The sequence below is a fragment of the Lissotriton helveticus genome, chromosome 11 (assembly GCF_964261635.1).
Source record: "Lissotriton helveticus chromosome 11, aLisHel1.1, whole genome shotgun sequence".
NCBI lineage: Eukaryota > Metazoa > Chordata > Amphibia > Caudata > Salamandridae > Lissotriton > Lissotriton helveticus.
This window is the reverse complement of record NC_136072.1, coordinates 775,812,136-775,884,224: the sequence shown is the minus strand read 5'-3', so window position 1 is coordinate 775,884,224 and position 72,089 is coordinate 775,812,136. Positions and strand designations below refer to the sequence as shown.

At 45.8% G+C, this 72,089-nt stretch overlaps 1 pseudogene; it reads right to left on the bottom strand.

The window, feature by feature from the left end:
• Positions 1-13,048: 13,048 nt before the first annotated feature.
• On the bottom strand, positions 13,049-64,048 carry LOC144790890 (uncharacterized; annotated as a pseudogene).
• Between the last annotated feature and the right edge of the window lie 8,041 nt (positions 64,049-72,089).

Sequence of the window (72,089 nt, the reverse complement as noted above, 5' to 3'; positions counted from 1 at the left end):
TTCCAAGAAGCAAAGCAGATTGCTTTTGGTCAAGGGGAGCTGCATGTTAGAAACTCCCCTTGCCAAAACCAATGCCGGCTACGGCAGGAGGCAGGGAGCGGGCTGGGACGGTGGGAGCATTGGGGCTCCCCCCATGGACTCCAACTTGAGGGCCAGCCCTGGGGGATGGAGTCCCCTGGGCCAGAAGTAGCCTGGGAGGGGCCACGTGGCACCCCTCCCCTTTAACTTAATAAATACATGTTAGAAATGGGATCCCCGGCTGGCCAAGGCTCGCGCCAAAACCAGTTAGAGACCACCACTCTAAGTCAGGGCAAGGGAGTTATACACCAAGATAACCCCTGCTCACCCCCTTGGTAACGTGACACGAGCAGTAAGGTTAAACTCGGAGGCAATGTGAGTTGAGCCTTTGCGCGTGCACCCAGCAACAATACCCAAGGCCCACCACAAAGGAAACTCCACACAAGGTTAGATATACAAATATCGTTTGTATTACACCAAAACACATTAGATAAAAACACACACTTTACAATGTGCCAACAGGCACGGGCAGAATTTACAGGGGATATGTACAAGACAGGGCCACCTGGACCACTGTCAGGAATATGCACTTTTAGACTTAGTACTTGGTAGAATTAGCACTTGTAGGAATAATAATTAGCACATAGAACATATAATAATAATCACTGTAGCACAAAATAGAACATAAAGCACCCAACCAGTAACCACTGGTAACAGGTAAGTACCACCTACGCAACCCTGACCACCTTAGGAAAAGGTCACGCAGGGAACCAGGACCTCACTAGCAACACCTGTACTAGGAGAAAAACAACCACCTAAGTATCACCATACATTTAGGGGTATAGGCATAGGAACATTTTACACAGGATGCATCCTAACATTCAGAGGTGTAGGGAAGGAAAACACATGATGCATAAACATACATTCAGCGGTGTAAGAACAAGGCACATGATGCATCAAAAACACATTCAGAGGTGCAGCAAAGAACAATTCGCAGAAATCACATTAGGCCACAACCTGTGACTTGTCACCAGGCCAACTGGCCTCTCTGGGGATAGGACGCCCTGTGTCCCAAATGTCAGGGACCTAAACGGAGCAGCTGCCCACTACGTGCTGGGCAGCTGTGGAGATCTGATGGGGCCAACGTGGGAGCCTCGCAGGCTCTGAACAACTGACTGTCCCCTGAGCCTCTTTGGGCTCTAAACAAAGCAATGCCCCTGAACCCCTCTGGGCTCCAAACAAACTGATGCCCCTAGAGCCTTCGTGGCTCTCCAACCAGTGTGGGGCAAGGTGGGAGCGGCCCGCTGCCTTCCGGGGCCGCTCTACCACTGTGAAAAGGTGCCCCCTGAGCCTCCCGGGGCTCTGAGACCAAATGGGGCGCCTTGAGCCTCTCGGGGCTCTGGCACAAAGATGCGGGGAAATCGGAGGAGTCCCCCCCTTGGGGAATCGGAGAAATAATGCCCCCGCTTTGCTGGAGTCCCACTCCTGGGGACCCAAAACAACAATGGCCCCCGGAGCCCACGGGGTTCCAACTCAAGGTGCGGCGCTTTGGGGGGAGCGGCCCTCTGCCAAACGGGGCCGCCCTCAGTGACCACAGAACTAGGGGAGCCTCTCAGGCTCTACGGCCAGGCCCGGAGCTCTCCACCCGCCCGTCCACACTCACCTGGCTCTAAGGCGGAGGCTCCGATGTCGTGCTGGGTCTGGTCCCGTCTCCGGCTTGCCACTGGAGCTCGGGGCGGCTTCAACGGTGCAGTAACTTCTCTCTGGAGCCTCCAAGGCTCCCTCGCACTCCTGTCTTTCAGCAAGCGGGCCAGGGCCCTCCCTCGTGAGAGCCCCGCTTGGCACACCCGCGGCAGGTTCCTTCTTGCTCCACGGCGGAGGGGCGGGACTTCCGCCTTCTGCCTCCAGCCCTTCCGGGTCGCCGCGGGCAGCGCAGTGGCCCTCCCCTAGCACACACCGGCGGCGCTTCAGTCAAATGAGGGTTGGGCACCCTCGAGGCCGCAATCTATCGAGGCACTGCCGGGTGGGCACCGGCTTTAGCAAGTGAAGCGCTCCCAAGCGCTGAAGAAGTAATGCACTCCCAGGCGCTAAGAGCACAAACAAAGGTCCAGGTAAAAATAAAGCACTCCCAGCGCTAGACAGAAATCAAGCGCTTCCAGGCGCTAGGGTCCCAAACGTCCAGGGACCAGCACAAAGTCCTTCAGGAGGTGGGGGGGGCAAGGATGGGCCCAGAGCCAGCTCACAGGGTCCTCCTAGGCAGTGAGGCAATCCCCAGTGGCGGTCCTCCTGGCGCCCAGCAGCAGCAGCCCCCCCTCAGCAAAAGGATCCAAGAAGAGAACATTTTGCAAGGGGACACAGCCCTTTTTTATACATTAAATCCCTTTGTCTAAGGGTGCAGGGTGGGGGAAAACCAGTCGCAGCTGGTTTTGGAGCACTCTTGATGTGCTCAGCCACCCTTCCTATTCACCAGGCAGGCTAGGGTCATCAGTCGCACCACAGGTGGCGGAGCCAGCATTGTGTGGGGAAAGACCAGCCCTATTCAGGTCCCAGGTGCACCACTCCCGCACATCACACATGCTAATCTCAACACTCACCACCGGGGCAGACCCATACAGTCTCCTGGAGCCAGGCTCACCAGCCAGCTCCAGCCTATCACACGCCAGCACACTGACAGGCACACTTTTAAAAGTGGCACTTCCATATTAGACACAAACACGCTGCACGCATCATTGCGCAGGATTCAATCACACGAGTCCGCACATACCAGACTCGAGTCTGCACACCCCACGCATCAGAAACTACAAGGGACACATACATTCCACATGCATTCCTATGGGAGGGCAGGCCTATCTCACCACACGCACTCCGAGTGTGCACGCACTTTCCACTGGGACACAGTGAAAGTGCGCAGAAACCAAAAATCACCATCCCCAGGTCACATATAAAAAGCAAAAAGTTCAGGGGTGAACCTGCCAGAAGGGCCAAGTCCAACAACAAATTTTAAAAACGGAAGGCCGGCACCAGGGGTTGGGGTCCCCGGGGCATAATTGGCCTCAGTCGGGGGGCCACGAGGCCCCCCTCCTCAAAAAAAGCAGACTGGCCAGGGGTGGGGGCCGCATGGCCACCCTCCCATGAAACAAACAAAAAACAAGGCTAGGAGCAGAAGTGGCCCAGGGCAGGGGGGTACGTGGCCCCCCTCCCTGGAAAATACATTTTCTTTGAAATAAAAATGAGGCCAGGCCCATGGGGTCCCCGGGGTCAATAGTGGCCCAGGTAAAGGAGGCCACGCGGCCCCCTTCCTGTTTAAAAAAATAATGCTCAGGCCCTAGGGGATGGGGTCCCCAGGGCCCAAAAAATACTACAAGAAGTGGGGGCCGGGAAAAGAAAAGCGGGGGAGGAGCTACGCGGGCGTCCTAGATGGTCGCGTGAGCAGAGGGCTCCCGAGACCCACGCCGCCCTCCTGCAAATATCCTTATAATATCCTGGTTCTATTGATGGGCTTTTGAAGATCTACTCTCGCTGATCCTGATATCCTTTCAGAAATCGAATTTGGACGTCGGGAACCGATTCTACGCCGACTTCAACTATCTGGGCCCACCCCGAGCGTGACCGGGGACTTGGCTGCTTCATTGGGCCGGGGAGTAATTCAACAACAGCGGCCGGAGGGACGTATCCCTAGTCGGCCTGATTGTCACTTTCAGTTTCGGTTTCTCCCCGGACCCTCGAGTGATTGCGGTACAAGCGGATCGTCTCCCACGGCGGTGCAATTCTACCACTGTGGTGTCCGGCCACATCCCCACATCCCCACTTCCTCAGCCTATTGCTCAAGCTGCATTTTCCAGTTTTGGCCCTAAAATTTGGACTTGGTATCCCGCGGGCGTCGGCCATTTTCACCAGGTCCAGAAGGCCCCTTTGGGTCGCTGATCCTAATATGGCCTCCAAACCTGAGTCCGAGAAGCGCAAGACCAAGACGCCGGTCCGCGGGGGACTCACTCAGACTAATTTCATGGATCGGTTTACACAACCGAAGGGCTCCCCCGGTGGTCCCGGCCGCTCTTTTGCTGACCCCAAGACGGACTCTGCCGAGCCTCCCGAGGTTTCTCTCCAGGACTTGATGAGTGCCATCACGGGGATGAAAGCGGATATGGGACAACAATATGAAGCCCTGGCCTCCAAGATTGATACTGTGGCGGTCGACGTTACACTCATTAGAGCAGACCTCGCCAAAACTAATGAGAGGGTCAAGGCCTTGGATTTGAAGACCTCCAGTCTTATCACGGATGTGGGGGACGCGCAGTCAGAGATTGGCAACCTGGGAGCGTCGCACGACTTGATGGCTCGAAGACTGGACGAGCATGAAAATAGGGCCCGGCGTAACAACATACGCTTGGTGGGAGTGCCGGAAAAACCCGACAGTACGACGGTTGACCTGCTTGTCGAAGATCTGATCCTCAACCATCTGGCCCCCGCTGGACTCAGCAAATTCTTCGCTGTTGAACGTGCATATCGTTTCCCGGGCGGGAAGATTCAACCGGGGGCCCCCCCCGAGGCCCATCATCGCTCGGCTTTTTCACTTTCGTGATAGAGACGCTATCCTGCAAGCCTCCCGAGGTCGGGGCCCCTTGAATATTGACAACTGCACGGTCAACATCTACCCAGACTTTACCCCGCAGGTCCAGCGACAAAGGATGGGGTTTCAGGGAGTGAAGAGGCGACTACGAGATCTTGGATTTAAGTATGCTATGTTATTTCCTGCTCGACTGCGCATTGAACACGAGGAGCGGACCTTTTTCTTTGATCGACCAGACTGTGCCAGTGACTGGCTTGATTCACTGCCTAAACGAGACGATCTGAACGGGCGCCCCGGTGGAGCAGAGGGGGGCACCTCAGATCGGGAGTGACATTGTGGTTCCTGACGTCCGGTTTCTTTTACTTGCTTATCAGCTGAGGTATGCCATTTGTCTCACTATTGTTTGTGTTGAGCCTGAGGGTGGTTCGGGTGTAAGGGGACTCTTCTTCCTCCTCCTGGGTTCTTTGTGTAGTGTAGTTATGAAGGGGCGACAGGCACACTGCATGTTGGGGTGGCTTTCGAGTCGTACGCAGGGATGCAGGGTGGGGGGTGTTGAAGCCGGGGGTGGTTGGAGGGAGGGGGGGAGTGTTATTGTTATCGTTTTTGTGTTTGTTACTTTCACATGGCATTGTGCACGTTGCTTTTATCCTTCTGTTGCTGGGTATCGAGGGGGGAGGGCCATGGTCCGTTTCCGGGATGGGGGGTGGTGAGTTGAGGTTGCTATCCTGGAACGTTAACGGGTTGGGGGATAAGATAAAACGTGGTGTTGTCTCTCAGTTCCTTAGACGCCATTCCCCGGATGTTGTATTGTTGCAAGAGACCCATTTGATAGGAAATGCTTGCCAGGCAATGAATAGGCGTGGCTACAAGCTGGTGGCACATGCTGGTTTCACTTCTGGCTCTAGAGGGGTGGGCATTCTGATCCGGTCCTCCCTGGCCCTTGAAATAGACGATGTAGTGCTCGATGACAGGGGTCGATATGCTGCACTTTCGGGGAGTTGGGAGGGCAAAAGGCTCTCTATTGTTAACTTATATGTCCCCCCGGGTCTACAAGCCACCACCTATACCGACCTTGGGCGGCTTCTGCTAGACCTTCCTGATGGTCTCCTTCTTCTTGGAGGGGATTTTAATTCTGTGGTCTCGGGCGATTCTGACCGCTACCCGCCCAGGGCCTTACCGAACTCCTAGAGGTGGCTCTCCGAGCTCCTGGACACTTTTGGGTTGGTGGATAGTTGGAGGATGCTACATCCTGTGCAATTACAATACACTTTTCACTCTGGGGCCCACGGTAGTCTTTCCAGGATTGACTATTTCTTATTGCCGTCGGCCCAATCTTCATCAGTTCGAGAAGTTCGTCACCTCCCGAGGGGTATTTCTGATCACTCTCACTTGTGGCTAAGTGTTGCTGTTGGGGCGGGTAGTGCAGGGAGAGTTGCTCCTATTAATCCCTGGCATTTGAGAAATCCCATAACACGTTCCGAGCTGGTCAAGGCTATTGATTGCTACTTTGATGTAAATGTGGGGTCTGTTTCCTCTTCTGTATCACTGTGGGAAGCTTTCAAGACTGTAATTCGGGGTTGTTCACTGTCATTGATTGCCACTGCTAAAAAGGCCAGGAATGAGGAGCTGACGCGCCTTGAAGATGAGATAGTTGTGCTCGAGGGCGCCCTGGGTGGGAACGATACCCCTGCTACTCTTCACTCCCTGGCTCTGAAACAGGCCGACTATAGGGCCCTGGTTACCGATGCTGCTAAAGTTATGTGCAGTGAGCAGCAGGGTAGACTCTATGATGTGGGTGATAAGGCGGGTAAACTCATTGCGTGGCTGGACCAGAAAGAGAGAGCAAATCGAGTGGTGCCATTGATTGAGAGGTCGTCTGGGGATTGTGTGTCTGACCCTATTGGAATTGTTGATTGTTTCATGGACCACTTCCAGACGGTCTATGCCTCGGTGAGTGACAGGGATGAGTGTGATTCCCGCCTACTGTTACGTGATATCGCGTTACGCTGCCTCTCTGATGAGGATAGATCCTTGATGGACGCTCCCATTACAGTGGATGAGATCGCCAATGCCATCCGCGCGCTTCGTTCGGGCAAGGCCATGGGGCCCAATGGATTACCCATTGAGCTATACAAACTACGGCCTGACAAAATGGCGCCTTATTTGAGGGATATGTTTGTCGAGGCTCTCGATAATGGTGTCCTTCCTGCTGATCAGCGTCTGGCCACCATCGTTGTCATTCACAAGGAAGGTAAGCCGCGCGATCGGTGTGCTTCCTACCGGCCCATTTCACTGCTCAATGCTGAACCCAAGATTCTAGCTAAGTTGCTTGCTAATCGTCTGGTTAAGGTAGTTGGAGACCTGATCCATCCGGATCAATCCGGTTTCATCCCGCACCGGAATACCGCCCTTAATCTCAGGAGACTCCACAGAGTTCTCGCGAGAGCTGGGACTCTTACGGAGTCGGCCATTTTGGCTTCCCTCGATGCTACTATGGCCTTTGATATGATAGAATGGCCGTATCTCTGGGCGGCTCTCGCTAAGTTCGGGTTCGGCTCTCAATTCATCGCCTGGGTGCGGCTCCTTTATGAACGACCACTAGCCCAGGTGTTAGCGAATGGCAGGGTCTCTGGTACTTTCGCACTCGGACGTGGCACCCGCCAGGGTTGTCCACTGTCGCCGTTACTATTTGCCCTCGCTTTGGAACCATTGGCTGAGTGGCTTCGCTGGGAGCCCTCCATAATGGGCATCCGGTGGTCCCCTGACTTTGAAGATCGTGTCTCGCTATACGCTGATGACATTCTTCTGTACCTCACCTCCCCCCGAAAGTCTCTGAATGTGCTCTTCGATGTTCTCACCTCTTTCGGTAAGAACTCGGGGCTCGTCATCAACTGGTCCAAGTCATGCGTCTACGTTTTAGCTGGAGATCTCCCCCCGCTGCCCCGTAGATTTCCAATTCAGTAGGCTGAGTCTGGTTTTCGGTACTTGGGGATTTATGTCTCGCTAAACTCCGAAGTCCATTATGAACGTAACCTTCTGGCCCCTCTCCAGAGGCTTAAACTTGATGTTTTACGGTGGCGACGACTTCCCCTTTCCCCATCGGGTCGAGCGGCTCTGTTTAAGATGATGTCGCTTCCCAGATTTCTTTATGCACTTCAGAATTTTTATGACCCTATACCTTCGGCGTATTTCTGTGAAGTCGAAGGCCTTCAGAGGCGGCTGATCTGGGATGGGCGTGCTCGCATCTCCTTACCCAAGCTCACCTTGCCGTGGTATGACGGTGGCATCGCCCTCCCTGATATCAGACGCTATTACTGGGCCTCGCAGCTTAGCGCCGTCAACCATGTGACTTACGCCCCTGGCCATACTCCTGCCTTTTCAATAGATAAGCATCTCTTGCCGGGCGGGAATTTTAGCAGGGCGCTGTATTCCAAGAAGCCATTGGGAGCCCTATTGGCCCTACGAAAATTGTTGTGCGAGTGTGGCGAGATGCTACTGCTGCTACGGGATGGAGTGGTAGATTGACTCGTGTGACCCCGCTGTATGATTCTGATCGATTGGGCGATTTGTGGAGAACGAAAGGATTCGATAAATGGGATATGATCGGTATCTGCAGAGTGGAGGATCTCTGGTCCAAGGGAAACGTCAAGACTTTTGAGGCGCTTAAGCTGGAATATGAGCTTGATGATAAGGAATACTTCAGGTATATTCAAGTGCGACTCGCATTGCTCTCAGTTTTCCCCCCGGGGACTGAGATTCCTGACTCCTCGCCTTTAGAGGACCGCATCCTTGATGGCTATTTGCCTGACAGTACCATATCATTGCTTTACAAGAAGCTCATTAACAACAGGGATGACTTGCTTGGGCGCCTCAGAGCCTCGTGGACCGCAGATGGCCTTGAACTGGATGACAAATGGCCGTCTCCTCCCCCAAGGAGGTGGCCATACCTGCTCGTCTCCGATTTGTCCAGCTGAAGATCCTCCACCGTGTATATGTAACGGGTCCGCGTCTGGTGCGAATGGGTTACTCTCTTGATGGGCTATGTAAGCGCGGCTGTGGAATGAGTGGAACCTTTTTGCATATTATTTGGGAGTGTCCGGCTGTTGCGGCTTTCTGGTCCAGAGTGCATGCTATCATGGAAAGAGTCACTGGGGTCTCCCTCTTGCCCGAGGTCAGAAGATGTCTTCTCAATGTCTGGGAACCCACGGACTATAACACGGCCCAGACTTTTTGGGCAACTCTTGGTAACATGGTGGCCAAGAGGGACATTGCGCAACTCTGGGGTTCCCACAGACCACCTACCGTTGCGGCCTGGAGGGAGAACATGTACTGGTGTATGATCAGAGAGAAAACGGTCTATGTGGCTAGGGGCCGGCCTAAGAAATGGGGTAGAATATGGTTTCAATGGAACTCGTATCGTGGCAACCTGTGCACTCCCCCACAAGAATACACTATCGACAACTTATTGTCCCCTTAATTGACGTTTCGGGTCTATGCTAGCAATTTTGTATAATATTGCTCTCCTCGCTACCCCCCTCTCGAATTGCATGCTTATCATTATATGCTACCCAGAACCTACCGCCCTTCCCTTTGACTCCCAGTATTCGACTATTGCCATGTGATTGTGTCTCATGTTGTTCGTTTTGCATCATCAAAAATTTAAAAACTAAACCTTCACTGCTAGTCTTCTTTATCCTCAACCACGTACAAGCCATAATGCTTACTGTTTCTACCTGAAAGACTACCGTGAGGACTGGTATTGTGTGATGCATGCAACGTTGGATGTCATAGCGGCCGGCCCCCAGGGTTGTAGGCTGACAGCTGTGTATCGTGTGTAAATTAAATTAAGATTTAAAAAAAAAAAAAACTGGCATCTGCGGAGGCCCTGCACCCCTCCCCTGCACCCCTCCCTGCACCACTCTGAAAACCAGCCTCTTGGCACGCCTTAAGTTGGGAGATTAAGTTCTCTTCAACCCTGAGGGTCCCTAAAGGCCAACTAGCCCACTTTAGTAAGCCCCACACAGTGGGATTGCTGAGAGGTGGTCTTAGGCCATGCCCTTTTTTATACCACTCTGCAATCGCGCTTTTGGTGCACTGCTTGCGGGGCAATGAGGTCCTCTTGTGTCCTGAGGACCTCAGGACTAAAGTGGACTTTATCCCCTGAGGAGCAGTGCCTCAGGAGGCGCTTTTGCTTAGTGGTGTAAAAAGGGGGCATGGCCTCAGACCACTCTCAGCAATCCAACTGCATGGAACTTACTGGAGGTACCTGGTGGGCTAGTTGGCCTCCTGGGGCCCTTAGGATTCAAGGGGACTTAATTCCCCAATCCAGAACGTGCCTGGAGGTGCCTTGGCACTGTGGTGGAGAAAGGGTGCATGTCATGTGTCCACCTCTCAGCTATCCCACTATCTGGGGCATACTGGAGGTATCAGGTAGGGTAATTGGCCTCTCAGGACCCCCAACAGTGACTTTAATCCCTATCCAAGAGTGTGCCAGGAAGTGTGTTTGCAGAGTGGAAAGTGGGCATGGCCTGCTATGAGAACTTAGCAATCCTGCTGTGTGGGACTTCCTGGAGGTAAAAGAGGGGTAGTTGGCCCCAAAGGTTGACCTTAGGGGCTAACTACCCCTCCTGTTACCTCCAGTAAATCCCACACTGTGTGATTTCTAAGAGGTATTTGGAGGCCAGGCTCACCTTTCTCCACCACTATGCAAATGCGCCTCCTGGCACAGTACTGGTTGGAGGATGAAGTCCACTTTACTCCTGAGGGACTTTGGCAGCCACGTAGCCCTCCTGGTATATCCTGTAAGTTCTATGCAGTGGAATTTCTGAGCGCTGCTTGGAGGCCCCGCCCCCTTTCTCTGCCACTCTGCAAACACGGCTATCAGTTAAATAAGCATTTGTAATGTAATAAGTCTCGCATTTGCAAGAGTTAGAGCCATTAGCATTGTAAATCTAAAAGTGTTTTATTAATGTTTCTTGGAGTGGAGTGGATGTGGGTTGCGTGTAGTAATATTATTTGGTATGTTGTGCAGTAAAATTATGTGGATAGAAAGTATGTGGTATGTAGTGTAGTGGAATTATGTACCGTGGGATTACGTGTTACCAAGAGTAATTATGTGGTATGGTAGTCTGTGTTGTGGAGTGGTAACCTCAGGTTTAATCTTCTTCTTTTCCATAGAAGCTAAACTATGAACTGAATGAGACAAAAAAATAAGGAATCACTGAGCAGCACTTCTGGACCTAGTCAGAGGTATGAGCAGGGCCACTGGAATTATGTGACTGTTTGGCTGCGCCATCTTTTGTACAATTATACATTTTCCGCATTAGCCACATAATTCATCATCTGTTGCCTAATCTGCAGATTTGAACAAAAAAGCCTTGTTTCTAGCTCAAAAGGCTTTGACGTTACTACAAATGCAGTGACAAGTGTTACAGCGTGGTGGAAGGTCCTTTGTAAACCTAGAATGATCACCTGTAACTTATTGCTAAATGTGGGTGTTAAAGTGCCACTCTTGCTTCTTTCTGTACCTCTCTTGCCTCTTTCTGCATGTCTGTTGCTTCTTTCTGTACTTTGTTTGGTGCTTTCTGCATCTCTCTTGCTTCTTTCTGTACATCTCTTGCTTCTTTCTGCACATCTCTTGCTTCTTTCTGCCCCTTCTTGCTTCTTTCTGCACCCTTCGTGCCTCTTTCATACCCCTCTTCCCTCTATCTGCACCCCTCTTGCCTCTTCCTGCAACCTTCTTCTCTCATTCTGCACCCCTCTTACCTCTTTCTGCACCCCTCTTCTTTCTTTCTGCACTCCTCCTGCCTCTTTCTGTACCTCTGTTCCTTTTTTTGTTTCTTTCTGCACCTCTCTTGCTTCTTTCTGAACCCTTCTTGCCTCTTTCTCCACCCCTCTTCCCCCTTATTGCATGTCTGTTGCTTCATTCTGTACTTCTCTTGCCTCTTTCTCATCCCTCTTCCCTCTGTCTGCATCTCTGGTGCTTCTTCCTGCACTTATTTAGCGTCTTTCTGTACCTCTCCTGCTTCTTTCTGCACCCCTTGTGCCTTTTACTGCACTCCTCTCTCTTGCCTCTTTCTGCACCTCTGTTCTTTCTTTCTGCACTTCTTTTGTTACTTTCTGCATCCCTCTTGCCTCTTTCTCTACCCCTCTTCCCACTTTCTCCACCTCTCTTGCTTCTTTCTGCACCTCTCTTGTCTCCTTCTCCATACACTTCCCTTTTTCTGCACCTCCGTTGCTTCTTTCTACACCTCTCTTGCTTCTTTCTGCATCCCCGTTTGCCTCTTTCTGTACCCCTCATCCTTCTTTTTGCATCCCTCTTGCCTCTTTCTGTGCCTCTGCTGCATCTTTCTGCACTACGCTTGCTTCTTTCTGCACCTGCCTTGTTTCTTTCTGCATCCCTCTTGCTTCTTTCTACACCCCTCGTGCCTCTTTCTGCATCCCTCTTTCTGCACTCCTTTTACCTCTTTCTGTACCTCTATTGCTTCTTTCTGCACTTCTTTTGTTTCTTACTGAACCTCTCTTGTTTCTTTCTGTATCCCTCTTGCCTCTTTCTCCATCCCACCTCTCCCTTTCTGCATCTCTATTGCTTCTTTATGCACTTCTCTTGTTTCTTTATGCACCTCTCTTGCTTCTTTTTGCATCCCTTGTGCCACTTTCTACACCCCCTCTTCCCTCTTTCTGCAGTCCTCATGCCTCTTTCTGTACCTCTGTTGCTTCTTTCTGTACTTCTCTTCCTTCTTTCTGTACCCCTCCAGCCTCTGTCTGTACCCCTCTTGATTCTTCTAACACCCCTCTTCCCTCTTTCTGAAATTCTCTTGCCTCTATCTACACCCTGTTACCTCTTTCTGCACCTCTTTCATCTGTTTCTGCAACTCTCTTGCCTCTTTGTGCAGTTTGCTTGCCTCCTTCTGCACCTCTGTTGCTTCTTTCTGCACCTGTCTTGCTACTTTCTGCATCCCTGATGTCTCTTTCTGCACTCGTCTTCCCTCTTTCTGCACCTCTCTTGCCTCCTTCTGTACCTCACTTGCCTCTTTCTGTATTTCTCTTGCTTCTTTCTGCAAACTTCTTCCCTTTTTCTTCACATCTCTTGCCTCTTTCTGCACCTCTTTTGCCTCTTTCTGTACATCTTTTGGTTCTTTCTGCATTACTCTTGCCTCTTTCTGTACCCCTCTTGCCTCTTTCTGCACCTCTGTTGATTCTTTCTGCACTGCTTTTGCTTCTTTTTACACCTATAATTAGGCTTTCCTGTTTTCAGTTTCTATTTTTGGTAAATTCTGGTGGTGTTTTGTCAGTGTTTTCCAGTGATTTCAATACCTGAAAAAAACAGTGCTTTTCAGTGATTACTAATTTTCGCGCCGGTGTTTATGGAACGCTTTGCTTTTATTATTGCTGGCTTTCTTCATTGACGCATGGCATATAGACAGTGTACGTACGTGTATATGAAGTCCAAATACATATTTACAAGTCAAATTTATTGTAGAACACCATACAATATTTCTTGAGTGATTCTTTAGTCATTCGCGCTCTCTCTTTCCTTCCCATGTACACTTTTATTTGTGAAAAGGCCCTCTCAACATTGGCACTTGAGACTGGCAACGCCAAAACAGCCAGGACACAATTTGCCAACTCTGGCCACTGACGTAGCTTTCCATGCCAGTGCTGGTGCACCTCAAGGTTGACATTCTCTGGGACAGGTTCTGCAACATATGCGTTGAACTGGGTGCACATTCCCGCAGAGGTATTAAAGCGGTAAAAAATGAAGCTGTACTTTGCAACGTCGGGAGAAAATTCCCCTTTATAGAATGGATCTAACACTTGTGCAGAGTACCAAAGTGAGGCTTCATTGACTTCAAACGCCATGGTTGGTGAAAGGACATTTCTATGCATCATAGCTAGCCATTTCTCATGCATGGTAAAATAAAATTTCCTGAATTGGTCTTCAACACTTCTTTGCTTACCAAGCGGCAAGCATTCTAACAGGGAACATGTTGCCGTGCCAAAGTCACTAAAAGTGTTGTCTAGCCTACTCTAGAGGAGATGTTTGACATCGACACCAATTATACTGAAAACTTGGTAGACAAGGGTGTTTTCTGACTCTAGTTTTTTTATTATGTCCACTACAGTAGTCATGTTTTCCTGTAACAATTTAAGGATGCAGTACAGTGTACTTTTTTTGACATCACTATCAATATGCACCTGAAGTTCCTCACATTTCTTGCCTTTTGCATCATCACTAACCAAAAATTCAGTAAGCGGTCGCCACATAGATAATATTGCATTCACGGCCTCTAGGACTGAGAACCACCGACTAAATGACACAGTTGGGATGACTCTTTCTTTGCTGCCACACAAAACACAAAATGAGAAATATTTGCGTTTGAGTTCCCGCGCATAACGAAACAGTGCGCCTGAATGGACTACAAAATCAATAGCATTCTTCATTAGCTCAGAAGATTGTAATGCTGCTTTCAGCATACCACCTAGCAAGTGGCTAGGATCTCTCACAGGGAAACACTTCAGCTCAGGTATTGCTTTTGACAGGTCATCACATAACTTTTTCATATACGTAGCTGAATCGCTGTAAATACAAACAATATCACTCCAATCTTTGTTAAACTTGGTAAGAACTCTCTGCAGCAGCATTCCAAGTGACACTGCGTTGCATGTTTCCAGTACAACTAGATCTGCCATGATGGTACGTCTGTACCATCCATTTTGTGCATCACAAAATGTGATTAGCACTGCCACTGCTGGGTCGCCACGCATCTCTGGGGTTTCATCAATGGTAACAGATATCTTTACATCACCTTGGAGTAATTCTGAAATATGTTCAATATCTGCAAGGGACACCTCTGGTAGGTATTTCTCATACATTTGTGTTGCTTTTGGTAATGTTTTGCATGCTGGTGCACGCTTGCGGAACAGATTCCCAATGGGTTCATCGGCTTGGTGTAAGCTGGTTCCAGATTGCACTAGGGCACGTACAAATTCATGGGACACATCCTTTTCTTCCTCACGTTTTCTTTTGAAGCGGGTCATTGTCTCGGCAAGAGACATCTGGCATAGGCTGTCGCTATTAGGTGGCTCTTTCAATTTCAAGTGGGTCTTGGTGACAAGATGTTCAGCAATTCGGCTTGCAGTCTTCCCAGTTACTATTGGGACAGTCACTCTGCAAAACCTGCAAATTAACATCTTTTGCCCACGCACTTCTTCAACCATGAAATCTTTGTTTTCCAGCACATAATCTTCTGCTGTCTTTATTCTGCGGGCATGTTGTTCTGCGCACACTAGATCAATAAAAAAACACTTAGAAACCGGGTGCGTACTGTTGGGAAAATAAAGAGAAAGACAATATTTTCATGGTCAGGTGACTGCTGTGCAAACAGGGAAGAGCGGACTTGTGTTGCAATGAGTAACAGAAACAACAAGTTCTGATCACAGGAGCTAATAGGCTAAAAGCACCCCAGGGCATTGGCGTGAGGCCTTGATGTCTGTAAGGTTAAGTCAGCACTTTTGGAAATTTGCCTGAAAATGGAGGCTCTGTGCAAGGCTAGGCTTGTTTTCACTGCTGTTTTTTTCTCCTCTAAGATTTATATAGTGCAAACTCAAGCTGAAGATTTTGAAGCGCTTCACGTGAGCACCTGTTGCTTTACACAAGGGCACATGCATTTTTGTTAGGGACTGGTAGATTACGTGGTTTGCCCAGATTCACAGGATGTTGAGCGTCATTGCCACACACCACCAGCCATCAGTGCATACTCCCACCAGGCACACACACCACCAGCCGGCAGTGCACACTTCGACCAGGCACACACGCCACCAGCCATCAGTGCATAATTTCTACAGGCACACACACCACTAGCCATCAGTGCACACATCAATTGTTAACGCATCCACAATTAACTATTGTAGCAATCGTAGTATGGTGTTGCAATATTTAGCAATGCCAATAGCTGAAACGTAATTAATGCGAGACCTATTGCATTGCAAATGCTTGTTTAGAGTGAATTGCAGAGAAAGGCTGACCAACATTAAAATAAAGTTTTCTTGCTAAAGATCTGTCTATATTTACAGCTGCAAGCAAATCAGAAAAACAATGGAAATCTTTAAATAGAATGTGGTTATCGGTGTAGCCTATTTTGGAAAATGTTAATAACGGTGTTACACTGACAGTCACGTTTACTGTAGGACTGATTTGTATACCTGGTTATATTTTAATAATGTATTTTATTGTTATTTATCTGCTTTCAAATAAGATGACAAAACAAAAAGATATTGACAATTGGACATGGAATGTTGTATCCATACCTTAATATTAGTATTCAGCTCATTAAAAAAAAAAAGATTTAATCCGCCCTTTATATATTTTTGACCTTCATAAGACATCATTTTCAATTGACAAACACACATGCCTACTCCTCTTTGAAATTATTATGCGCCAAATTAATTGCAATAATCTGACACCCACAGGCATTGCAGGCGCGCGATGCTCATCGATATGAAAGCAGTTCTAGGGGATATAAATGTATATAAATATATTTATATATATCGCTGAGCCTGTTTGTAGCAGCTGCTGCTTCAGATCGTGGTGGAAATGAAGGCAGCTAATTTTATTTGCCCTGTGCCCCGACTACATTTCCAAAAGCCTCTGTGTGTGTGTGTGTGTGCGCAGGGTAATAAATATATTGAGATGGCAGAGAATCAGTTGGGGCTCACTGCACGTTCGCGCACGCGACAGCTGAGTTAATGGGGGTGCTAGGCCACTACACCACCACTGAGCTCAGCATCTGATCGACAAAAGGGGGACAGGCAGAGGGGGTTTGTTGCCCCAAAGAGTTTTCACATGCCCTTATATGTTTATCATGAATACATGGTGTTTTGTGTATGCTCTTCCATTGCAGCAAAGACCTGCCATTAGGCAGACAAACGGCAGACCTCAACAGCTCCTCTCCCCCAAAGCCCTGCTTGAAGCAAATCAAAGTACCCTCCCCCCCCAACCAAAGTCATACATGTGAAAAGAGGTTGGATAGCTCCTCCGTTTTTTTTTAGGGAGAGCAGTGGGGCAATGGGATAGGGTTACGAAGTCTGTTCCAAGTGGAGCGGTCTAGGTTGGACAAAGACCTAATGGTTTAAAAAGAAAATGTGCCCGTGTCGCACCCCTGCACTTTATGGTTGAGTCACCAGACCCCAGAGAGAATGCCCACCCCCACGTTAGCCATTGCAAGCATTTCAAGCCTCATTATGCAAATGGTCTTTTTAAAGACCTGTGAAGTAATGGGGCGCGGCTGCAGGCTAACAAACAGCAGATCTCAACAGCTCCTCTCCCCCACCGCAATAAACAATATTGCACCTATTTCATCGATGCCCACCCCACGTTAGCCAGGCAGGGGGAACTTGCTCACGAGCCGATTTAAACAATAGAATCTTTATTAAAAAAAACAAGCATGCTGCCTCTCTACCCGCGCACACCCGGAAATAACTAGAATCTCTCCAATATTGTAGAACGCCCCAAAAATGTGATGATCTACAATTCACATAGGTCAGTTCTTCCATAGGTCGATCTTGTCAAACGTCTGGGCTGTAATTCAAGCCACTGTTATCTCCAAAATTGATTAAGGCTCCTAGCTATGATACTACATTCAGCGGCAAGACCGTTATTTTAAAATTTATGACCAGATTACCCCAGTCCTATCGGGGCTTTTTTAATTACATTTGAAGGTCAAACTTGCATTTCTCACCTTTCAGACCATCATTCCTTCACTGTGACCTAAAGATACACAGTGGTACTTACATTTTTCACTCTTTATTTCTTTCAAAACCCCTCTCTTTAGCTCTTTATTTTGCAGCTTTACATAGCGCCAACTCGACCCAAAAGTATTGGAGCGCTTTACATGAGCACCAATTACATCACACAGGGGCACATTCATTTTTATAGCCACGGGGAGGTTACGTGATCTGCCCGAATCTCCGGATGTTGAGCCCACCTCCAGACTCAAACCCGGTTCCCTAGTTAGCAGCTCTGGCTGTTACTCCACGTTGCTTGCCCTCTCTTTAACACTCTCACGTCACTTCTCAAGACCGTTATTTTAAAATTTATGACCAGATTGCGCCAGTTCTATCAGGGCTTTTTTAATTACCTTTGAAGGTCAAACTTGCATTTCTCACCTTTCAGACCATCATTCCTTCACTCTGACCTAAAGATACACAGTGGTACTAACATTTTTCACTCTTTATTTCTTTCAAAACCCCTCTCTTTAGCTCTTTATTTTGCAGCTTTACATAGCGCCAACTCAACCCAAACGTATTGGAGCGCTTTACATGAGCACCAATTACATTACACAGGGGCACATTAATTTTTATAGCCACTGGGAGGTTACGTGATCTGCCCGAATCTCCGGATGTTGAGCCCACCTCCAGACTCGAACCCGGTTCCCTAGTTAGCAGCTCTGGCTCTGGTTGTTACTCCACCGTAGCTTGCCCTCTCTTTAACACTCTCACTTCACTTCTCGCCGTTCTCCCTTCTCGTTCTCTCTCCCCAACTCCTTTTAATTCTCTCCCTCCCACCAACACACACACATTCCGGCCCACAAACCGAGCCTGTGTGTGGCCCCTTGTACCAGAGATTATATACTGCAGCGAGCGACGAGCTGATGGCAGAGACAGTAACGTGGCTTCGAATAAGTGCACAAATATTGACACAGTCGTCCAATGACGTGTCAGCAAAACATGTCTACACGAGTTATGACTGTGGGCCAAGTTCAATCCCAGCACAATCAGAAACCGTGTGATTGGGTGTGTGTTGATGAACGTGAGAGGGTGTGTGTATTTGTGAGTGTGTCTGTGTGTGGTGACGAGTGCGAGGGAGTTATTGTAAGCATGCGGCCTCTTTACCCGGCGCCCACCCCACGTTAGCCAGGCAGGGGGGCCCTTGCTCACGGGCCAATTTAGTAATGGCATCAGAATTAAAGTACAAGCATGCGGCCTCATTACCCGGTGCCCACCCCACGTTAGCCAGGCAGGGGGGCCCTTGCTCACGGGCCGATTTAGCAATGGCATCAACATTAAAGTACAAGCATGCGGCCTCGTTACCCGGCGCCCACCCCACGTTAGCCAGGCAGGGGGGCCCTTGCCCACGGGCCGATTTAGCAATGACATCAGAATTAAAGTACAAGCATGCGGCCTCGTTACCCGGCGCCCACCCCACGTTAGCCAGGCAGGGGAGCCCTTGCTCACGGGCCGATTTAGCAATGGCATCAGAATTAAAGTACAAGCATGCCGCCTCTTTACCCGGCGCCCAACCCACAGGCGCTGGGTAACACTCCCAACATTTACCTTGGCTGGTTCACCTAGGCCTTGGAACACTGGCGGTCTTCGTCTGGTCATCGTCTCCTCGTCGTCTCCTCGTCAAGGTTGCCCGAACTGTAGTGAGGTGTGTGAGACCACACAAACTTAGACAGTATTTAGAATGGGACCTGGCCAAACCCAACAACCTTGCCAACCAATCTGTCTCCCCTCTTTTAATGGGGGTGACACACGTTCTGGGCTGCTTCCTTCTTGCCTTCTTGGTGCCTTAATTGCAGTTTGGTCTGCAATGCTTTGGCTCCATCAAGTGGCCAAGTGGTGCAACAGCAATGAAAATCAGTGACACTCGGTTTAAACAGTGTCAGCTGATTTTCATTCGGTAGTGTACTTTCGTTCAGAGTCGGTTTTAACCAAATTCCAGACAGCCTACCTATAATGCACATTTCTGCATCCCTCTTGCCTCTCTCTGTACCCCTCTTCCCTCTTTCTGCACCTCTCTTGCCTCAGTCTGCATACCTGTTTCCTCTTTCTGCACCCCTCTTGCCTCTGTCTGCAACTCTTTTACCTCTTTCTGCAGTTCTCTTGCCTCTTTCTGTAACTCACTTGCCTCTTTCTACACTTCTCTTGCTTCTCTCTGCACCCTTCTTACTTTTTCCGTCCATCTCTTGCTTCTTTCTCTACCTCTCTTCCTCACTTGCCTCTTTCTGCACTTCTCTTGCTTCTTTCCACACCTCTGTTTCTTCTTTCCTCAATTCTCTTGCCTCTTTCTGAACTTCTCTTGATTATTTATGCACCTCTCTTGCCTCAGTCTGCATACCTGTTTCCTCTTTCTGCACCCCTTTTGCCTCTTTCTGCAACTCTTTTACCTCTATCTGCAGTTCTCTTGCCACTTTCTGTACCTCACTTGCCTCTTCCTACACTTCTCTTGCTTCTCTCTGCACCCTTCTTCCTTTTTCCGTCCATCTCTTGCTTCTTTCTCTATCTCTATTGCTTTTTTCTGCACCCTTCTTCCCTTTTTTGCATCCCTCTTGCCTCTTTCCTCTGTTCTCTTGCCATTTGCTGAACCTCACTTGCCTCTTTCTGCACTTCTCTTGCTTCTTTCCACACCTCTGTTTCTTCTTTCCTCAATTCTCTTGCCTCTTTCTGCACTTCTCTTGATTATTTCTGCACCTCTCTTGCATCTTTCTGCACCCTTGTTGCCTCATTCTGCTCCTCACTTGCTTTTTTCTGTACCCCTCTTGCTTCTTTCTGCACCCCTCTTTTCTATTTCTGCACCTCTCTTGCCTCTTTCTGCAACTCTGTTCCCTCTTTCTGCACCTTTCCTGCCTGCTTCTGCACCCCTGTTTCTGTACTTCTGTTGCTTCTTTCTGCACTTCTTTTGCTCTTTGTACACCCTTCGCATCTCTTTCAGCACCTCTGTTGCTTCTTTCTGCCCTTCGCTTTCTTCTTTTTGTACCCCTAAAGCCTCTTTCTGTATCTCTCTTGCTTCTTTGTGCACCTCTCCTACCTTTTTCAGCACCCCTCTTGCTTCTTTTTGCTCCTCTCTTGCTTCTTTCTGCACTGCTCCTGCGTATTTCAGCACATCACTTGCTCTTTCTGCTCTTCTCTTATTTCTTTCTACACCTGTTGCTTCTTTCAGCAATGTACTTGCCTCTTTCTGCGCTTCTCTTCTTTCTTTCTGTACCTCTCCTACCTCTTCCTGCACCCCTCTTGCCTCTTTTGGCACCGCTGTTGGTTCTTTCTGCACTACTCTTGCTTCTTTCTGCACCTCACTTGCCTCTTTCTGCACTTCTCTTGCTGCCTTCTGCACCTCACTTGTCTCTTTCAGCAATTCTCTTGCCTCTTTCTGCACTTCCCTTGCTTGTTTCTGCACTTCTCTTGCATCTTTCTGCACCCTCCACGTCTTCTTCTGTACCTCTGTTGCTTCCTTCTGTACTTGTCTTGCCTGTTTCTGCACCCTTTGTGCCTTTTTAAGTACCTCTGTTGCTTCTTTCTTCACTTCTCTTCATTCTTTCTGCACCCCGCCTTCCTCTTTCTTTATCCCTCTTGCCTCTTTGTGCACCTCTCCTACCTCTTTCTGCTACCCTCTTGCATCTTTTTCACGTCTGTTGGTTCTTTCTGCGCTGCTCTTGCTTCTTTCTGTATTTTTTGCAAATTTCTGCATCCCTCATGCCTCTTTCTGCACCCCTCTTCCCTATTTCTCCACCTCTCTTGCTTCTTTCTGCACTTCTTTTACTTCTTTCTTCACTGCTCTTGTTTCTTTCTGCACCTCTCTTGTAAATTTCTATACCCCTCTTACCTCTTTCTGCATCCCTGTTCCCTCTTTAAGCCCCTTTTTTGCCTTTTTCTGCACCTCTCATGCCTCTTTCTGTACCTCTATTGATTCTTTCTGCACTGTTCTTGCCTCTTTCTGTACCCCTCTTGCCTCTTTCTGTACCTATGTTGGTTCTTTCTGCACTTCTTTTGCTCTTTCTACACCCTTCGCATCTCTTTCAGCACCTCTGTTGCTTCTTTCTGCCCTTCGCTTCCTTCTTTTTGTACCCCTATAGCCTCTTTCTGTACCTCTCTTGCTTCTTTGTGCACCTCTCCTACCTTTTTCAGCACCCCTCTTGCTTCTTTTTGCTCCTCTCCTGCTTCTTTCTGCACTGCTCTTGCGTATTTCAGCACATCACTTGCTCTTTCTGCTGTTCGCTTATTTCTTTCTACACCTGTTGCTTCTTTCAGCAATGTACTTGCCTCTTTCTGCACGTCTCTTCTTTCTTTCTGTACCTCTCCTACCTCTTTCTGCACCCCTCTTGCCTCTTTTGGCACCGTTGTTGGTTCTTTCTGCACTACTCTTGCTTCTTTCTGCACCTCACTTGCCTCTTTCTGCACTTCTCTTGCTGCCTTCTGCACCTCACTTGCCTCTTTCAGCAATTCTCTTGCCTCTTTCTGCACTTCCCTTGCTTGTTTCTGCACTCCTCTTGCATCTTTCTGCACCTCTGTTGCCTCTTTCTGTACCTCTGTTGCTTCTTTCTGCACTTGTCTTGCCTCTTTCTGCACCCTTCACGTCTTTTTCTGTACCTCTGTTGCTTCCTTCTGTACTTGTCTTACCTCTTTCCGCACCCTTTATGCCTTTTTAAGTACCTCTGTTGCTTCTTTCATCACTTCTCTTCATTTGTCCTGCACCCCTCCTTCCTCTTTCTTTATCCCTCTTGCCTCTTTGTGCACCTCTCTTACATCTTTCTGCTACCCTCTTGCATCTTTTGCACGTCTGTTGGTTCTTTCTGCACTGCTCTTGCTTCTTTCTGTATTTTTTGCAAATTTCTGCATTCCTCATGCCTCCTTCTGCACCCCTCTTCCCTATTTCTCCACTTCTCTTGCTTCTTTCTGCACTTCTTTTACTTCTTTCTTCACTGCTCTTGTTTCTTTCTGCACCTCTCTTGTAAATTTCTATACCCCTCTTACCTCTTTCTGCATCCCTGTTCCCTCTTTAAGCACCTTTTTTGCCTGTTTCTGCACCTCTCATGCCTCTTTCTGTACCTCTGTTGATTCTTTCTGCACTGTTCTTGCCTCTTTCTGTACCCCTCTTGCCTCTTTCTGTACCTCTGTTGGTTCTTTCTGCACTTCTTTTGCTCTTTCTACACCCTTCGCATCTCTTTCAGCACCTCTGTTGCTTCTTTCTGCCCTTCGCTTCCTTCTTTTTGTACCCCTATAGCCTCTTTCTGTACCTCTCTTGCTTCTTTCGGCACTTCTCTTGCTTCTTTTTGCACTTCTCTTGCTTCTTTCTGCACTGCTCTTGCTTCTTTCTGTACATCTTATGCAAAATTCTGTATCCCTCTTACCTCTTTCTGCATCCCTGTTCCCTCCTTCTGTACCTTTCTTGCCTGTTTCTACACCTCTCTTGCTTCTTTTGGCGCCTCTGTTGCTTCTTTCTGTACTCTCCTTGCCTCTTTCTGTACCCCTTTTGCCTCTTTCTGCACCTCTGTTGTTTCTTTCTGCACTTTTCTTGCTTCTTTCTGTACCCCTCTTCCCTATTTGCCCACCTCTCTTGCTTCTTTCTGCACTACTCTTACTTCTTTCTGCAATGTTTTTGCTTCTTGCTGCACCTCTCTAGCAAATGTCTGTATGCCTCTTACCTCTTTCTGTATCCCAGTTTCCTCTTTTGGTACCTGTCTTGCCTGTTTCTACACCTCTCTTGCATCTTTTAGCATCTGTGTTGCTTCCTTCTGCACTTTCCTTGCCTCTTTCTGCACCCCTCTTCCCTATTTCCCTATCTTTCTTGCTTCTTTCTGCACTACTCTTGCTTCTTTCTGCACTGCTCTTGCTTCTTGCTGCACATCTCTTGCAAATTTCTGTATCCCTCTTACCTCTTTCTGGACCCCTGTTCCCTCTTTCTATGCTTTTCTTGCCTGTTTCTGTACCCCTCTTGCCTCTTTTGCTTCTTTCTGCACTTATCTTTCCTCTTTCTGCATCCTTCATGTCTATTTCTGTACCTCTGTTGCTTCTTTCTGTACTTGTCTTGTCTCTTTCTGCACCGTTTGTGCCTCTTTTAACACCTCTGTTGCTTCTTTCTTCACTTTTCTTGCTTCTTTAACTCTCCGACCCCTTTCTGCAACCCTCTTGCATTTTTTTGCACCTCTGTTGGTTCTTTCTGCACTTCTCGTGCTTCTTTCTGTACCTTTTTTTGCACATTTCTGCATCCCTCATCCCTAGTTCTCCACCTCTCTTGCTTCTTTCTGCACTTCTCTTGCTTCTTTGCGCACTGCTCTTGCTTCTTTCTAAACCTCTCTCGCAAATTTCAGTATCCCTCTTATCTCTTTCTGCATCCCTCTTACCTCTTTCTGCATCCCTGTTCCCTCATTTGGTACCTTTCTTGCCTGTTTTTGTACCTCTCTTGCCTCTTTCGGCACATCTGTTGCTTCTTTCTGCACTTTTCTTGCCTCTTTCTGCACCCCTCTTGCCTCTTTCTGCACCTCTGTTGGTTCTTTCTGCACTGCTCTGGCTTCATTCTGCACTCCTCTTCCCTATTTCTCCACCTCTCTTGCTTCTTCTTCACTTCTCTTGCTTCTTTCTGCACTGCTGCTCTTGTTTCTTTCTGTACCTCTCTTGTAAATTTCTGTATCCCTCTTACCTCTTCCTGCATCCCTGTCCCCTCCTTCTGTACCTTTCTTGCCTGTTTCTACACCTCGCTTGCCTCTTTCGGCATCTCTGTTGCTTCTTTTTGTACTTTCCTTGCCTCTTTCTGTACCCTTCTCACCTCTTACTGCACCTCTGTTGTTACCTCTTTCTGTATCCCTGTTCCCTCTTTCTATGCCTTGCTTACCTGTTTCTGTACCCCTCTTGCCTCTTTTGCTTTTTTCTGCACTTTTCTTTCCTCTTTCTGTACCCGTCTTGCCTCTTTCTGCATCTCTGTTGGTTCTTTTTTAACTGCTCTTGCTTCTTTTTGCACCTCTGTCTTAGAGGTAGGTTTAACCTCCTGCCCTATTATGTACCAGGGCCTTACAGGAGAGGTCATGGCAATCACAGGGGTAGCCCAACCCATGATTTACCCTAGTGTACGTAGGTGTTTTCCCCTGTATTCTAAACGTCTTTCAGCATAGCACTGGGGCGTGGTTAGTCAGTCTCAGTTATCACCAGTACCAGTCAGCATAAAGTTGGGGGCACAGGATGACTTTGCAACAAGGTGTCTTTCGGCACCTCTGTTGGTTCTATCTGCATATCTCTTCCTTCTTTCTTCACCTTTTTTCATCTTTCTAGACTTCTATTGCCTCTTCCGCATTTTTCTTGTTTCTTCCTGCATCTTTCTTCCTCTTTCTGCACATATCCTACCTCTGTAGGCATAGTTAGAAATTAGCATTTAAAGAACCTTTGAAATTCACTGAAAAAAACCATAGGTTTCAGAGACGTTATTGTTAGAAATTAGCATTTAAAAAACCTTAGAAATTCACTTTAAAAAACACAGGTTTCAGGGATGTTACAGTTACTTCGACATTTCACTCATACAAAACCAGAGAATTTGGCCGTTATAGTTCAATGAGCTACCCATAACTCACGGCCCGCAAGGCACTGCTGATGACATCACATATTACATCATTCATGACATGGTCAGTGACATCACTGATGGCATCACTGATGACATCTCAAATGACATCACTGATGACATCATCCACCTGATAATGTAATGCCCCTCCCCACACCCTAATATAAATATAACCTTTAATACACCCACTCTAAAATACAGACTACCATTTTCGAAACCATAGACACACCAATACCAGTTACTACATACCCACCCACTGATTCCTATGTTTACACACATGTCCACTCATTCACCCATACAGTCATTCATATATGCAGTCACTGATCAATACAGCACTATCATTTGCACTCATTTACCTATACAGACACTCAGACACTCATACACCGCCACTCATCCATAGAGTTACTCACACACCTAGTCAGTCAAGCAAAGAATCAAACTCCCATTTACTCACCTATACAGTTATACACACACCACCTCACTTATTCATAAAGATACTAACACATACTTACTCTCTTATACAATCACTGATACAAGCACACACACATCAATACAGCCACTCTCACAATCACTCACATAGTAATTTATATACTCTAACACTCACATATACTGCCTTTCACATATGTACTTACTCACACATGTACCACTGAGACATCCATTCACTCACCAATACACCCATACACACACTCACCCACCCATACAGACCTTCACAGATGCACTCTTGAACCCATATGCCCAGTGAATCACTCACTCACACATCTATGCACAGTCACACGCCCCCCCACCCACACAGACACTCAGGCACCCATATAGGTACTCAGACAACCAATCAATAACCCAAATAGTCACTTATGTAGCTACTCCCCAACCCATGCAGCCACTTACACACCAACTGACAGACTGATATAGACATTCACACAGTTTAGTCACTAACCCATGCATTCAGTAAGACATATTTAAACTTTACAAAAACACACAGTCACTGGATGATGTCATCAGTGATGTCATTTGAGATGTCATCAGTGATGTCACTGACAATGTCATGAATGATGTAATATGTGACGTCATCAGCAGTGCATTGTGGGAGTGGGAGTTATAGTTAGCTGAACTAACTATAACGCCCACATTTCTCTGGTTTTATATGAGTGAAATGTCCAACTAACTATAACGTCCCTGAAACCTGTGTTTTTTTCAGTGAATATATATATATATACAATTCTTTAATTGTGTTGGCGTTAAAAAGTTTTATCACATTTAAATGAAAATATTTTATAATTTAAAAAAATCATTCATTTCTTTAAATAAAACTTTGAACCTTAAAAAAATGTAATTATTTGGAATTAATTAAAAACATAACTTACTTAAATTCACTAAACATTATCAAAATATTAAAATGCCCCTGTCATTCATATTTGTAAAGTTTTGTTTAAACAATATTATTTAATAATAAATTAATAATAATAATACTTTATTTGGTTAACCAAGAACCACCAAAGTATGCATAAAAAATACAAATATAAAAGTATAGGGTTAAGAAGCGTTATTGTTTGATTAATTAAAACCTTTACCATAGAAAATACTTGTTAAAAAATCAAAATGAGAAATTGAAATACAAATAAAAAAGTTCAATTAAAATGTAATGCTACAATATTGCACTTGACCACCGGGTACGGCTTGGGTTATCTATAAAAAGTTTATGTCAAGGGGCGCAGAAGCTTCATTACTAAAAAGGAGCGATTCCATTAAAACACAGGAAAAAATGATGGAGAAAAAAAAGAGAAATGGACGTAGCACCAGTCCTGAGAAGTCCAGCTGTCCCGTCCTCTCACTTTAAGGCCCTATCAAGATGGGTAATGATCTCTACATTAAGTAACTAAAATGGTCTCAAGTGTCTCAAGGTGTTGCAATTGGGTGTATGGCCGGTGAGTGTTGTTAGTGGCACTCCCACTACGTTAGAGTTTTTACCGCTCTTGTAATGAACTTTGTGAACCGGATATTGAGCACCCACACCCCGTGCACACTGTGTTGTCATTTGAACTGTGCCAATCTGGTAGATGGTGCAAAAACAGCAATTTGCCCATCCCGAGTGTCAAAAATCTTCTTTTCCATACTACTGCGTAAGTGCATTATAGATGTGGCATGGCAACGCCTGACTTAAACCCCAATAAGACCGTCCAGGCATGTTTGCGTTTTGCCAGTTGTGCCCCGTGGGAGTGAATAGACCAGGACTGGACTCTTTTTTTTTTATATACATTGTAAGAACCTGTAGGGGTGGGTTAGTTCCCCAGATTTCAATTGCATCGAGCTTTTGCAGTGAGTGGTCTAAATAACAACAGTATTTTTGTCCTTCTTGGCTGAATGATATTTCCTGCCATAGCATAGCCTCCAGGCTTCCTTCACTTTAGGTGCCCAGTTTGTTACACAGCTTGATGAAAGCGCTGGTCCCCACCTCTCGATGGACAAGTGGCCAAACTCAAGTCTTAACTGAGCTGGGGATAAAGATTTCGGCAGACTCCATACTCATTTGAAAATTCTTGTTATTGTCTTGTTTCCCATTTGGGACTCCTTCCTCAGCATAATCTCCTGGCCATACGATAGGCAATTAAACATTTTGGCCTTCGTAACAGTTAGGAGAGGGGTCAAACTTAGGCCAGATAAGTTCTTCACGAGCTTCGTAACTGCTGCCTCAATTGAAAGAGCCTTGGCCTGACCACTTACTTCTGCTTGAGAAAGGAGCCCCTTGGGTCCATGTAAACCCCCAGATATTTATGTGAGGCTGTACTTTTGATGCTTTCGCCATTGAATTGCCACCCATCGCTTAGCAGCTTCCTTTTCCTAAAGGTAATTGTCTTTGTTTTTGACAAGTTTAATTCCAGCTTGTTGCTAATTGTGTAAGGGAGCAATTGATCGAGAGGCCTCTGCAAGCCGACCCTTGTGTAGCTGAGCAAAACAAGATCATCTGCATATAGTAGATTGCTATCGCAGGTGCCACCAAGTTTTGGAGAGTGGAAATTAATATCGTCAAATCGCTGTGATAAATCTGAGATAAAAAGGTTAAAAAGAAGATGTGCCAGCACGCATCCTCACTTTACTCCACAGAATGTGTTTATTTTCCTTGAGACATGGGATCCATTCACTAGTTTTATGCGGATACAGGTGTTTGAATGAAGTTGAATTATGGCTTTTAAAAGAGGTGAAGGGATTCTCCATCTCTGCAGTTAAAGCTAAAGAAGACCCCTGGGCATGTGGTTGAAAGCTGCCTTAAAGTCAACAAAGCAACAATGGAGTGGCATTTTTGAGACTGATGCTTTCTCCATCAGTACACACCGGGCAAGCAGGTTAGTTGTAGTTCCAGATTTTGCCACAAATCTGGTCTGGTTAAAATGTAAGAGATGAATATTGCAGACCCAGGACGACAGTTCTTCGAGCAAGAGGCTAGCGTAGTATTGGTATTCAACATCCAGGAGGTCTATCATCCTGTAGTTTTTGGGTTCTCCTATCCCCTTTAACCATTGGGTGGATGATGGCTCCATACCAGGAATCTGGAATATGCTGACTGAACCAACAGTAGGAGAATAGAGCTACCAGATGCTCAGGCCACAGCTTGATGTCTATTTTATATGGAGCCTGAGGAAAACTGTTTGGCCCGGGGCCCAATCCGACCGGCTGCTGCCTATAGTTTGTGCTATTTTTGCTCTCTCAACACTTCAGGTGCCTTTGATGCCGGGGACTGAGGCTCATCCTGCTGATACAAAACATCAGTAAGGTTTACGACTTGTGTCTAGGCAGCCTTATCTATTGGGTGCCCTTGCCTTCCAGTGCAGATTGTGCCCAAGGAGAGCTGCAGATAGTTATAAATGGACAAGATGTGGGCGATATAAATTCAGCTTGCTGTTCCTCTTCCTTTTTTTACACTTTGAAGTGATCTGTTAAAAGTTATACCCATTCAGCTTCACGTATGTTGGCACTACTTTGCCCTCTAGAGCCTTGTGTCCTCCTGTTGACAAGGGACCAGAATGACTTTGATTTGGGGTTTTTGCTTGCATGAATTAATTTTAACCAAAACTGGTCCGAGCATTTTTTGCATCTCTGTATATTGCTTGCCTGAATGCTTTTTGGGCTTGCTTATAAATGTTAAATAGCTGAATGTCCCACGGACACTTCCGAGCCTGTCGTAAGGCTGAAATACGTTGGGGTTTTGATTTTTTGGTCTCTGCTGAAGTGGATAATAAATTCCCGGTTGAGGGTTTTCGCAAAGTGGACAGAAATTTGCTGAGTAGTTGATCTGAAAAGGACGCTCATGCTGCAGTTGATGCGATGTCAGCTGAACTCATTACATCTATAGGCCTCTGCACTTGTCATTATTGTGGGAATAGAGAAGTCCGACCATTTTAACCTTTAGAGGTTCTTTTTATAGATCCAATTAGTAGTATGACTCGTTGTAGCGTGGCGGGCGGCACAGAAAGACAAAGTGATTACTTAGGGTCGATGATCGCTCTCTCCCTGTGACATGATGGAATCATTTTCTGTCAAGGGGAGCATTTTGTTGTTACATTGTGTATAATCTAAAAAAGAGTTTGTGTGTCCATCTGTTCTTGTCCAGTTTGGCGGGGGAAAATGGCCATTCAATATTGTGTATCCCAGGGTGCTAAATTGTAGGACCATGTACTCTCCTAGTTTCCTATGTCTGTTACCGGTGGGCTTTATTTGATCCGGGAGGTGTTGTTAACGCCCCAATTGTATATAATCAATCTCTTCTGAGATGTTTTGGAAGAGGTTTGTGTTAAAATCGCCTGTGATTAGACAGGTGTGCTTCCATGTTCACTTAATAAATTGCACATTATCTGTGTCAGATGTTCCAGTTTAGCCTTTTTTATCTCTGGGGTTTGGTGGAATATATACACTGATCAGGAGCAATTGTTTGATGGAATTTGGGCTCCTGATACAAATACTGATGATCCAGTCTTCTTTGAATTCAAGCTGATTGATGTTTAAATTTAACCTACCGCCTACATGTATCGAAAGCCCACCACTGGGTCTACCATACTTGTGCAATCTTGACACAGGGACCACAATTCCAGGTAACCTTGTATTGAAATGCTTATCTCCGACCATGTTTCCTGAAGGAGTATGATCTCGTAATTTTTTTTAAACTTTGTTGTGTCAGGAGATTGCGCTTTCACAGTAAAATGGTAATGTTCCAGGAACATATTGTCAGGCCAAGGTTGGTGCTATTTCAATCATGGGAAACCCCGGACAAGACAGCTGTCCAGTCTGCCGTCATCGTGGCTGAATTCTATGTTACTGGTTGGTCGTTTCCATCGATGACTCGACTTTGAGACGATTTTAGTATTGAAAAAGGTGGATTGCCAGAGCTGCGAGAAGGAACTGGGTACCATTGACCAATTGGAGGGGATATTTTAATACCCCAGCTATTAAATTGATCAACCATTGATAGGACCAGCTCCTTTGTTGCCTCTGATGCTAGGGTGATTAATGTTGTTTCAGTTGTTTGATTGCCTTCACTGGGTGTAAATTCAATAGATATTATGTCATTGGAATCCACCGTACTTAATTTCGGTATAAATTAAAAATGTTTGAGGATATTCCCTCTGTTTAGATGATTGTGCGGGCCTTGGGAAGTGTACTCCGGAATAAATAGCAGTTTAGAGTTGAAGCTTGTTTTTAGTCTGGACACGTCCTGTGGTGAAAAAAGTGCTCCTGGCCTTTTTCTGTGTTTGGTTTGATCTCCGTTGAGCGGTAAGTGATTGTTGCTGGAGTCATATGGATTCGCCATGAAGGAGAGAGACCGCCTTGTTAAAGACGGTTTTGCACAAGTTTGCTGATTCGGGGTTCTTTGTCAGCGTTATCCACAATTTATCCTTGGCTCCTGGATTTGAGCTGTCGGATGGTTGCTTAGTAGCAAGTTACAACCATTCTTTGTTTTAACTTGGTCTTCGTTGCTGACATCTGAGGAAGAGTTTAGACTGACTCCTGGTGCCAAGGGGTTCAGGACAAAAACTTGCTAAAAATCAGTGACTTGCTCCACAGAAGGCCGGGGTTGTAAATTATTTGCTGCTGCTTCCAGCCCGCACCTGGAGGATTGCCTGGGCTCATTTTGGGGACGTAGTGGGGGAGACACTTTGCTTGCCGGGGCAGCTGCTGGTTTTAAAGGTAATTGTTGTAACATAGACAGACTGCAGGTAGTGCTAGATCTACTTATCGAACCAGAGTGTTGTTTGGTTTTATATTTTGAGAAATAATTACTAATTGTATTTTCAGACTAAGCAGTGAGATTATTATGCTTTTTTCATAATCTTTTTTTTCCCTTTTGATCAACCATTGCATTTGTAATCAATTATGTGTTATACCATTATCTGGTCGAGTGCATGCTGAGTCCCGATTGCTCAATAGGAGTGTTATCTATGGTGTAGTCTGCTGGTCGATCCTTAATGCCATTGGGTCCCTGTTGTCTGGTTTATCTTCAGAGCTGAAGGACTGGACTATTTAAGGCCCAGCGGTGCCAGGGAACAACACCTAAAACCTTCGTGGGATACCTGTTCTGGCGCACTAAAGACAGAGACACGGGAGACTTCCTTCGGCGTCAAAGATCAGCGTTTATTACTGCAGGGAGGCAAAAGCCACGAGAAGTACAACAACATGTAGTTCTGAGAGTCTGCTTCAAATTGCATATGTGAGTCGCTCTCTTTTATACAAGATTTTACCATTGCACAACATGTGAACAAAAGGTTACAACCCAGTTCCCACAAAAAGGCTTCAAAAGGGTCGCTTTCATGTATTCAGAACCCCGGAACATATTTACATTAACATCACCAGCTCCAACTGTAAAAGCACATCTTCTCACCATTAGGTACATTCCACTTGAGTTGTAAATAGGCAAAAGAAAGAGACAAGAACAGCTGCAAGGAAGTCAGACAGCAGGGAAGAAGTTAATATTGGATGCGTAATCGTAGCTTAAAAGGGCTTGATCCCAGCATGTGCGAGGCTGAAACAATAGACCGACCGGGCAGAATCACCTTCGATCGGAGGCAATTGCCTTAGCAGTGTCCTTCCCCTAGTTATAAAAGACGCATGAAAGGAATATGTTTCTTCCGTAAAGCTTGGGAACAAAAGGTCACGATGCGGACAGTTGCCTGTTCGCTGACTACGTGAGGGCAAGAAACAAAATGGATGCCGTATCTAAAATGGAACCCAAGGGTTCATTGGAAAAACCTGTAAATGAGACGAACTCTTCTGAGTAGCATGGCGATACCGCGTACACTTACTAAACTCGTCATTTACGGTTCATAGATACCACACTCGTCCATATTCGGCGATGCCCAAAACGTCGTAACGATTTTCACGGAACCTCAGACGCTCCTTTTGCCCTCATGTAGGCAAGAACTAGTCGAAGTCGGAGTCAATCTCGATTCTCATCAGATCATTCAGATGTTGTTGGAACATAATTCTATCCATCAATGCCTCTTTGGTAACAGATGGCCTTCTTATACACATTGTAGCACAAAGGCCACATAAGGCAGGACCACACTGTACACAAAGACAACACGTGAACAGAAACGTCACAACAACCCCTATAACCATGAGAATCTTCCAACCCCAAGTTGACATTAGATTCCAAAACCATCCTAGAAGCGTCCAATCTCCCTCGTCCACGTGTATGGACTCCGAGATTTTGTGCAACTTGGAGATGGCTTAATAAACCGTTGGAGCGTTATCCGGTATGAATATACAGCAGCTCGAATGGATGACCTTGCACACACCACCTCTATCTGCTAGAACAATGTCTAGAACCATACGGTTCTGTAACGTCATAAGCCTATTCGCTTGAAGCTCTGCTGTCAGATTACCAAGGGCGCTTGCAGTTATGTTAGCGGTTGACTCTACTACACAAGTTAACTGTCTCAGATTTCTGCTATTGACCATAGGGCCCCAAAACGGTAGAAAACCCTTAAAGAAGTCTCCTGCTTCTTGACCGGAAGTATCCTCTTTACTAATGACGCCTCTCACAACTCTGATTTTGTGATAGTCGGCAGCAACAGTGAAAGTCGGGGGCAAGAGATTTGCAATATAGCAGGTACCTGAGAAGTCATGAGGTAACCACGTATATGCTCGGTCATAACATACAAAATAGGTACCCTTGGCAGTCAGAAAGACAGGGGAAAAGAGCATCGGTAGAACGTAAGTATCCACACAAGCACTCTTCCCAAGCTGGGCTCTTGGATTTCGGCCACGACCTTGCAGACAAAAGTGGCCTAGGTGAGGTACAATCCAGATCGGAGATGAGCTTTTAAGCTGCCTATCACCCACTGATATACTATACTCAGCCTCACTAAGGTACTTATAGGCCTGCACTTCCTCCTCTGGGATGAGCGAAGCATCAAAAATGTCTCTATCTAGATCAGCCATCGCTATCGCCAGAGACTTATGGTACGGGCCAGGACCAAAGCTTGCTGAGCGTGGCTCTCAATGGGGGTAGGAATCTAGTGCACTACGGAACATGATTTGGAATGCCCGAGCTGACCCTTGGGGGCTGTACGGAAGAACCAAATATGGGATTCCCCTGTCCATGGTATGTGGCATTAGCCCACACACCCAACAATTTGTAGTATTTACCACCAACTGATGCTGATGCAAAAGTTGCACAAAGGAATTGTTTCTAAATTCCGCACGTCTGACTTGCTCATGTTGGGGCAGTAGGTGAAAAGAATGTGGAGAAACAGTAGAGACGAAATTTAGATCATGAGAAGGAGAGGTAAGTAAGGCAGAAGGCAGTAATGATTGAAAAACAAAATATACTCCACCCACCAGCAGCATAGAAACAGTTAGGAACAACATGAAAACCTGTAATAAAAAACATTTTGTTCGAAATGTGCTGTACAATTTAGATCTTTGCGCCGTCTTTTCCTCTAGCTTCGACAGCTTGGAGAACTTCATCCTCTAACAACCGTCCGCAACGTTCTTGACGCACTTCGTTCTGAGTAGCGATTATCAATTCCCAGGAGTTCCCAGAAATCGACAAAAGAAATTGACCTAATGTCAATAACTGCTAAACAGAAAGAAGCACCCGCGCGGCCCTACGGCCAACCCAGATGGCAGGTTTTAATCAGTTAAATAATCAATTTTATATACGTCTCCTAGCTGTTCTGGAAAAGAAATACATACATAATAGAATGTCCACAATGGTCAAGGCAAAATGTGAGGGGGTATTTTGAAATCAAAATAATAAAAAAATGTATTCATCTTTATTGCGTGTACGAAGAAAGTATCGGTTTCTTCCGGGTCGAGTCTGATCTTCAAACAGTGGATTGGATGGCGAAAGAGTGTTCGATTGTTCAGGCAATTGTTCAGTACTTGAATTCTTCAATGGTGAAGGAAAGGAAGTTGTTTGAGAGGAATCAACAGGGGTGTCAGATAAAACTGAAGTGTTCCCTATGGGCTGAGCTTCGCTAAATGGGACAAAGCGCTGGGGAACGTCAGTTTCAGACGAGGAAAAACCTTTACGTATCCATATGTCTGCCGGCAGAGGAAGCGGAACCTTCTTGGTGTGGGTGGCATGCACCCAGTGTTTTCGTCCCTCCAGCCGAACCGCCGTCCTCGTGGCTAGTAGCACCTGGAAGGGACCCACAAATCTCGGCTCAAGGTGACGTTTTCGTCCGAAATTACGGGTGAGGACCCAGTCCCCTGGTTGGAGCCGATGACCAGGACCCTCTGTTCGTGACGGCAGAGCCTCAAAGACCTGTTGATGAATCAAACTCAATTTAGCAGTCAGATCATATAGATAATCAATTAACATTGGATATTCAAGTCTGTTCAATTCTTTAGGCCTCGGAACCCCCCAAATGTTTGCAGGGCGGCCGAACACAATCTCATATGGGCTAAGCCCTACTCGAGAGTGTACAGTAGCCCTGGTCGATAAGAGAGCTAGAGGCAAAGCGTCAGGCCATGATAAACCAGTTGTTTCCTGAATTTTAGCAAGTTTTAGTTTCAGGGTGCCATTGTATCCTTCCACCAAACCCGCTGACTGAGGATGATTAGCACTATGAAATTTTTGGGATATTCCTAAACCACGACACACACTCTTCATCACGCTTCCCACAAACTCACTTCCGTTGTCCGACCATACAATCCGAGGCATGCCGTACCTGGGGAAATACTCTTTGAGCAGAATTTTCGCTGTGGATAGGGCAGTATTATCCTTAAGAGGGTAAGCTTCAATCCATCTGGAGAATGCACACACCACGACTAACACATACTTCAAATTGTTGCATCTCTCCATGTGGATGAAATCTAACTGAATAACTTCGAAAGGACATGTAGGAGGGGCAAAATGACCAGGTGGAGTGGGGGTGCCCTTACCGGGATTATGCATCAAACATACCATGCAATTCTTAACCACTCTCTCTGCACATTTAGTAATCCCCTCATTCTTCCATACAGGAGGTATTGACCTAGGAACGACCATGCCGGGAGGACTATAGGAACGAGGGCATCAGCCCATAAAGAAATATTTTACTACTGAAGATTTATATTTTTATATATCGGACACTGTACTTACCTTGAATCGAAATTTTTATGAGACTTATCCTATTGAGCCTTGAGAAAGCCCCGGCGCAAATCGCCAAGAGGGGGCGAAACACGTGTCGGCTGTCTTTGCTGTGTGAATCAAAATAAAGAAACTTATTCTGCAAACAGAAATGTCTCTGTCCTCCATACTACGAGCTGGAAAAAACGGATATTAATCCTGGCTAACTGAATTATTTCTATGTGGAGACCACACTTACAATTTCTCAAACCTGTCTTTCTAACTTGAAGCCCAAGAGGTCCAGAGCTTCGAGTGTGTCTCCATCCACCAACTAATCGTACTTATTTAAGTGTTGTCCAAAGCCTTGAAACCCTTGGACCTTCTGTTACCTTTCCACACAATCCGAGGCATGCCGTACCTGGGGAAATACTCTTTGAGCAGAATTTTCGCTGTGGATAGGGCAGTATTATCCTTAAGAGGGTAAGCTTCAATCCATCTGGAGAATGCACACACCACGACTAACACATACTTCAAATTGTTGCATCTCTCCATGTGGATGAAATCTAACTGAATAACTTCGAAAGGACATGTAGGAGGGGCAAAATGACCAGGTGGAGTGGGGGTGCCCTTACCGGGATTATGCATCAAACATACCATGCAATTCTTAACCACTCTCTCTGCACATTTAGTAATCCCCTCATTCTTCCATACAGGAGACAACAACTTGCATATGACCTTCGAGCTAATATGTGCTGTGCCATGGGCCATTGTAACAACAGCAAGCACATATGCATCTGGTAACATCCATCTCTGTTTTTCTGACAAATCAACCCAACATCCATCCTCATCTAATTTTCCCGTGCTTTCTTTCCACTTAGTCTTTTCCATTTCAGTGGCCTCATTCTGTATTTCCTTCACACTCTCCACTGTGTCCTCACACATACTAGTTTCCGCAGGCCATCTCACTGAACTTGTGACATACATTCGACTTGTCAGATCTTTAGCTGTCTCCTTAGCAGTCTCATCTGCAAACGCATTACCACGACCAACATCATCTGTCACTTTTCGATGCGCACTACATTTAATTATGGCCACCTGTTTAGGCAATGTGAGTGCATCTAAAAGGTCATTCACAAGCTGTCCATGCTGAATCTTTGTGCCATGCGACGTTAAGAATCCTCTTTCTTTCCACAATCGCCCAAAACTATGTGCCACAACAAAAGCATACTGGCTGTCTGTGAACACATTCACCCGCTTTCCTCTGGACAACACACACGCTCTCGTCAAGGCGATCAACTCAGCTGCCTGAGCCGAGTTCTGATTTAATCTTGTAGATTCCACAACCGTTCTCAACGTCACCACAGCATACGCAGTCGTCACATCACCGTTCGGTAACTTAAAACAGGAACCATCAACATACAAAGTACCATCGGGATCTACCAATGGAGTATCTTTTAGGTCAATACGACCTTTTGTTTCCTCTTCGGTTCTCAGATAACAGTCATGTGGTGCTGCATCACTTGACTCCGTGTTGATCGGCAATAATGTTGCTGGGTTCAACACATTACACCGTTTTATCCGTATGTGACTAGCTAGTAACGTCAGCTCATACCCAGACAACCTTGCGCTCGTCAAATGTTGAGTTTTCGTTCGGTTCAAGAGAGTGTCAACTGCATGCGGGACCATCACCGTAAGCGTATTATCCATGACCAGACCTGCGGACTGTCGAATGGACGCCGCAGCTGCCGCTGTTGCTCTTAAACAACTCGGCAAAGCTCTAGCTACTGGGTCTAAGGTCGAAGAAAAATATGCGCATGGGCGCTGTTTGTCACCAAATTGTTGCGCCAGAAACAATTATTCGCGTCCGAGGACGTATTAGGGCGCTCAGTCTGATTTTGGAATGTACCGCGACCTCTACCTCGAGATGATTGTTGAGGACCACCACGACCCCCTCGTGCCGATACACCATTAAGGCGGTCACGCAAAGCGGGGCAATCATATTTGATATGTCCCTCTCTTCTACAATATGCACACTGGTTATACCCAAGCATAGATCTGAAGTCAGAGTAGTCAGGACGTGGCTGCATTCTGGAGGATTGCGATTGTGGTTTATATTGCTGTTGCAAATCAGTGTGATTGGAACGCGGAGGATACGCTTGCTGCAACAAAACCTTCGTTTTGAGCTCCTTCGTTTTCTTATCTACACGATCGCTTTCTTCTTTCTCCCTATTTTCATAATATTGAGCCGTCGCTAATATCTGTGCAGTGGTTGAAATAGCCCATGCACTTTCTGAATTCTTCAATTTGTTGCATAGTTCAGGTAACAAATTTAACACGAACTTATCAACGAATAACCGCTGACCTCCCTCAGTGCTCATATCCTGACCACTATGATCGACAAATGCTTCCTCGAACCTAGTGAAGAAGTCCGAGACACTCTCGTCTTTCTTTTGCTTACAAGCTGATAATTTATCCCAGTTCACCCTCATCGCTGGCATGAGAGTTTTCATAAGTGTAATTATTCTCTGAGGTAAATCCGTAATTAACTGCTCAGGCTTAGCCCCACCAACTTGTCGGCCATCAGCTGCTATTAGTGCAGCCCAATCACCGCCTAACTCATTCACATGATTTTCCTGACGAATTTTCGCCCAAACCGGTTGTGGCACAACATTACCGAACAGCATGTCGATGTCGGCAAGGTTCATAATAGTAGCATCTACCAATTGGGACAACTCCTTATAGTAACCCGCCGGATTCTTGCGTGGATCAGGCAAAGATTGTTTGACCTGTAAGACTTCTGATCGCTTCCATGGGAGGTGTATCCAAACTCTTTGGAAATGTGGCAAAACTGGGGGAGCAGCACCAGGATCACCTGGCATCCACACTGGCGGAACCTCTCATAGGGTACTGACCAGGAGCCGCTTTCCAATTCTCAGAGTCGTCATCAAACGACACTCGAGAAGGCACTGTCGACCTATGGGCTAACAATCGCTCTAAGGCACGTCGTACATCTCCACCTACAATCATACCATTCGAAAATTGACCTTGAAGTTCAATCATATCGGGCGGTACGTTATCTAGATCATCATTATACCATTGTTCCCTCAAAAAGTTACACATTTCTTCGAACACGAATCTCTGTGTAGGCTCATTAAACTGAGAAAACGTCTCGAAGACCATGCGTGGAGGGTAGTTAGCAGGATGTCTTATCCACCTATGTGCCATTGTCACTAACGTTGCACTCTCTCTTCCACCAGGGATTTGACTTTAATCTCTGGGGAGTTTCGGAAGCACTGGTTGGTAGTATCGATCCGGATAGTGGGGAATAGAGCGTAGCAACAGTATTAGGAATACAGGTATGAACAGAAGGAGAAGAAGGAAAAAGAACAGGAGTGACAATATTAGAAGTGAACTTAGGAACAGCAGAAACAGGCAAGATAGTCGGGGTAACAGAGACTGGAGTTTGCGAAGGCACAGGCAAAGGAGCAGTAGGAATAGGAACAGGTGGTGGGACAAACGTAGGATTAACAACGGGCTGACCGGCAGCCGCCGGAACAACAGGAGGGACAACAGGAGGAATTACTGGCGGGACTACAGGAGGAACTACAGGGGCTGTAGCACCCTGTGCATAAGGAGGTGGCGATTTCATCAAATACGCTAACAGGGGATCCTCCTTTGAATCCTCTTCTTTCTCATCAAGACTAGCTGGTAAAACCGGATAACATTTGTCTATCCTCATGTGATGTAATCTAGTAGAAACTTCTATTTCTTTTTCTTCTTTATCTCGCTGACATTGTTGTACAACTTGCATTATCGGAACGATCCCTTCTCTTCGATCCTTTTTAATCTGTTTGATTTCTTTCTGCTTGGCCTCTTTACGCCACAACCGAAAGGAATCAAACATAGCTGGCCTAGCTTTCCTTTTAAACAACTTAGCTTCTAGATTATCTAAAATCGTAAGGTCGAAGCTTCCATGTGGTGGCCAACTAAGGACACCATCTTTTTTCGTGTAACGGATCCAATATTCGTTATATATAATAGGGCCCACACCATGTCGACTATAGAGCTCATATATCAGAGTTCCAACTGGAGGTATCGGACACGAATCCTCCAACCGGGAATCCTTGTTGCAACATTTTAAGAAACCAAGAAAACCACTATGGCTAGGCATCGTGCACACTAACCTAGTATCAAACTTCAAGGGTTACCGAAGTACTGAATCTTCGTGAAAGACAAAACCCTCGGTTTTTGGCAATTGCAACTGTCAAATAACAACTAAGAACCAACAACTAAGAACCACAAATGCAATGGAACCATGCAAACAACAAAGCTTCAACAAGCTGAAACAACAACTAAGGACTGGGAACGACCCACAAATACTTAACTGAGAGCTTCAATGGCGTCACCAGGAAGGCCCGTCTATCGTCTCGCTGTACGAAAGGTCTACGCCAGGCGTCGAAAACAGGTCGACAGTCAGGGCATCGGTCCGTCGCAGCCGTCAGGAGGCGGGAATCTTCGCGGGAAAAATCTTCGGACCACTTATTTCGATAACAGGATCGATGAAGCGGGGTGCACCTTTTCCTCGGAGATTTCACACGAAGTTCCTCACAATCGTCAGGCTTTGGACCGGTACCGCCGATGTCGCCCCTCGTTGGGCGCCAACTGAAGGACTGGACTATTTAAGGCCCAGCGGTGCCAGGGAACAACACCTAAAACCTTTATGGGATACCTGTTCTGGCGCACTAAAGACAGAGACACGGGAGACTTCCTTCGGCGTCAAAGATCAAGGTTTATTACTGCAGGGAGGCAAAAGTCACGAGAAGTACAACAACATGTAGTTCTGAGAGTCTGCTTCAAATTGCATATGTGAGTCGCTCTCTTTTATACAAGATTTTACCATTGCACAACATGTGAACAAAAGGTTACAACCCAGTTCCCACAAAAAGGCTTCAAAAGGGTCGCTTTCATGTATTCAGAACCCCGGAACATAATTACATTAACATCACCAGCTCCAACTGTAAAAGCACATCTTCTCACCATTAGGTACATTCCACTTGAGTTGTAAATAGGCAAAAGAAAGAGACAAGAACAGCTGCAAGGAAGTCAGACAGCAGGGAAGAAGTTAATATTGGATGCGTAATCGTAGCTTAAAAGGGCTTGATCCCAGCATGTGCGAGGCTGAAACAATAGACCGACCGGGCAGAATCACCTTCGATCGGAGGCAATTGCCTTAGCAGTGTCCTTCCCCTAGTTATAAAAGACGCATGAAAGGAATATGTTTCTTCCGTAAAGCTTGGGAACAAAAGGTCACGATGCGGACAGTTGCTTGTTCGCTGACTACGTGAGGGCAAGAAACAAAATGGATGCCGTATCTAAAATGGAACCCAAGGGTTCATTGGAAAAACCTGTAAATGAGACGAACTCTTCTGAGTAGCATGGCGATACCGCGTACACTTACTAAACTCGTCATTTACGGTTCATAGATACCACACTCGTCCATATTCGGCGATGCCCAAAACGTCGTAACGATTTTCACGGAACCTCAGAGCTGCTCTTCCAGGTGGCGGGTTGATTAGCAGGCTTCGGGTTAGCCACTGGGGTGACTATTTGCTGGGCAGACATGGTCACCTCAGAATACCTATTGCATATGTGGAATCCTTGTTTCGCATTGTCCTCTTCGGAGACTGTCAACACTGCTGGGACCTTTGAACAGGAATACTGTTGCTGAGTTCAGTCCTGACTGGATTTCTTGTAATTTCCTAATTTCTGTTAGGACTTGGGTGAGAAACTGAGGGAGAGCGGACAGACTTTCTATTATTGGGGAACAGCAACAAACTGCTTGCACAAGTTTTGTGTTGGATTGTGCCTTTATGATCAGTTTGTTAAGGGCTTCCAGTTTGTGGTCAATCCCTGCAGTGTACACAGCAAGTGTGTTTAAAAGGTCGACTTGTAGTTCTAATTTGTCTGAATGGTAACATAATGCTGATACTGTAGATTGAAGAGTTTGCAAAAGTTGAGCACAATTTGCTTTGGATTCTGTTGCAGCCGAGGTGAAGCCTTCCTGTGGTTCCGGGATCCTATAAGAGTTAGCCTGAAAAAAGGATAAGTCCAGTAGAGAGCGATCATTGCGCTCACCACACGTTGTTTCACTGTGGTCGTGACTTACTGGATCTAAAGGAATTAATGGGATCAACGGTTTGATGTTACCTGGTGGAGACCTGGTCCATTGTGCTGCTTGGGGAGTAGGGATTATTTTGCTCTCGACTGGATCGATTATAGTTTGTATATTGAATGAAAAGCACAGAGGTGACTTCGAATTAAGATGCAAGTCTTCACTTGATATAGCGATTGGAGAACAACCATATGTATTATGGCGTTGTAAAGGTAATGGCTCAAGGAGAGATTCAGTTATCTGCAGGCGTGAACTTGACTTGGGGATATTTGGTATGAGGTGGTTCTCCATTTCTGGGATACTGTCTTGGGGTGTACTGCGGGTGCCCACTGGGTCCCTCGTGAATCATGGCCTGTACTTTTGTTTGCATCGGTTCCGCTTTCAAGCATGGATGAGTGAGATGGGTGGATGATGTGATCATCGCTTCGTGATTGTTTGAGGCCAGTGAGTTTATGGCGGTTTTCCTAAAGTAGTCTCTCAAGGTTGTCTTTTTTAAAGCAGCTGCAGTTGTTGTACCCTGTCTCTTGCCGTGGGTGTTTAGGTCATCGAATGATGTTAGGGTTCCCTCTGTTGTTTCCACAGCTGTTGTACAGCCTGGACTGCAGGGAGTCCTGTCCTGATCTGAGAGCTGTGTTGTGGTGGCCGCTTGCCCAAGCGGTGAGGTGGATTGCACTGAGGCGGAGGGAATGAGACCACACCCATGTCTGTGGTGTCGGTGATGGATTCAGTCCTGGGTTTCTTTCAATGTTTTACTGATCCCTTCCTTACTTTCCCTGGCCTCATCATGCAATAGTTATAACTATAGCTGTGGCCGGCTGGTTACGCCTGCTTCACCCGCTTGCTCTTACTTAAAGCACTCTAAGGCTGGTAACAAGGAGTGGAGCTACAATATATATGATAGCCAAAGGCCTGTCGGTCTGTTGGAGATGGAAGGCTTGATTGAAAAAAATGGGGACTGCTTTCCTCTGGTCCTCTGGTAGCTCCGGCACTTTTTCAGTGGGTTGCAGTAGCTCTCAGACAATTTGGGGGCGAGCTAGTCTAAATTGTTAAATTGTGAGCACCCCCTTTGGGTCCTCAATACCTCAGCTCATTATTCTTTCTTTATCCGCCTCTTTTGGTGTTTAATATTATTATTATTTTTTGCCATCACTACTCACTACAGTCTCCTTGCAGCAGAGAGGGGAATTAGGTCGCTGAGTTAACGGCGGGAAGCTAGGGCAGGAGCCAAAAAATGCCACAGTGCAGTCCCACCAACTGCCGACTATCACACAGAGCGGAATTCGATTGGGACATGATAGGCGGGCAGGGGGCTGAAGAGGATTTGCATCTTGGAGGTCTTGACTTTTTGGTGAAGGCCTTCCACAGGATACCACTGGGTGAAGCTGTCTGTGGGGTGGGGTGGAGGTTGGTATGGGGCAGTGGTTAGGCAGCTGGGGAGAGAAGGCAGGATCATGGCATGCTGAGTCAGCCTGGCCTCTTAGTTCCTATGCGGGTTTTGATGATACAGCTCTCAGGGAGACCAGCAGCTGCCCCACGCCCAGTCACTGATTCCACCTCACCACCACTGCCCTACACTCCTGCGCCTTCTAGCTCAACTCAGCACGTGCCACTATGGGCTGCGAATACTAAATACATATACTTCTGCTGGTTACTTGTGGTTCCCACTGCTCCGAAATTGTGCACAAGGACTTCGAGGCTCTGCTCTTTGACTGTTCCTGGACAACAGGACACAAGTTCTTCTCCCTGAAGATGTTGGGGCCATAACTCAGAGGGCTGTTTAGGCTTCTGGGGCGGCCTGAAGTTGCACACTGGTTGTGCTCCTGAGATGCCACTGGTGGTTCAGACCTAAGACATCGCAAGTGGGAGCAGGTGGGGACACTCTGGGGGGCCACAGGCTGCACTCGCTCTGACCGAGCTACCTCTGTGGGCACTCGCGGCCCACTCTCTGTGGCAGCCCCCTGCAGCTGCCCCACTCTTTCACTTTACACCGCTCGCGTTCATGACCGGAACTGGAGCCGGACCCAGGGAGCACCGAGGGGTATACCGAACTCTGTGCCAATGCTATGCTAATAGTCACCATGATTTTCCAGGATCAGGGGCTCTGGGCTCCGGGCTGGGCTCAGTTGGGCACGATAGTGCTGGCGTCCGGCGTCTGTGCTGACGTGACGATCTACGGTAAAAGTAACAATCACATTCCACTTGATTAAAAATATAAAACAATTACATTTCACTTGAGCTATAATAAAAGCAATTAATAACACGCTAAAATTCATAATAAGTACACAGACATTTAAAAATGTGATAATCATGTTATACACAGGTGGTCTAACTCAGAAGGAGCCAGTGCTAAAGCATCTTAAAAGTTTACATCAAGTGCAAAAACACATTCCACTATAAGCACAATAGTAGTCTAGAAAAATTAGCTAGTATGTACACTACATACAAGCCATAGTAAAATGTACATAAAGTAACCATCACAGAATGTCTGCTAGTGGAAGTTTGCTGCGTTTGTACCAGACGTTAAGCAAAAAATTGCTCACCACAAAAACAATTAGAGATGTATCCCACTTTAAGATTCTCTGAGCTACCAGGTACCAAGTTACCCCCAGATTCAAGCAAACTGGCCTGATTGACTTTTGACAGGACCCATGATACTCCAGCCAAAAAGATCAATAATGCACCTCCGTTTCAGGATCCCAGCCACAAGCAGGCCACAGGCTAGAAGCCAGCTCTTTCTTCCATTTGAGTGTAAATAACGGGAGAGCACCTAGCCGAAAGCGGACATACAGACTCTTGGCTAATGGCGGTGAGCTTGTATCCAGAAATAGGTCAAAACACGGGTAAAGCTGAGGCACTAGGGACTTTTTGGTGAACTGACCCCTGGGCCCATTATTTGTGTATGATTCATGAATGTACAACCAGTAGCCACATTCAAGCCATTAAACTATGCTTTTGCAAAGGGAATATGGCTCCTCCCACAGTCTTTTTAAACCCAACCTGTGCAACCAATCAGACACGAATTTGATCCATGGTATTAGTGGTGTTAACTAGGTCCTAAAGGGAATCTCTTTAGTCACTGAGCCCAGGTGTGGACCAAAGGAGAACCCAATCCTCTAGAGTTTTAAGTACAGCCAGGTCAGCTATTCTTTTGAGCCCTAAGTCAAAAAAGAGGGGACTAAGATGGGTGGAAGTCAGTATGAAGACCAGCCTCTGCACAAAAATTGTTCTCAGCAGTAACCAGTGGAGAGAGTCAGTGCAACCCCAGATCCCGGCACCATAGAGCACAGCACTTTGTACTTTTGCCTGATAAACCTCTTGGGCCGGTGGTATGGAGCGAGAGCATGTTCTTTTATACAATCTTATAATAGCACTAGATATATGCTCAATTAGTAAAGTGCTCTTAGTAAGTTGTGCAAATCAGTTGAAATTTTCCATTAATTTTACTCCTAGATAATCAAAACTGTGTACCCTCTCAAGTACTTCACCACCAACATGATTTATCGAATTCTTGACCATGTACCTGGTTTGATTTACTTTGAGCTCTAGACCCCTAGAACTACAAGATCCCAGGAATTTGTTTATCAGAAGCTGGAGTCCCACAGGTGTTTTGAGATGAGGAGCAAATCATCTGCGAACAATAGAAAGGGGACCTTTTCTTTTGTTCAAAACAGGTGAGTCATTTCTACAGTCCGGCAATACTTCCACTCCATCATTCATGTAGAAGGTAAATAATGTATTCATCCCCCACACACCTCATAAACAATTCTTGAACACTATTCTTCAAACCCATCTCTCCGATTCTTGGAAACTCACACATCCAGACACCCTAGATTATTCTTTCTTCTCACACCCTCATGCTTCTTCTTTTAGATAAGTAGAAGCGGGACTGGGCCGCTCGACTGACTAGCAGGGTGGTGGCAGCTCTCTGTGTGGTTTGTTTGAGCTCGCGCAGATTGCGAGGGGACCCTCCTCTGCACGCTATTGATGCCCACTGTGAAACGCTTACTGATAGAAATTTTTCTTAACTTATAAAAACGCACTTATCACTTGATGCAATTGACTGACTAATTGTATATTTTAAAAAGTTCGTTTTTAACTCACCATTATTGTTGTATCATTACCACCCTTAGCCCCGTTCCATCGCGGCTCAGTGCCGTTTGTGTGGAGGGCAGGGTCAGCTCCATTGTGCCTCAGCGCTGGCTCACCAATCCTAACGGAGCTAGTGTTTCAGCTGGGGGCGGGGCTCAGGACATAAAATGGCCACCCGGAAGCGCCGTCTCCGCGCCGAAGCCGCGCCAAAGGGGTGCCAGTCTGCGCTGGGACTGCGCTGTGCGCCAGTTCTTCTGGCCACCACAATCCCCAACAAACATCGAAGGTAATCACCTACTCTAGATTACAGCTTCTGAGCATAGGAAACAGACTATACGACAGGAAGTGCACTCATTTTGATTTTGGGTCACTGTATAATCTCTCTTATAACGGCTGTCCAAACTGCGCGTTTAAGACTATATCACCCCTCTTTCAACACCCTTCTGTCCTACCTCCCGGAGACAATAATGTAAAACACATAAGCTGCTTACTCATAAATACACGCTCCCTTATAAAACACAGGAACGATGTCACGGAATTAATAATCAGCCAAAACATTGACGTCATGTTCACCACTGAGACCTGGGCAGATCTTGCATCTGGCCTCTGGAAAAGTAAATTTTACCATGTCATATGTGCCTACGTGTTCCCCATGTTATGTCATATGTGCATGATCGATATGCATGTATCCCCTTTCTGATCGATTAAAGACGCAATTACAGTTGTGTCCATCTCTAGTATGCCAGTTTCCAGTCCTCGTGAAAACAACGAATATTAGGCCTATGTAAACCTATGTTGCCACGTTTTACAGTGTGCACGTTAATTCATTGAATTGTCCCCGTTTCTAGGCCTCAAAAGGGCCCGGACTCAGAATCAGTTCCTGTCTCCTGAACCCTCTCTGAGGAGCGATACAGCCCCCACCTGTATCCCTGACCCTGACCCTTCACTTACTTCATGCCTCGCAGTGCCCGGCCCGGCCTGGCTCTGCCTCCCAGTCTGCCAAGAGTATGTTATGTTTCTAGTTATCAGTCCAGCCCTCCTTCTCTGCATTCCTAAGCTACTGAATCACATCAATAGTTTCCGTCATGGTCTAGCCTTTATGTCTCCATGTAAGAGAAATACTGTATTAATATTCATAGAATATTCCTCGCACACGCACTACATATAGAATTATGCATGCACCAGTCTTAGTGTCTGTTAGCCTTTGCCCTGATAACTTTTGGATTCTATCAACATGTACTATAAACACCAGATACTAGATATGCCTAGGTACATGTCGCTCTGACCCTCCAGACTTTCGTCTCCTCTTCTAGTGCAGAAGTCATAGCCCCCAGTTCTCCCTGGTAACACGTCATTGCCAGTTTACGCGCACCACTAGGTTAGAGGTCCCAGCTGCTCAGGTAGCCCCCTCCATGTTTCCGCCCCTTTTTATGACATATTCTGTTACGTTTACATCACATGTCTATGTATACGCCCTGTACACGCCTTCTTGTTACATCATTTTGCCCTTATCTTTCGCGACTGCTACAAACCACGCCTACTGCTACGCCCCCTGTATTGAATGTAATGTATTTGTTTAACTATAAATATTGTGCACTGTTATTAAAAGCTAGCCAATTCCCAGATCCTGCCCCCGGCAGCTGCCATCCCATTCCCATGCAGGCTGTCCTGTTCCTGTCCTTTATGTCTGATTAAAGCCTGTAGACTCCAGCTACCTCGAATCTTGACTCTTATTTATTGAGCTATCTGTTTATATGAGTATCCTGAAAAAGAGAACCGGTAATTAATTATTTATTTACCACATAATGGCGCCCGAATAGGGACTTGCCCTTTCCCCACGCGCCGGAGAAGCCACGCAGGCCCCCTGATCCTCTGCAGCCGTGACGGAACCATACCGGCCACGTGCAGATATTTCTGCTTCAAGTATCCCTCAGGCCCACGGAGGAGACGGAGGTTGCGGTCCAGCGTCCAGACGAGGCGGTGGAGGAACGCGGCGAGTCCCGACCAGAGCCCAAGCCGAGAGTCCAAGGTCCGAGGTATCCGGAGGCCCACCTGTAACTGAAGTCCGAAGTTCGTCCGTCCGTCGTCGTAGCAGTCCAGTCCAGTCCGAGGCCTTCCGTTCTTGCTGCCCGGTGAGTACCATTGCTGGGGTAGTATCTAGACAGGGTCAATTAATTTGTCTCTGGTCCGTGGGTTTGGGTACACAGATCCAACACGAAGTGTCCACCTAGGTGGATGCGGGTCCTGACGTGTCTCTTTATGAGACCGGTAAGTTTCGTACTGTTTTAGCAGTGCATCTAGTCATTCCAGTAAGTTCTGTTCTGTTCTCGAGAAATTCATGTGTTCTGTTCTCAGTATTCCAGGTGATATTCTGTCCGAAACTGTTAAATGTCAATTCATGTGTTTTCAATGTTGTGGTATGAATGATTTGTTTTCAAGTTATTATTGTGTTTATCGTGTATTGTATTTGTGTCCAGATTCCAGTCTAAGTCATGCCTCTGTTCTCGAAGTTACGTCAGTTAAAAACCAGGAAAGGTCTGCTCGAAGAAGCAGTTCCTGTCCCGCCTAGGGACAGTCCAGGTCATTTTATGTATCATAAACATGGCATAAGTGCCATATTATATCTAGACTTATGGGTCGAGTATACTAAAGATCTAGAAGAGAAATATAGATGGCCTGTATCAGGTACATGGGATGCCCAGTGCATCATGCGAGTAGAAGAAGCATTATGGAAAAAGAAATCCAGACAGTCCCAGAAAGATGCCATCGAGTTATGGCGCAAAGAATCTCATAAAAGAACCGAAAAAGAAATCAGAAAGTCAGAATTAAGTAGAGAATCCTCAGAAAGAGCCCAAGAAAGGGAATTAATCGAAGTAGGTGAACGAGTTAAAGCCGAACAGTCAGACAGACAGAGAAATGCCCTTATTAAGGGTATGTATCCTCTTCTTGCCGAGGGCTTGTCGAAAGCAACCCCGGAAGCACCATGTAATTTCCCGCCGCCATTAGTTCCGATTAAGCTACGTCACAAACCGACCGCAGCTGATATTTTTCTCTCGTCCTATTTGGACGACACGGTCCCAGAATATGCAAATCCTGTTCCGCCCGCTCCTGTAAATAATGTAATTCCTGTTCCTCCAGCCACCGGGGCACCTGTTACAGCACCTGTTACGGTACCCCCGGTCCAGCCTACAGTACAAGTACCCGCTACATCGGTCACTCTCCCAGCACGAATAGTACCAGTCGACGATTCTAGTTTAGGAGCCGCGGGGGGAGGTCCTCCTGGTACCCCGCCACCACACAAACGTGTAACGTTAGTCGAGTTACATGAACGTGCGTTACAGCGTACGCCCAAACATCAGTCCGTTGCAGATATCAAGCGAGCTCTTACCGAATGCCGTTATGATCCAGTCCCAGGCGATGATAATATGGTTATATATTCATTGCGCGTAAGACGGGTGACCGAGTATTTGGACACCCTACCGAATATGAAAGAAGATCTAGACAGAATATATCGTTTCATCCGTACAGGAGAGGATCCAGAAAGTATTGGCGAAATCATGTCTCTAAGGAAAGCTGAGACTCAGCTCATGCTATTAAAGTTTCTAATTAATTGTTTAATAAGGGAACAAGATTATCCGACTAAAGATCCGACCGAAATGAGAGTCCTGACAAAGTGGAGTGATAATATAGCCGAGGGAAGACACAGGACATTAAGTTGTATAGAGAGTATGTACAAGAAAATTCGTAAGGAAATAATAAGGTTGCACGAGAAACGCAAAGCAGCACAAGTAAGCGAGAAAGAAGACGACTATGATACTGAAGAGGTAGACGACGAGAATCCTACCAGAATAGCGTATGTAGGTAAATCTAGACTTCCCGACCGACATTCACGCCTAGAACACAAGAAAGTTTTTCCTCCTCCAACACCAGAACAAGGCTCTCTTGAACAAGTATTTCAAGTTACCGATCACATTCTGAAATCACGAATCGGTTATAGTGAACTTAGTACTATGCATGAACAAGAACTAGCCCGATCAGCAGTCCGATGGACTACTGATTCTACCACTTTTCCAGACGAAATAGTGGCACAAATGTTTCTGAAACTGCCCCCAGCCGAGCAGCGACTGGTGGGTATGTATATGTATATGATCCAGCACCTCATTACACTGTATGAGGGACAACATTCTGATCCAGGTCCGTTACATGATGTTCTGAACGAGTTGCTCCAGTATAGATGGAAAGGTTTAGGTACCGATTTAATTAGTGTCATTCTAGAACAGCGCCACAAATATGGAACGTTCCTGAACCCGCATTTTGTTCACGTCTCACCCCCAGAAAGTAAATCATTCTACATAGATAGACAGCATCCGTTACGAGAAGTACACCCAGTTAGGACAGCGGGTGGTGAAATGCAACGACTATTTGTTTACACCCCTATCACAAAGATGGAACTCTTAGAGATGAAAAAGTTAATTCCCTGTCACGACAAAGATCCAGCAGGGTTCCATCGAGAATTAAAAGACATGCTCCGTATGGGAGAATACACGTATCCAGATGTCATTAAAATGCTAAAGGTCCTGTTGCCCGCAGGGGTATATGAAAAACTCAAGGAAAAAGAATGGGAGGTGGGAGAGAAAAAGATTGATTGGACAGCTCTAGAAGCTGAAGATAAAATACGAGTACCAGGTACCGGTCTTGGGGACAAATGTAAAGAATTGCCCGAGTTATTGATACAAGTTTTGCCAAGGTTATTATCCACGAAAAAGGAAGATTGGGATGCAATCTCAGCATGTAAACAGAAACAGGATAAAGATACTAGTGATTTCTATTCTAGATTTGAAAAATGTTTTATTATTAACAGTGGTTTGAGGACAGGTAGCGAGTCATACCCTCATCTTTTTGTTACTAAACTAGTCGAGAATTCAAGTCCACAAGTTAAAAATCGAGTTTTGAAAGTCGAAAGTACCTGGCAAGCTAGTACCCCGTCACAAATGCTTCAGATGCTCCAGTATCACCAGAATAGAATCAGGGAAGAGCAAGAACACGAAAAGAGACGTATGAAAGACACGAAAATGAAAGTATTAGTTGCACAATCTGTTCCACAAGACAGTCAGAAGAGGGGTCCGAATCAAGCCAGTCATCCTGCAGCTCCCGTTAAAGGGACATGCAATTATTGTAAACAGCCAGGTCATTTTATAAACGAGTGTGCAGTTCTGAAACACAACATAGCTACTGGTAAGACTAAAGAAAGACCACGTCCGCCTAGACAAGAACAAGTTTCACAGACTTCTCAGTCACCACAGAATGCACAACAGACAGTTCCAGCACCGCAGCCTATCGCTGCAACACAGCATGTTACACAGCAGATGTACCAGTATGCCCAGACAGAGTATCCAGAGTATCAACAGTATTCATGAAACAGCCAAGAGAGGGAGGTAGGCTTGCCTCTCATCGAGATACCTGTAGATCAAGAAGGTCCCTAAGTGCACAGTCAAGTATTAGGGAAAGACAGAAAGTTTTTGATTGATACAGGGGCAAGTAGGACTACTATCAGTCATGACGAGGTTCCAGGGGCTCCGCTCTCAGGCTCTAGAAATGTTTCCCTTGGATTTTCAGGAAAGCCTATTGTTAACGAGATTTCAAAACCAGTTTCCCTAGAAGTTGGTCCATTGTCCCGAACTACTGATTTGTTACTTACGAAGTCATGTCCAGAAAATTTGTTAGGCATTAAAACATTGAAAGAATTAGGTGCAGTGATATGCTGTTCCCCAGAAGGCGTCCGATTGTTTTTGCGTGACTTTAAAGGTCACTATGTATTACGCGATTTTGATCCAAGATTATCCAATGTACCGCAGCATTTATGGGCGCAAGGTCCAACTGATGTAGGTTTTATGCAAATCACACCCCATCGTGTGACTCTCAAGCAAGGTATAGTCTTGCCACGAATCAGACAATATAGATTGCCACCTGAGGCTGTAGCAGCCTTATCCAAAATTATTAATGAACTCATTGCTCAAGGAGTGGTTGTAGAAACTGACTCCAATGTATGTAATTCTCCTATCATTCCAGTCATGAAACGTACTGATCCAAATGCACCTCCAGTATATCGATTAGTGATTGACCTTCGAGAACTTAATAAATGTATCATACCCCAGTACCCAGTAGTCCCAGACATTTCATCCCTATTGACAGCTATTGATTCTGAAGCTACGTTTTTCACTGTCATCGACCTCAAGAATGCATTTTTCAGTGTCCCCATTCATCCAGACAGCCAGTACCTTTTCGGATTCTGTTTAAATGGAAGGAGCTATAAATTCACACGAGCTCCTCAAGGTTTCACAGAAAGTCCTAGTATTTACAGTCAAGCACTTAAAAGACAGCTAGACAATATTCACATGCCAACTGACACTGCCCTGCTCCAGTATGTCGATGATCTATTGATCACAGCCCGTTCTGAACGTGACTGCGAGCATGCGTCACTTACGGTCCTGTATTTTCTGGCCGAGCAGGGGCACAAGGTGTCCCCTTCCAAATTACAATTCTGTGTACAGCAAGTGATCTACTTAGGCCACTTACTGTCCAAGTGGGGTAGGCAGTTGACACCAGATCGTATCCAGTTAATAGCGAGTCTTCCACAGCCCAAGACACAGAAGGAGGTACGTGCTTTTATTGGCCTCACTTCTTACTGCAGACAATGGATTCCTCAGTATGCATTTCTAGCTAAGCCACTGATACAGTTAACGACACAGGAGGCAGCCGTATCGACTGTCCTCCCTTGGACATCTGAACATACACTTGTTTTTAATGAATTAAAGAAAGCCTTATGCCAACCACCTGTTCTAGCTACACCGAACTACAGTAAGCCTTTTACACTTTTTGTCACAGAACGTGATGGTACTGCATTATCTGTTCTCACACAAGATCAAGCAGGACAGTACAAGCCTTGTGCTTATTTTTCGAGCACATTAGATCCAGTAGCCCAGGCTTTGCCTGCGTGCCTCAAGTCAGTTGCAGCTACAGCTCTAGCTATCAGACAAAGTGATTCCATAGTATTAGGACACTCCCTGACAGTACAAGTTCCACATTCCGTGGAAGTTCTTTTAAACCGAACACAGACTCAGCACTTGACAATTGCACGTTTAACAGGTTATGAACTGACACTGTTCCAGCCACACATAGAAATCAGACGCTGCAACATTCTAAATCCTGCTACACTGTTACCGTCAGTTACTTCAAATCCTGCCACACATAACTGTGTGGAAGTCATTAACACTATGACTAAGCCAAGACAAGACCTGACAGACATTGCATTACCTAATCCCGACCTTACACTTTATGTGGATGGTTCATGTATGGGAAGTAGTACAGGAGAACTAGTAGCCGCGTATGCAGTGACTACTGACACCGAAGTTATTGAAACACACCGTATTGACACCCTGTCTGCTCAAGCAGCAGAGCTAGTTGCTTTGACCCAAGCCTGCATACGTGCCAAGGACCTGAAAGTAAACATATATACAGATTCACGTTACGCATTCGGAGTTGTACACGACTTCGGAGTACTCTGGCAGGAGAGAGGTTTCATGACTTCTCATGGAACCAAGATTCAGCATGGTCTCCTCATTCAAGCTCTGTTAGATGCAATACATTTACCGACAGCTATCGCTATCATGAAGTGCAAGGCACATACGAAAGTTACTGACATCATTTCCCAAGGTAACGATCTAGCAGATCGAACAGCCAAGCTTACAGCTCAGACCCCAGACATTCCAGTTAACACGACACGGACACTCACTCTAGATCCGACTACTTGTATGACAGTTAAGGACCCTACACAAGATGTCATAGACATACAGTTACATGCTACTCCCGAAGAAATCAAGAAATGGTCCGAACAAGGAGGGGTCCAGACAGATCAAGGATGGGTGACGAAGGGAAAAGCCACATGGTTTCTCCCCGACTCTATGGTTCAAGTCATTATTAACACCGCACATAGTCCAGCACATCTAGGAGAAAAAGCCATGTTAGACAGTATACAGAACGTTTGGTTCAACAAGCACCTACGAGCTGCAGCCAAGCAGAAAGTCCGTACCTGTATGATATGTTGCCAGTTCAATCCAGGTAAAAGTGTCCCGGTGGAACAAGGTGGATTCCAACCTCCTGACCACCCTTTTGAAGTCCTCCAGATGGATTATATTCAGATGGAGCGATGTCGAGGTTTCAAGTATGTCCTCGTAGTTGTATGCGCTTTGTCCAGGTGGACAGAAGCATATCCAGTTCCAGATTACACCGCTGCGACCACTGCCAGGCAGTTGGTTCGTGAATTCTTTCCCCGTTATGGACTCCCTAGGGTCGTGTATTCAGATAACGGCCAGCCATTCTCATCCGAGTTAATGAAACATGTTTCCCTTCTGTTAGGGTACCAGTGGAAGTTCCATTGTGTGCGCCATCCTGAAGCAGCCGGTCTCGTAGAGAGACATAATCAGACCCTGAAAATCCGCATTGCAAAAGTTTGTAAAGAGAAAGGTGTAGACTGGCTAGTTGCCCTGCCAGTTGCATTATTTTATATGCGAATGGTTGCACATTCCAGATCAGGTCTGTCCCCTTATGAGGTCGTATTCGGCCGCCCCCCAAACATGTGGGGTACACCTAGACCCCGCAGTATTACAGATGTTTCCAGTAATATGCTGACAGATTACCTAGCTTCCTTGATGTCTGCCCTACACTCTTGTCGTTCACAGGTTGCCGCCGCATTTCCAGACAACACCGAGGTGAAACCGCATGAGGTCATTCCAGGCGACCTCGTATTGGTCAGGAACTTTGATCGTTCAAGTCCGCTGGAGCCCCGTTGGAAGGAGCCACGTCTAGTCTTGTTAACCACGAGGACGGCGGCCAAGCTAGAAGGAAGAAAAGGATGGGTCCATCTGTCCCATATCAAGAAATTCCATGGACTTCGTGAAAAATCTTTTGCAAAGGACTGTTCCATTTCTAAGGACTGCCTAAAAACAGACTCTGAACTCAAGCCTTCCCTGTTAGAGGAAACTCCGCAACAGGAGTATAAAAAGAAACTCCGGTCTAGCAAAATAAGTCAGCCAGTTTAATTGTCTAAGTCCCTCTCGGGTGAAACGGTTAGACAGGTCCCTGACATGTATGAGATAGACCCCCATAGTGAGAGAGTTAGTCAAAACTCTATACGATGTATCGTCATTTTAAGTTTCTTATTGTTTCTAAGTTTAATGGTTACCTGCACAAGTTATGCATTACATTTATGTTTTCCAATTTCTCATATAAATAAGTTTGCTAATGCTACAGTAGAGCACACATTTAGTGATCTGCCTCCTCACGAGCTATCCTATCGTCTTGCTATGCGTAATAATACATTCATCCGAATGTTACACTATTCACACCAGACCAGCAATGCCACTAATTGTTGGGTGTGTGGTCGACTCCCCCCTTTCCAGACACCGAAGGGAGTTCTGCCACTCTTTCCTTATCCGTTTTCACATAATGGTTCGTGTGGAGCATGGTCCACGTTAACGTCATCCTCCAATGATATGCCCCTCCTGAATAGAACATGTTTCCCAGACAAGCAAGGTCTCTCCCATAGAACAGGGTTAGATCTAGAAAATGAAGTATATGATTTGGGTAATTATTCTTCGAATTTTATGGTCCTGAATGTTCAGTCTGATACTACTCCAGATTTACCTGCTATTTCAGTACTACCAGTCAAAGGCGAATTATGTGTCAGAAAGAATGGTTCCGCACATGTAGGACATAGTGATTGTACTATTACTGTCGAGTATAGAGACAGTGGGAAATCTATTTTCAAAGCCTCACGTCATTCTTATTTTGTTTGTGGTCAGACCGCATATATTCGTCTGCCCCTCGATTGGGATGGAACATGTTACATTGCCTTCCTACTGCCACCAGTTTTTCTAGCCCCATCTGATTATCATAGAAACACACATCTAGTACACGTCAGACATAGAAGGGAGATTGAGTCCCTGATTGTCGATCAAACTGAAACTACTCTAGAACAGTATCAAGACTTCAATAAAGGTTTCTTCTTCTTTATAGGCCCTGTCCAGAATAGTAAGTTAATACGTAGGTTAACCAGAACCCTCGAAGCAGTAGTGAATGAGACTACTTCTGCTCTAGGTAACTTAACCGAAGAGCAATCTGCTATGAGATTTGTCGTGCTCCAAAATCGTCTCGTTCTTGACGTCATACTGGCCGATAGAGGAGGAGCATGTAGAGTCATCGGATCTAGTTGCTGCATTTTCATTCCTAATAACGCGCCGTCTGTTTATTCAGCTATAACCAGACTTCACAGAATTGCCCATCAGTTACACCAGAATCCAGGCACCTGGACATGGTCCAGTTGGCTCTGGAGTATTATATCTGCCTGGGGATGGAAAGTATTGTCATTCCTAGGTATTGCAGTAATGATCATATTCAGTTGCTGCCTCTGTATACAATGTGGCCCTGCGATTTGCGGCATGTGCGCTACCTCTTGTATTCCTAGTCCTAAATCCCGTTCCAAGACAATTCGAGACGAGCAAATGATGCTATATGAAATGATAGATGGTATCATGAATATAGATGTTTCCTGATGGAAACGTAGGGCACAAGGAGGGAATGTGGAAAAGTAAATTTTACCATGTCATATGTGCCTACGTGTTCCCCATGTTATGTCATATGTGCATGATCGATATGCATGTATCCCCTTTCTGATCGATTAAAGACGCAATTACAGTTGTGTCCATCTCTAGTATGCCAGTTTCCAGTCCTCGTGAAAACAACGAATATTAGGCCTATGTAAACCTACGTTGCCACGTTTTACAGTGTGCACGTTAATTCATTGAATTGTCCCCGTTTCTAGGCCTCAAAAGGGCCCGGACTCAGAATCAGTTCCTGTCTCCTGAACCCTCTCCGAGGAGCGATACAGCCCCCACCTGTATCCCTGACCCTGACCCTTCACTTACTTCATGCCTCGCAGTGCCCGGCCCGGCCTGGCTCTGCCTCCCAGTCTGCCAAGAGTATGTTATGTTTCTAGTTATCAGTCCAGCCCTCCTTCTCTGCATTCCTAAGCTACTGAATCACATCAATAGTTTCCGTCATGGTCTAGCCTTTATGTCTCCATGTAAGAGAAATACTGTATTAATATTCATAGAATATTCCTCGCACACGCACTACATATAGAATTATGCATGCACCAGTCTTAGTGTCTGTTAGCCTTTGCCCTGATAACTTTTGGATTCTATCAACATGTACTATAAACACCAGATACTAGATATGCCTAGGTACATGTCGCTCTGACCCTCCAGACTTTCGTCTCCTCTTCTAGTGCAGAAGTCATAGCCCCCAGTTCTCCCTGGTAACACGTCATTGCCAGTTTACGCGCACCACTAGGTTAGAGGTCCCAGCTGCTCAGGTAGCCCCCTCCATGTTTCCGCCCCTTTTTATGACATATTCTGTTACGTTTACATCACATGTCTATGTATACGCCCTGTACACGCCTTCTTGTTACATCATTTTGCCCTTATCTTTCGCGACTGCTACAAACCACGCCTACTGCTACGCCCCCTGTATTGAATGTAATGTATTTGTTTAACTATAAATATTGTGCACTGTTATTAAAAGCTAGCCAATTCCCAGATCCTACCCCCGGCAGCTGCCATCCCATTCCCATGCAGGCTGTCCTGTTCCTGTCCTTTATGTCTGATTAAAGCCTGTAGACTCCAGCTACCTCGAATCTTGACTCTTATTTATTGAGCTATCTGTTTATATGAGTATCCTGAAAAAGAGAACCGGTAATTAATTATTTATTTACCACAGGCCCGGGTTTTAATATCGCCACTCCAGATGGCTATCAGGTAACAAGACTAGACAGATCTTCAGGGAAAAGAGGGGGGGGGCTAGCTATTATACATCGAGCTAAGTTAGCCATAAAAACTGAACCTCTTGACTACAATTTTGCGGAAGCCCTTGCCTTTACGATTTTTCTCTCCCCTACACAAACTTTTAAAGGAACTCTCCTTTATCGACCACCTACTTTACGCACATCCTTCTTGAAATCTCTTAATCACTTATTAGAACCAGTAGCTGCTAATCAGGACTACACCATACTGGGAGATTTTAACTTCCATTTAGAGAACTATAACGATAAGGACTCGCACACTTAGATCTCTGACTTTTTGGCCGCTGGCTTAGAACAGCAGGTTAACGTAGCTACTCATCAAGCAGGACACATCTTAGATGGCTTATTCACTAACAACGCCCATATCACATACTCTACAGTGCTCCCACTCATTTGGACGGATCACTTAGCTGTCAAATTTACAATTTTAGTTAAGAATCATAAGAACCCCTCTATTAGTACATGCCCTCCGATCATATGTCGCAATTGGAAAAATATTGATGTCACTGCTTTACACAATTTCCTGGAATCTACAATACCTGAAGATATATCTGATTCTCACGAAGCATCCCATAATTACGAATGTTGGCCATATAAGGCACTTGACCACTTAGCACCAAATAAAAAAGTGCAGCCAAATCGCACCAAACCTTCTGCAGCTTGGTTTTCGGAGTCACTAAGGCTCGAAAGATAACGCTGCAGAAACTTGGAGCGGTGTTGGCGTAGGAATTATGACAACTTCGATAGAGATACTTATAAGAATGCCTTGCTTAGCTACAGAAAGTTGATCACTGCTGAAAAACGCGCTTTCTATAGCACACAAATAGAACGTGCTCTCAACTCGAACAAACAGCTGTATCAGGTGGTAAAAGAGTCAGCTAATCCTCCTGCCCCCCCCCCCCCAATTGAACCATCCCAAATATTCTGCAACCAGGTAGCGGACTTCTTTCAGGCTAAGGTTATTGATATTTTTGACAATTTTACTAAAACAACGACTATTGACTCCGCCACCCCGGAGATTCCCCCTTTGTCACCAAAACCAAACTTTGAGGTTTTTTCTCCACCATTGTCTATGGTGGAGCTTATAAATATTGTTAAATCAGGATCATCACTGGACCCATGTCCTCCACCTATCCTTAAATCAGTGTCCAACCTAATAGCCCCAGTACTTAGCAACATCTGTCATACCATATTTCAGACAGGTGTTTATCCCCTTATCTGGAAAAAGGCAATTGTAATACCTCTTTTAAAAAAAAACACATTAAATCCCTTAGAGCCCAAAAACTACCGTCCTATTGCCTCTCTCCCTTATCCTTCAAAAATAATTGAAAAGGTAATGAACCAACAGTTGTCGACTTTCATTGATCAGAATGATCTACTTGACAACTCGCAGTTTGGTTTCAGGAAGGGCCATGGGACGGAGACTGCTCTGATAAAAGCTGCTGAGGAGGTCAGGATAATCATGGACAGGGGTGGCGCAGCTATCTTGATCCTCCTGGATCTATCTGCGGCTTTCGACACGGTCGATCACACCATCTTGATCGACCGTGTCGCTGCCATTGGCATCCAGGGTAGGGCCAGAGCAATGCTGGCATCTTTCCTGGCCAATAGAGTACAGTCCGTGAAGATGGGGTGTTATTGTTCTCCTGACTTCACTCTCCCTTGTGGTGTTCCCCAGGGCTCCTCGCTGAGTCCGACACTTTTTAACATCTATGTGTCGGACTTGGCGAGGGTAATTAAGTCATTCGCTATAGGTCTAACATCGTATGCCGATGACACACAGCTGGTCCTGGGGATACACAAAAATGGAGAAGCAGTGGCAGCGAATTTTCAGGAGGGCATGAAGGCCATCAGTACATAGATGAACCGGAATTGCTTAAAGTTAAAGTCTGACAAATTGGAGGTGATGGTTTTTGGTGAACTAACCCCGTCTTGGTCCCCGGTCTGGTGGCCTTCGGAACTGGGAAGCCCTCCACTACCAGTAGCCAAGGTGAAAAACTTGGGCGTGCTTTTCGATAACAAGCTTACGTTCCTTAGCCATGCCAACGCTGTGGTTTCAGCCTCTTTCTTTACCCTAAGAATGGTGAAGAAACTGCTCCCTTTTCTTCCCCCAACTGCAGGTAAAACCTTAATGTCCTCCTTGGTGTTATCTAAGGTGGATTACTGCAATGGTCTACTGCTTAACGCACAGGAGCAAGTTTTGAGCAAATTACAGCTTGTTCAAAATGCTGCTGCAAGGATTCTTATGGGTATACCTAAGTACGCATCTATTTCTCCCATAATTCGCGAGCTTCACTGGCTACCAATAAGAAGCCGGATAAAGTTTAAGGCCATGTGCATTATTCACAAGGCCTTGAACAACAATGGACCTGAATTCTTCAAAAGAGCAATCAAAGTCTATAAACCCAGTCGAACACTACGTTCATCTTCGGCCCAACAGCTCCAAATTCCATGCACAAAAAAGGTTACATGGGGAGATAAACGTTTTGTAGTGGCTGCCTCAAAATTATGGAATCAAGTCCCTTCCCATGTCAAACATCATTCTTCACTACTTTCATTTCGAAAACATCTCAAGACTTGGCTCTTTAATCAGTAAGATGTCAGTGGAACCCCTGTAATCTGCGAACTCCAGCGCCGAGACACCGTAAGGTATTTGTGCGCTTTAGAAATTTTAAAAATAAATAAATAAATAAATAAAATAAAGATTAGACTATATTTTTCTCTCTCAGTCTCTCACTCAAAATCTTTTATCTTCCTCTATTGAACCTATTGTTATCTCGGATCATGCTCCCATTATAACTGATATTGATTTACTTCCTCCTCGTCCCAAACCCTCTCGTTGGCGCTTTTCATTCTGCTCTTCTCACTGATCCTGTTTTCTCTTCTTCATTTCGTACTTTTACTACTGACTTCTTTCAAACTAACTCTACTCCCGACATTCCTCCTTATATTCTTTGGGACTCCATTAAGGCTACTGCAAGAGGATTTATTATTGATTTTGTCTCTAAGAAGAAGAAACAATTTCTTCAAAAACGTAAGTCTTCTCTTGCATATATTAAAAAGTTAGAACATCGATTTTATACCTCTTCTGATAAATGTATGTCCCCAGAACTTTTGCGTGCAAAGAACTCTTTCAACAAGTTTACCACGGATAATGCTTCATCCATTCTTCTTCGTAGTAGTGCGCGCTATTATGGAGGCCGTAACAAATCTGGGAAACTTTTAGCGAATTACCTTAAATCTCGTAAGGAACGTACTTCCATGGAATCCATATTTTCCTCTGATAATGTTCTTCTTCACACAGACCAACATATTCTTGAACAATTTCAACTCTTCTATCAACAACTTTACACCCCAGAATCCCCTCCTACTCCTTCTATGATTCACTCTTACTTTGATAAGTTACCTAAGCCATCTACTTCTCACCTTCATTTTTCAACCCTTGATCTTGATCACTCCCTTCATGAACTCTTTACGGCTCTGTCTACCCTTACTAAGGGTAAAACTCCGGGTCCTGATGGCTTCCCTGTGGAGTTTTATTTGCATTTTTCTGCCCTCTTATTGCCCAAGCATTTATTACTTTTTCAATCCTTTTTTTCCTCTGGTACTGCTGCAGGTACCTTTCAAGATGCCACTATTTGTCTCATTCCGAAGGAAGGTCGTGACCCTAAATTTTGTAAAAACTATCGTCCTATTTCACTAGTCAATGTTGATTATAAGCTTTTGCCAAATTGCTTGCTTTGCGTTTGGATTCCTTTATGCCCCATCTTATTGGAAAGGAACAATGTGGTTTCGTTAAAGGGAGACTCACTTCTGATAATTCTTGTCTTTTTCTGAACGTTTTAAATAAAGCCTCCTCTCTTTCCATACCTTTAGCTGCAATTTCTGTTGACGCTGAAAAGGCTTTTGACAGAGTAGATTGGTCCTTTTTATTTGCTTCTCTTAAGTGGCATGGCTTCGGATCCAATTTTATTTCTCTTATTTCTTTATTATATTCTTCACCCAAGGCTTCTGTTCTAGTGAATGGTCAACTCTCTTCTTCTTTTACTCTTCAAAGGGGAGTTCGTCAGGGGTTCCCTCTTTCTCCACTTCTTTTTGCTTTAGCCGTTGAACCTTTTTTGTCCTCCATTCGGCAGAACACTTGCATTTCTGGTTTTCCCTATGGTGATCACCAATTAAAACTTTCTGCGTATGCCGATGACATCCTCTTGTTCATTTCAGATCCAGAATCCTCTATCTCTCCTTTATTATCTGAATTTGAAGCTTTTTCCCTTGTTTCTGGTTATAAAATTAATTCAGATCAAACAGAAATTCTCCCTTTGACTAAGTTTTGTCTCCCTCATCTCTTTTCTTCCACTGGTTTTGCCTGGAATAGCACCAATATTAAGTATCTTGGTATCTGGTTCTCCAATTCTATTCTCTCCTCTGTTAAGTTAAATATGTCTGCTGTTCTCTCTCGCATTAATCGGTTATTTTCTTCTTGGAATCCTCTTTTTCTTTCCTGGTGGGGTCGGCTCGATTCCATCAAAATGATGATCGCTCCTATTCTTATTTGCACCCTTTCATTGTTGCCTGTTCACATTCCTGCCCTATATTTCAAACGCATCGATTCTTCTATCTCACAATTTCTCTGGAAAAATAAAAAAATCTAGAATTTCACTTTTATCTCTCCGTAGATCTAAATCGAATGGTGGTGTTAACTTACCAGATTTTCGCTTATATCACAAATCCTTTTCTTTCCGACAAGCTTCATGTTGGCTTTCCTTGGAATCATCCCCCTTTTCTCCTCTCTGGCTTAGCATTGAACAATCCTTTTTATCGCCCTTCTATTTTGAAGAAATACTTTGTTTCTCCTCTAAATCTCCCTATGATTCGCTTCCCTTATTTAAGCATACCTCCTCTCTTCTTAAACTTTTATTCTCCACACCGGATATTTCGCGTGAATCTTTTCTACATTTACCCATCTGGTATAACTCACTTATTCTTTTCCACAATAGGACCATTTGTTGGACTTCATGGAGACTCAAGGGTATCATATGGATCCGTCAACTCTTCGATGGGGTAGAGCCTTGTTCCTGTCCCCATTTTCAACTTCAGTTTCATTGTCCTCGCTCTTTTCTTCAGAAATATACTCTTCTTATGGAAATCATTCTTGATCGCTTTTATTCTCTTCCTTCTCCCTCTTCTCTCACTACCCCTCCTCATCTTCTTGTACTACTCTCTACTCTTCCTAGAGCGTCTCTTATCTATAAATACTTTTCTTCTCCTAATCCAGACCGTACCAAATCCAAACTGGAAATTTCCTGGGCAACAGATCTGGGATGCACTTGGCCCATTACCCTTTGGGATCAACTCTGGTCCAAGATTTTGAAAATTTCCCGTTCGGCATCTCTCACTCAATCTCAGTTTTTTCTATATCATAGACTTTATCTCTCTCCTCTTTCTCGTTTTATAGCCTCCTCTGATTCTCACTGTTGGACTTGTAAACCTCCTAATGCTGATCTTTTACATATGTTCTTTTTCTGTCCTACAGTTTCTGCTTTTTGGAAACAAGCTTGGTCTTGCATTTCTCATGATTTCTCACTCTCTATTCCATACTCACTCCCTCTTCTTTTTCTAGGTAGTCTCTCAGATTCTCTAAGTCTTCCTCCACATTCACAGGGTCTTTTTGATCTTATGCTTGCACTCGCATTTCAACATATTTCCTCTAACTGGAAATCCCTTACAAATGTCTCCATACATCATTGGTGGAACTCTTTATGTCATTTTCACAGACTTGATGTTTCCTTTGCTTCCTCCTGTAACCCACCCCGTAATGTTGAACTATATTGGCTACCTCTTACCACTTACTTAGATCATCTAGCTAAAAAACCAATGGTTCCTATCAACTCCGAGAATTTTAAACCCCCTTGAATGATTTTACTCCCTCCTTCTTTCATATTTGAATACTATTTTACATTTTTTTTCTTTTATAATGTGTTGCATATATTATGTAGTCCTTTTTGCTTATTTCTTGTATTATCCTTTTTCTTTGCCGTTATTCTTTATAGTATGACTTTGCTAGGTATATTATTTCCTATTCCCTTCCCTTCCCTCTTCCCCCTTCCCTTTCCTTTGAAAATTTGTATAAATGCTTTTCGTTCTTAGTTGACATTAGCAACATATGATTTCATCTGACTTTTATCCTTTATATTCTCATTTGCTGGTGTCAATTGTTATCATCATTATTCTTAATAAAGCTTTTCAAACATAAAAAAAGGTAAATAACGTCGGAGCTAAAACGCACCCTTGATGCAGCCACTTTCGATGGAGATGTGTAGTGTTAATTCTTCCTTACTGCCACAGCGAACTTGGGCAGAGTTCTTTGTATTGATTTTTACCAGGAGCTGAAGCAGGTTTGCCAGGACACCCATGTTAGCCAAGACACGCCACAAATAAAGTAAATGAATATGTATTTATTAATCAATTATTCAATGAACATTTGATTTGATGAGTTAATGTGAAACAATTCAATTTAATAACCATTATTTTAATTTACAATAAAATATGTATAATTTATATTTTTCATGTATACATTTTGTTGGACTTGGCCCGCAGGGCAGGTTCACCCCTAAACTTTTTGCTGTTATTTGTGACCCTGTGTCAGTGATTTTTGGGTCTCTGCGCACTTTTCCCTGGGTCCCAGAGTGAAAGTGCGTGCGTGTAGTATGGCTGGCCTGCCCTCCCATAGGAATGCATGGGGAATGTGTGTGTCCCTGGTAGTTCCTGATGCGTGGGGAGTGCAGGCTCGAGTTTAGTATGTGTAAACTCGTGAGAGTGAATGCTGCGAGATGGTGTATGCAGCATGTATGTGTCTAGAAGGGAAGTGCTACTTCTAGACATGGCTGTACGTGTGCAGTGAGGGTGCTGGAGTGTGATTGGCTGGAGCTGGCTGGCATGCCAGGCTCCAGAAAGTCTGGATGGGTCTGCCCGGTGGTGAGTGGGAGATTAGCATGAGTGATGTGTGGGAGGAGTGTACCTGTGTCCTGGGTGGGCTGGGTTTTCCCCCACACAATGCTGGCTCCGCCCCCCTGTGGTGTGTCTAATGACCCAAGCCTTGCCAGTGAATAGAGAGGGTGGTTGAGGTAAACAGAGTACTCAAGAACCAGCTGCAACTGGTTCCGCCCCCACCCTGCACCTTCAGACAAAGGAAAATGGTGTATAAAAATTGGGCTGTGTCCCCACAGATGTTGTTCTGCTTTTGGATCCTGCCAGAGGGGGCTGTTGCTGCTGCTGGGGCCAGGAGGACCGCCACTTGGGGTGTCTCCCTGCCTGGAGACCCAGTGTGCTGGCTCTGGCCCAGCCTTGCCCCCCCCCTGCCTGCCTCCAGCCCCTGCTGGAGCTTGTGCTGTGCCTACAGCACTGAGAGCGCTGCTCTCTGACCTTCAGCGCTGGGGAGCACTGGAATCCCTTGCCTAGCGCTTGAGAGCGCTTTATTTGGCCCGGTGGCGCTTGGGAGCGCCTTTTCTTAGAGGCTAGCGCTGCTAGCGCTTTGAGAGCCAGCCGGTGCCCACCCGGCATCAGCCCGAAATTGCGGTGCCTAGCGAGTGCCTACCTCGCTTTATATTTGCTTTGGCGGCGCGGGTGCCACCCCGCTCATGGCCGCTTTGTTTTGCCCGTGATTTATTGGATTCACGAGGGAGCCCACTCCTCGGATCCTGGGAGCCCGCCTGCCTGCCTAAGAAGGGAGCCGCCGCACTGCCCGCGGCGACCCGGAAGTGGTGAGGCGGCCAGCCAATCCCAGCGCGGCCCAGGAAAGGCCGACCGGAAGTCCCGCCTCCGTAGCCGAGCCGGGAAGGGAGAAGCTGCCGGCCGGGTCCCCGAGGCTCCCCGAGTGGAGAGGGGAGCCCCGGGACGAGAGGAAAGGAGCCCCGCCGCCCAGGAAGAGTCCTGGACCTGCGAGGCCCCGGAGAGGAAGAGGAGGCCGCCCGCGGCCCCTGCAGCGCCGCCCAGAGAGGAGCAGCGCGAGAGGAGCCGTCCTGCAGCAGAGAGACCGGTGAGTGCCCGCCCCTCCCCTGCAGTACCCGGGCCTGAGAGAGGCCAGTAGCGCTCGAGCCCAGAGAGGCTCGTGGGACCTTGTCTTGCATTCTGAGTCCCCAGAGGGGGGACTCCAACGAAGGGGGCACCATTGTTCTAGGCCCTGTGGGGGGCCCGGGCATTTATTTGTGTTGAGCCCGGAGAGGCTCTGGAGACGGCGCATTTTGTGTTGAGCCCTGAGAGGCTCAGAGGGGGCATCTTCTTCCCGAGCCAGGAGGCTCCTGGGGGCCATTTTGTTCTTTGAGCCCAGAGAGGCTCTGAGGGTGCCATTCCCTCGTGTTGGAGCCCAGAGAGGCCCCAGCCCTTTTGCGTTGCGAGCCCCAGAGAGGCTCGAGTGCCCATTCTGTTGAAGAACCTGAGAGAGGCTCAGGAGGGCCAGTTCTTGTCCAGGAGCCCAGAGAGGCCCCACAGTGCCACAGTGGTGGTTCTTGAGCCCAGAGAGGCTCCAACGTTGCCCTAACTTTCCCTGCACCAGTTGCCCAGCACTTTGTGGGCTACTGCTACGTTTAGGCCCTGACATTGGGACACAGGGACTGTCACAGGTGGTGACGGATCTAAGTTTTGCGCAATGTTATTGCTACACCTCTGAATGTTAATGCATCATGTGTTTTGTCTTTACACCCCTACAGGTATTGTGACATGTAGGTGGTTGTTTTTCTCCCTAGTACAGGTGGTGCTAGTGAGGTCCTGTTACCAGTAGTTACTGGTTAAAAGCTCTACTTTTATATTGTGTGCTACACTGATTTTACTTTCTAAAGTGCTATTTCTGAAAGTATTATTTCTAGAAGTGCTGATACCCCTGACAGTGGTCCAAGTGGCCCTGTCCTGTGCAATATCCCTTGTAAATTCCGCCCGTGCCTGTTGGCACAGTGTAACAAGATGTGTGTTTTATCTGATGTATATTTATGATAATACAAAGGCTATTTTTATATAACCTTGTGTGGAGTTTCCTTTGTGGTGGGCCTTTGGTTGTTGTTGCTGGGGTGCGTGCGCAAATACTTAGCCTACATCGCCTCCAAGTTTAGCCTTGCTGCTCGCGCCACGTTACATAGAGGGTGAGTAGGGGTTATCTTGGCGTGTAACTCCCTTGCCCTGACTTGGGTGTGGTGGTCTCTGACTGACTTTGGCGAAAGCCCTGGCCAGCCAGGGATCCCATTTCCAACACATTTCATTAATTTTCTCTATACTTTACCACAGGGATATCTCCACCTATGCGTGAAAAGTTACTAGTATTAACTATAGACAGCCATGTAAGTACACACTTAGATGCACATTTACACTCATAAATGTACCTTTGTGAGTAGTGGCTTTTGCAGAAGTCTTGTTGCATTTCTCAACTAGACCAAGAGCTGTTTAGGGAGCATCTCTCCCTTGCAATCACTCACTGTCTCTCTCTGACTTCTCCCCACACCAGAAATGCATGATGCTTTTCCTCCTGGACAGTTTCTCCTCCTGTAGGGCCAGGCAAACTCCTTCCTTTGCTCAACATGTATGCAGCCTTCTAGGTTCTAAGCAGACTTTCAAGGTTTGTAGGTTTCTCAGGAGCAGTACCCTCAAGAAACCCACCATCCGGCAGCTCCAACTCAGAGTTTGCACAAACCAAAGGTTCAGAGTGAACCGACGAGGGTAAGGAGATCTGGAACAGAACGTTCAAACCTTTACTAAAAGGTACCTCATAAGCATTATCTCCATGCATTCAATTCCATTGTAAATATGAGATGCACAAGATTCTGTCATTACCTGAGAAAGGAAGATACTGTTCTTCTATAACTTGAATCACCAATGACTTCTGGTCATGTTACGTATCTCTTTATATGAGGGTAATATGTCATATGGTTCACTATAATAGTAACACAATAGTCTGCAGTAATGTTCTCCACAAATTATGCCAAATGCTCAAACCTCACAGTGGCTACCTGTTTAGTCATGGGGCTCATTAATGAAACAGTATTGACTTTACATCATTTTTTTATAGTACCAGTACAATGATGTACCATATGCCCACAATTTAGCGCTGTCTTGTTGTAAACCAAAAGATACACGCATGCCAACTCATATCACTGAGATAGTCAAACAGCTCCAAAGTATGTCTTGCCAGAGCACTGATGTGGCACACAGGTTCTCCAAAATGTCTGTAGCACAAATGTAACATCACACGTGATGCATTAGAGCTGGACAATAGACCTCCTACCCGAGTCCTGACGTGCTCTACAGTGGACAGGCTACCACGTTATCAAAGGGTGACTCAGAAGCTGCCAGACTGCATTCTGAGGCGACTATCTCCAATGCTCGGTGTGGCTGCTTATATAGCAGCAGCAAACAAGATGGCGGTGGCGATGTGGGCTTTCCCGCAAGGTTGAAAATACTGAAAACTAAAAAAGTACATCTGTCAATTACCAAACAAACGGAAACTAAGCATGCACATCGTGATTTGTCATATGGACTTGTTCATTGTTAAATGTCACCAGTTTGTTGTGCATTCCCTGAACCAAAGTACTTTATAATATCTCTGGCATTATAGCTTGCATTAGTCTCTGGCATTGTTATAACTTGTGTTATTCTTTGGCATCGTAACATCAGTACAGATTCCTTTTCATAGGGTACAAAATGGATAGTTTCTATGCAGCTATAAATACGATCCACAAGGTTAGCAGTTAGCACATATTAGTAGCAAACAATTGTATACATGACTCAACTCTCATGGTCACAGGAAAGTGTACCTTACCGTCTGGTTGTCCTGATGCAGACACTCAACTCCTCCAGAAGAAATTGCAGACTTAAGGTGACACTGCCTCACCTCTAAGAGAATAGCTGTCATGCAGACACCAGCCCCGGTCACACAACATGTCTTCAAGTACTCTGCGGAACACTCCTTATCTTGTTCATGAAGAAACGGGACCAAAGTGGCATAGTTTGGGTTCCACTTTTAAACAAATTTTGCAGACGTGGAATGAGGATTCACTGTCTAACGTTTTTCCTGTGTGGGCTAGGTTGCTTCTTTCAAATGTCATTTTCTGACTTCTCCCCAGATACTGCCTTTTTGCAAGGTGCTAGGTAGTAATAAAGTTGGCTCCAAGCAGGAGTAGCCAAAACAATGGCACAATGAAGTATGACATCTCTGCACCAGTTTGTCATCAGCCCTCCAGATGCAGTAATCGAGGACAAACAAAATGGAAGACCCTACCTACAAACTTCCTCTCTTTGAAAAACACAAACTGCAGTCACACCCACGACACCTACCTTCTACCAAATAGCAATGCTCAGGAAGAATTAACCTGCAGGCCTTTGCTAACAAGGACCTCATTGAATGTCTAAGCAGAGCCTATTTCCATCCTCCTTCTCCTCGCTGTCCTGGTCTCTACCCTCCAGCCACAGGAATCCAGTCAATACACCTCTACTCTCTGGGGAAGCTGTACCCACCCTCTGTCTTGTACCATGCTAAACGGAGAAACATCAGCAATGGGTCTGACTGCCCCCAATAGTAAAGCACTCACCGACCACAGAGTCCTGCTGTCATAAATGTGCAACACTCTGCAGATACACACACTAGGCATGTCAGCATACAGATAATCTAACACATAACTAGAAAATGTTACAACAAAGGGGTCTGTAGACTTTCTATTCTCTGATGCAGACAATAAGGTTGGGTCACTGTACTGATTCACAAAAACTCGATACCACCACCACTTTATTTGACTTACCCGGGATATAAACAGTAGTGCTAAGCACTCAATGGGGCACATTTTGTGCACCCCAGCATGTCACAGATACTACTAACACAGTGCTGACAAAAAATAAAGTCACAGTTTGAGAGGTACAAGTGCTGTTAGGACACCTCAAATTTGCTTGTAGGGTGGTGCGGGTCGGCAGGACATTTTGCATGAGGTTGGAATTGGCGCTCTCTGGGCTTTACCTACCACATGTAGGTTAGGTTATCTGAGGGGTTTAAGATAGATCCATGGATGTGGCGGCACTTTTTGGACTCTTTCCACAGCATTTTGATTTCAGGGCAACAGGATTTTGACTGGGACGTTCAGATTTACTCAGGTGCATCAGATGGTATAGGCAATGAACTGTATTGGCAGGGACGCTGGTGTGCAGAGTAATGGCCGGACTGTTGTAAACAAGAGTGACAAAGTAACATTGCTTGAGTGTTTTCCATTGGTGGTAGCTGTCCCACTGTGGGGAACATGGTTCCAGCACAAGAAGGTACTCCTTTTAAGAATTGACAACATGGCTGTGGTTCAGGTAGTTAACAAGCAGTCAGCAAGAGACACACAGGTCCTCAAGTTGTTGAGGGGTTTTGTACTTGAATGTTTGAGAAAGGACATTCAGTTTGAAGCCAGGAATGTACAAGGTGTGGACAGTGACATTGTGGGTGCTTTGTTTCATTTGCAGTGGGAGAGGTTCCATGGGCAGGCCACAAAGGCATACAGAGATAGAACTCTGATGCCACCGGAGCTATGGACCATCGGAGACAGAGGATGTTTATCCAGAGTAACAATCTCAAGGAAGTTGTGAGGCATCGTCTTCATGGGAAAGTTATTGTTGCTTTATGCACCATCAGCGGGGGAACTGGGCAAGAGGATGTTAGAACGTTGGGCTGGTGAACAAAGTAAGGTGGGTTATAGGAGGAGGCCTCCTTCATGGCAGGTTTTTTGCAGGGTGATTTATAATTTGCCAAAGGTGTGTTATTCCCAAGTAGAAATTGTTATTTTCTCAATATTAATGGCGTGGATGGTTTTTGGGGCGATTAGGGTATCAGAGCTATTGGGAGGTCGGGGTGAACAGGTTTTGAAATGGTAAGATGTTAGAATGGTCTTGAAATCCCCCTGCTTAGGTCAGAGACTGACCAGCGGTCAAAAGGAGCAACCGCAACTTTGCAGGTTCAAGAGGAAGGGGTTTGCTCAGTGCGTGGCGCAAGAAGCTCAGGACAAGCAGGAGACTGGATGGGGTGGTTTTCAAACACCAACAAGGGTATCGGGTCACTTCTTTTCAATTGTTAGCAGTCTTGAGAAAGGCACTCAGGAAGCTGGGCTTGTCTAGGGTTGGTGGCTAACGAATTATGCACTCATTCTTTCAGGATTCGGGCAGCGACAGAGGCAGGTAGGCGAGTGTGTTCTAGGGAGCAGATAATGGGGTTAAACAAAAGGGGCAGAATAGGCGGTATTGAGGGAATCAGGCGCAGTCTAGACACCTGGGCATGTTGGGCTACATATGGTAAAGGATGTAGCCCAATGGATATGTATCGCACCATTTTGGACTGCCATCCACCATTTTGTTGGTTGGTGCACATGTTTCAAGCCCATAGCAGCACAGTAAACCTTTCTCCCTCCGGCCCACCCTTGTGTTATTGGTCAGAGGAAAGGGTAGGTTGGTTTTTGATGGTCACGAATAGGGCAGGCTATTTGCGACAGGTGCGTAGGGGCATTTTTTGCTTTGGTTGTCCCCTCAGACAGGTGCAAAAATGGGGCGGTTGGCCCACAAGTTGCGGGCCTTCACTTAAGGTTATTTTTGTAAATATAGGCTAAGCAGGCAGGAAGGCAGGGTCTCAACAAACCCACCCCGATGTCAAAGTTTGAAGGGTATGTATACGGGGCGGGATTAAGGGAGGGAGGTAAGGAATGTAGATCATTGAATGTATAGTCCGGTTTTAGTTCTGTAAGGCCTTAGGTCGAGGATGTTTATGTGATACACACCTGTTTCATTAAAGCGGCCTTTTCCACACAAACAAGGAGTCAGTGGTCTGTAATGTGCCCCGGTTCGCACAACAGCCTTTGATCCAGCGGCCTATAGAAAATATATCATAAACAACGCTACCCAACTTCATAACCTATAAACAAAATTCTATACTAAATATGGACCCATTTATAAACTTGACATATTTTGGGCCTACTGAATCAGGTGGTCAGATTAAATCTATATACACATTATCCACAAACTATATACATTTTTATACATCTGCGGAAAGAATATTGTCATTAGAATAAAACTTGACCATTTAAACGACCACCATTGGCGACGTGATCTAGCTAATAGTAACCTACACTCCTGAATAACCAAGACCAGCTTGTTTGTCAAAAGTAAGATTTTATTTACTAAATTATGGTATATAAGTTGATAGTTCTATAAATGAATTTTATTTGCAATAAAGCAAGCATGATTGTAAAGAAATATGAGAAAAATACAATTTAAGCAAGTGAATCAAAATCAAAGTGAATATTTAAAGTTTAGCATTTCTAAAATCTAATTCCCTAACTGAGCTAAATAGATAGAATTTAAAGTAAAGTTCTTTGAGGATTCTTACGTGCTCCACGCAAAGTCCAACAGCACTTCACCCTCATCGGAAAGTCAGAAAGCAGCAGCCAGCCCATCCCT